Source organism: Acanthochromis polyacanthus, chromosome 6 (genome assembly GCF_021347895.1).
Source record: "Acanthochromis polyacanthus isolate Apoly-LR-REF ecotype Palm Island chromosome 6, KAUST_Apoly_ChrSc, whole genome shotgun sequence".
NCBI lineage: Eukaryota > Metazoa > Chordata > Actinopteri > Pomacentridae > Acanthochromis > Acanthochromis polyacanthus.
Genome location: NC_067118.1, coordinates 13917430 through 13975946, shown reverse-complemented (window position 1 = coordinate 13975946; position 58517 = coordinate 13917430). Strand labels below are relative to the sequence as shown.

At 40.4% G+C, this 58517-nt stretch overlaps 3 protein-coding genes and 1 pseudogene across 19 annotated transcripts; 1 reads left to right on the top strand and 3 right to left on the bottom strand.

Moving 5' to 3' along the window:
• Positions 1-6065: 6065 nt before the first annotated feature.
• On the bottom strand, positions 6066-23941 carry LOC127534370 (borealin-like). 2 transcript variants are annotated; one of them, XM_051949426.1, is made up of 11 exons: positions 23817-23941; positions 23294-23397; positions 22506-22634; positions 20725-20765; positions 20574-20649; positions 20428-20495; positions 19721-19803; positions 8666-8764; positions 8174-8303; positions 7259-7345; positions 6066-6599 (listed from the first exon to the last, which is right to left on the bottom strand). In XM_051949426.1, the coding sequence occupies exons 2-11, from the start codon at positions 23382-23384 to the stop codon at positions 6564-6566; spliced, it is 840 nt and encodes a 279-aa protein (XP_051805386.1). In that variant the 5' UTR covers positions 23385-23397; positions 23817-23941; the 3' UTR covers positions 6066-6563. The 2 variants fall into 2 exon arrangements, with proteins under 2 accessions (XP_051805386.1, XP_051805387.1); XM_051949427.1 differs by having other exon boundaries at positions 20574-20646.
• Positions 23942-23993: 52 nt separating this feature from the next.
• On the top strand, positions 23994-28441 carry LOC127534371 (ribosome biogenesis protein C1orf109 homolog). Its single transcript, XM_051949433.1, has 4 exons — positions 23994-24408; positions 25410-25589; positions 25664-25782; positions 28154-28441. Exons 1-4 carry the CDS (start codon positions 24140-24142, stop codon positions 28192-28194), a joined length of 609 nt encoding a protein of 202 aa, XP_051805393.1. The 5' UTR covers positions 23994-24139; the 3' UTR covers positions 28195-28441.
• Positions 28442-28456: 15 nt separating this feature from the next.
• On the bottom strand, positions 28457-31234 carry LOC110967202 (claudin-4-like). 16 transcript variants are annotated; one of them, XM_051949422.1, is made up of 3 exons: positions 29372-31234; positions 28879-28920; positions 28457-28847 (listed from the first exon to the last, which is right to left on the bottom strand). In XM_051949422.1, exon 1 carries the CDS (start codon positions 30701-30703, stop codon positions 30014-30016), a length of 690 nt encoding a protein of 229 aa, XP_051805382.1. In that variant the 5' UTR covers positions 30704-31234; the 3' UTR covers positions 28457-28847; positions 28879-28920; positions 29372-30013. The 16 variants fall into 16 exon arrangements, with proteins under 16 accessions (XP_051805382.1, XP_051805371.1, XP_051805383.1 ...); XM_051949411.1 differs by having other exon boundaries at positions 28952-30013; XM_051949423.1 differs by having other exon boundaries at positions 29036-30013.
• Positions 31235-41068: 9834 nt separating this feature from the next.
• Positions 41069-58506, bottom strand: LOC127534483 (protein argonaute-4-like; annotated as a pseudogene).
• Between the last annotated feature and the right edge of the window lie 11 nt (positions 58507-58517).

Sequence of the window (58517 nt, the reverse complement as noted above, 5' to 3'; positions counted from 1 at the left end):
ACACAAAGGCCCTACAAAACACCACCTCAAAACGAACGGCACACCAACACTGGTGGCCGTAACAGTCTTATTGTCTGGGATGAAACCTGAACACCTCCCTCTGACATGTCCTGTCGTAGTTCCTCAGCTGTCACTCGGGGATTTTTCTCCACCTTTCGCCTCAGGTATCACACAGCAGTTGCAGACAGTAACCTCTTTCTACCACGCCCAGGTAGCGTTTCCACTGTGCCTTTAGCTTTAAACTTGCGGACTACGCTCCCAATTGTGTCTCTTGAAATGTTTAGCCTCTTTGCTATCTTTTTATATCCATATCCTTGCTTATGAAGTGAAATGACCTCCTCTCTGAACTTTTTTGACCATTCTTTGGACTTCACCATGTTGCAAAGATGTCATTAACGGCCAAGAAGAGCCATGTGTCACAGTCCTTTTAAATCTGCTTAATTGCTGCTCATTAGGGTTCCGTTCACATCTACAGGTGTTTTCATCAGCTGTTTGACAACACCTGATGGAAACCTCTGTTCTTAAGAGTGGTGGACTAGGGGGGTTGAATAATTTTGTCAATGAGGTAATCACAGAAAGGCCATTAATTGGTATATTACAAACATTTTTGTTGTAATTTCAGTTGTATTTGTCTATTTGACGTGTCATTATTTAATGTGACTATAAACAAGATGAAGAATAAATGTCAAACTTGCAAAAACATTTATCTACTGTGGGGGTTGAATAATTTTGAACACAACTGTAACTGACACCTTCTTCAGAACTCAGACATGATGGGAGAGGACTGTTGGAGCGCTGTACTGGATAAAACAGGTATAGTTCATGGATGGATGATTTCAGACGTCTTTCTCCAGCTGATAGAACCTGGAACACAGACACATCAGGTTCTTTCAGTTCCTCTGCTTCCACTTCACTTGTTTCAGAGCTTCATCTCCACCTGAGTCTCTGCTGTCACCTTCAGCTTGAGCTTCCTTTTGCTTGGTTTGAACACCTGGATTATTTCATGGAGAATCAGTCAAAGGGATTTCTACAGACTGACTATTGTGTAGGAGATCATCCTGGTATCAAATGTTGGTCAAAATAAGACCTTTCCACTTATATTGATGCTTAAAGTTCACAAAAACCAGATTAGTGTTTAGACTGTGACACCTGGATGGATGTAAAAGTGACTCTACCTCTTCCTGAGTCAATACTGATCCTTAATGTTGTGATTTTGCATTATTTTGCAGTGATTTTGTGTCTTAAAAATGGTGATTTCAGTGTTTTTGCGATAATATTGGAACTTTTACAGGAGATTTTGAGTGTTTTTGTGGTACATTCACCTCTCGTGTTGATTTTGAGTGTTTGTTTGGGATTTTAGGTAATTTTGCTTCTTTTAGTGTTGATTTTTGTTATATATTCATCTCTTGTGGTAATTCTGCATTTTCTGTGGTGTGTTTACCTATTTTTGTGGTAATTTTGGCCCTTTTTGGTGATTTGTGTCTTTTTGCAGCACTTTGTGTCTGTCTGTGGTATAATCACATATTATTGTGGTGATTTGGGGCAATTTTGTATTAGTTTTGATGTTTTTGTGGGGATTTTGAGTCTTTGGGGTGGCATTCTGGTCTTTTTTCATCATTTTGGAGATGTTTTCTGTCACATTAGATATGATTCATTTACAGACCAGATTAATTCTTCATCCACTCCTGGTGTCACAGTCTAAAGACTAAATGTGTTTTCTGTTCATTTTTGATGGAAAAAGTCCATTAAAAAGTGATAAATCTGAACCCACCTCTATGGAACTCTGGAAATATTCCCCATATGAAGGTAGAACTCTGATCATTGATAAAGTTACTGGGGATGAAAAACCACATGATTCTGAGGGGATTTGGTTGATTTTGAATAAATGTGAGAATGTTCTTGAATCAGAGAACAGGTTTAAAAGGGAACTTTGTTTTTTTTTTCAACCTGGGGTCTGTTTTCATGTCATTTCATACATGTGAGTGATGGAGAAATGAATTTTTGACATAGCTCCAGTATTTAGCCAGGCAGGCAGCTTAGCAGCTCAGCTAGCAGCTCAGCTAGAGAAAAGTATGGGGCAACTTGTTCCAAAATCGCGCGAGAGCTCACGCCAAAAAAACGGTTTTGGCGCAAGCTATCGCACGATTTCAGAACGAGATTTGCTTTCTAGCGTCCTGAGATTTGGATACAGACCACAACAAAGAGCGATCACCAGGTAATGTGGAGGTTTTCGTTCACTTCTCATCTCTAGTATGTTGTGGGACACTCGTTGAGACTATCTGAGCCGGTCAGTGTGGGGAAAAAAGCACGTTAGGGCGGACTTTGACGCGGGGGGGCCAGCTGCCCCATACTTTTCGCTAGCTGAGCTGCTAGTTGAGCTGCTAGCTGAGCTGCTAAGCTGCCTGCCTGGCTAAATACTGGAGCTATGTTGAAAATTCATTTCTCCATCACTCACATGTATGAAATGACATGAAAACAGACCCCAGGTTGAAAAAACGAAAGTTCCCCTTTAATGTTGATTTGCCGTTTTTGCATCCAGAAAACATTAAAATCTGAATTTCAGAGCCACTAAAAGACAACTAGACCTGAGCTTTGCCTCAGCTAACAGCATTAACTCCTCGGAGTGTCCTGTAGTCATTTCCAGTGATTTTTTTGGGCAGCAGATGTTGCCTCCACCCCGCCCAGCGTGGAGGCGATGGAGGAGCTTCATCAGAGCTCCATCAGGACCCTGCTGCCCCCAGATGAATCCATCACGGTGGGCTGTTAGGTCCCATTTACCTCTTCCACCCGTCTGCCACTTCAGCTCCGGTCCTCTCAGCTCTCCATCACCAGGCCAGCCCAACAACGCCTCCTCCTTTCTTTGTGCTGACAGACGAACTTGGCGGTGCTGCTGCCGACCCCTGGCTGGCTGCTGCAGGCGGAGGTGTGGAAACCTGAATAAATCGATTAGCGGGACGCTTGACGGATGGGATTTACAGGAGGCCTCGACGCACCAGAGGATTAATTTCGCTGGGAGAACACTCCTCTGCCAGGTTCATTCGTCTTGGCAGGAAATCTGGCAGTTTCCCCGGTTCTGGAGGCTCAATTAAGCAGCAGCTCCAGCAGTTCAGGGAGGAAGAGCTTTGTGGAGGATCAGCCACGTGTCAGACATGTTAATGATGACGGATCCTCAGAACAGAACCAGACCCACAGAGATGGAGGGGGGCGCTAACGGAGCAACAACAGAACACATTTATGGAACATTAAGGAAGAACAAAGCAGCTCTGATCGCTTTATTGTTCATTTAGAAAAAGCTGTGAACAAAACTCTGATCATGATCACAGAGCTGCTGCTGCTGTGTCAATGTTGTCCTGAGACAGAATCTATAAAACTGGGAGAGAAGAATGTTTAAAATGTTTTAAATACCAAATAAGTCTGGAGTTTTTCTCTTGTCCCCCTGATGACCAAACTGGATCTCTGATAAAACAGTTAGAATCTAATTTAAATCTACTTTTATGGGTTTTTTTTAATTCGTGTCTCTGTTATTGTGGGAACATTTTTAATCAACATAATATTTTAAATAATAATTATTAATCATGGAACGTGTCCCACAACATGTTAGCACAACCTGGTGATGACGTTTTGTCTTGTTTTTGTTGTTTTCTGTCTTGTTTTTGTTGTTTTCTGTCTCATTTTTGTTGTTTTCTGTCTCGTTTTTTGTCATTTTCTGTCTTGTTTTTGTCGTTTCCATCCTCCATCAGTGTTCCTACAGAATGTGTAGATCAAAGCTATGTCCTCTCTTCTATTTTCCATCTTTTCATCCATTGTCAGCCTTGATTGAACGTCTCTCTCTACCTCATATTATCAGGATCAGACTCATTCTTTGGACTGTTTTCCATCAGTGGTCAGCAGTAACAGCTAGCTAAATATCTAGCTTCTACTGCTGAGAAAAAGATCACATTAGCATGGATTAGAGTAGGGTTAGCAACAACACAGAAACATGGAATAAAATGAGACAATCAATACCTATTATTGATCAATATGGAGCAGAAAACTGGAAAAGAGAAGGCTCATTTTCTAACCAGTTCTGGAAAGATCCCGTCAGTTTGTTACAGAAACATTTGTTCCAGATATCCTCCTTCCTCGCTGTGGATCTGAAGCTTCTCAGGTGAATGTGGAGCTGCAGAGCCGCTAACAGAGCTAGCTCCATCTCTCTGCACCATCTCAGCCTCCAGTCGCTCATCCTGAACATCTCTGAGGATGATTTATGTCGGCATGTTGCTCTGTGACCTCAAAATCCGCCCCATCCATACCGCACCTGTCAGCGCGCTGCTGCCTGCACGCTTACTGCAAACCAACCATCCGTGCACAGTGGCAATCTTCCACCCACCTGGAGAATAAAGAGGATCCGATCCGTTCAGAGGTGAAACCAGGAAACTTGTGATATGTAGAGCAGGTGTGGCGGCTCCGCTAACGAGGGATGAACCTCACGCACCGCCGACCACATCTGTCCATGGCAGCGATGCAGAGTTTAGATTTCAGCTCAGATGATGAAGCACTGAGGACGGCTGCAGACGGACGGACCGAGGCCCGGGTCCAGTAGGGGGCGCCGGGGTCCAGCAGGGGGCACCGGGTCCGACCCCGGGGCTCTGGAGCATATGATGCATGAGAATCCGGCGGGAAAACAGAGAGTGGCTCGTCTGTCGGGGCCCAAGGTGAGACCCGGCCCAACCCGCTCACCGTCCCAGGTGGAACCCTAACGAGCTCATCAGGACTAACGAAGCCTAACGAGCTGCTAATTGGCAGCATTGTGACGTCCCAGAAGGTCGGGGGGAAGGTTCTGGTGCCAGCAGCAGAAAGCTCCCGCCAACAGAACGTCATGTGACCCGCTGACATCCCTCTGAGCGGGAAAGTCAGGGAAGGTCAAGAGGAAGTTCTGATAAAAACAACTACAGCTTTGTTATAAAACTAATAAACTTCTGAAGCTGTCATCGGTGTTCTAGCAGAGCGATGCATCCCAACATGAAGCAGACTTTGTCCTCTAATAGTGAATGAAGCTCAACATACATTAAAAACTGAATTTAAGGTTCAATCAAGCGTAAAAATCTTATTTTTCTATTTTACAGTGAAAGAAACGAGATGCTCAGACTCCTGATTGACCAAAATATCTGCAGTGAAATGCTGCCACCTACTGGTCACCATGCAAAGATACAACCTTTCCACAACAGTACTCCAGTAAATGTAAGTTTTACTACAACATGACCATAACATGTACTTAAACCTCCGTTAATGACAGCAGGTGGATGGATTCAACACTTCCTGTTCTGTCTCCGTCCAGCTCCAGATGTTAGGAGGAGACACAACAAACTGGACATGAAGACCAACCGAGACACTGAAAATACTTTGGAGATTTTGCTTTCTGAAAATAAATGAAACCTGAATCAGAATGACTCCTTTGCTCCTCTTAGCACATCACTACTTCACTGGTCTTGCTGTTATCACACCTGGAATGATGTTTCTCCAGAAACATCTCCTGTGTCTGGATGAGAACATTTCTAAAGACAAAATCAGCCTCGTGTTGTTAAAGTTCACCATGAAGACAACATGAACCAGCTTGTAGGCCTGGGCATCTACCACCAACATGTAGACCTCTGTGAACATCTAGACCTCTGAACTCCAGGTTCTGGTTCCTACCAATGAGTCCACATCAACATTTAGTCTAAACATCTAAAAACTGGAACCTTGTCTGGTCAAACTGTAACCCATCAGATTCTACTGATGTCAGAGCCTCAACAGTTGGAGAAATGTGGACCAAAGACTGGATTTTAGTGGAAATATGGATCCATCCATAGAAATAAACACTAGCAGGAACTTTATGGAGATATTAGACCACGTTAATTTGAAAGTTTTGCACTTTTTTTCCATTTTCCAGGTCCAATCATTAAAAATGTGTCCTCCACCGGATCATTCTGCTCTGATTCTGCCTGAGTCCTCACCACGTTTCATGGCTGCTGGAGGTTTATTTCTGGAGATACTGAACCTTTAGAGAAGAAGATTAAAGATCTGAAATAAGACAGAACATCTCATCTGTTTCCAAATGTTTGATCAGTTTTATAGACAGAAAGAGGAAATATGTACATGCAGTCTGTATTTTCACCAATAACAATAAGCCGGTTTATAGAAACATGCAGGACATCATCCAGAAAAAAACTAAATCAGATTGAAGCATAACTTCAAAAACAAAGAATGAAGATAAAACTTTAAACACGTTTCAGTTTGACATTAAACAGTCACGAAGCTTCTTGGACAAATAAAATCCAGACCTTAGAAATCTGACTGGCCAGAAATAAAAGACTGAAATAAACAAGACAGACTTCTTCCAAGGATTCAACCTAAAGTAATGAAAATACCCATCAAAATAAAAGGAAGGGATATAAAGGTAGATAAGTGAAACGAATAACTCACTCTGAGCAACATTTAAACATCTACCAGGTGAAAGGAAAAGTCCTGGATCACGTTCAGAGATTTTAATCCTGCTTTCTTCTAAAAAATAAAGACGAGTCCTGTAGAGACGGATGGTCGGGTCAGTGTGACGTCCCACACAGGGAGGTAAGGCGATTCTGTCAGGAGGAAAATAAAACATGATGAGAAACAGAAAACATTTCACACTGAAGGAATAAAGCCTGCAGCAGAACAGATGGATGATGGATGGATGGATGATGGATGGATGGATGATGTATGATGGATGTATGGATGATGTATGGATGGATGATGGATGGATGGATGGATGACAGATGGATGGATGGATGATGTATGATGGATGTATGGATGGATGATGGATGAATGTGTGATGATGTATGATGGATGTATGATGGATGGATGGATGATGATGGATGTATGGATGATGGATGGATGATGATGGATGTATGATGGATGTATGATGGATGAATGTGTGATGATGTATGATGGATGTATGATGGATGGATGGATGATGGATGGATGATGGATGGATGATGGATGTATGAATGATGGATGTATGATGGATGGATGGATGGATGGATGATGATGGATGTATGGATGATGGATGGATGAATGATGGATGTATGATGATAGATGGATGGATGATGATGGATGTATGATGGATGTATGATGGATGAATGTGTGATGATGTATGATGGATATATGATGGATGGATGGATGGATGATGATGGATGTATGGATGATGGATGGATGAATGATGGATGTATGATGGATGGATGGATGATGATGGATGGATGACCTGCAGCAGTCGGATGCTCCTCAGAGCCGTTTCGTCCAGCAGAGACAGGTCTACTGAGTCCATGTGACTGGCCAGCAGCTGGATGCTCTGATCAGAGGCAGAGGACAGTGGTTGGTTAATGAGCTGCTCTATAAGCCTCAATCAGACCATTAAACACTCACAAGCTCATTAATTACAGACTGAAGTCACATCTCAGCACAAACACATGAAAACACAGTCTGGATGGAACCAGAACATCTCATGAAGACACGACTCCAGCCTGGATGGAGGACTTTAAAGGCCCACAGAGGATTTATTATGGTCATTCTGGACAACTTTTAGTCATTCTGGACAAGTTTCAGGTTATTCTGGGCAGATTTTAAGTCACTTTGGACAAAGTTTAGGACATTATCTGCTGGTTTCATGTAAAAAACTAGAATAATGTCTTCAACCATCACATTCTATTGATGTTAGAGCCTCAGCAGAGAAATGTGGACCACAGACTGGACTTTAGTAGAAACATGGATCACTGGTTCACAGCTCCTTGGAATTTTTTATCTATCATTATTATTATGACGCCATCTGCAATCTGCATTTCACTGTTAAATCCACTTCTCCAAGAGAAAACCCACATCACTGTATCCTGGGCTTAGCTCCGCCCCCGATGACTCTGATTGGTTTAAACCAGCTGACAGGAATAAAGATGATGAGGTGCAGCAGATCATTGTACCAGACATGGATCCAGACGTTTCAATAAACATCCTGTTTAAAGGTCAAAGTGTTTCTGTGAACCTTAATAACATTCTGAAGTGAATGAAAGCTTTTCTACAGCCGTCCTTAATTAGAACATTTCAGTAAGAATGATTCAAAGTGAACCTTCATCAGGCTGACACTGAGCTTTTTATTTTCCTCTTTAAACGTCGGTCTGTCGCTCACCTCTCCGTTACCGACGGGAACGTTGATGACGATGTCGTCGTCTCCGGCTGCGATGGGAGAACCGTTCACCGAGATGCTGTACACTCTCTCTTTGTGACGGGGAACTCTGACTGCAGGAGTTTTAGGAAGCCTGAGGACAAACAGGCTGAGATGAAGCAGATGCAGCGGTACAGAGAGGAACACTCAGATACAGATGTCAGCAGCAGATCCATGAAAGAAAAGCAGCTTTAAGACGAGCTCTGAAGGAACAGATGGAGCACTGATGGGTCTGAGGTTCTACAGAATCAGTCAGTAAATGACAGCGTTCTGGTTAAAGTGACCTCAGAATGAAACATTAAAGACAAAACACAGATTCAGAAGCTTACGGTCACTAAAACTAGGCTGAGTTTTTCATTCCAGTCGTCCAGATCAGATCAGCCCAGACATACAGGAATGAGACTGTACAGGTAGAAGCTGGACTTTTTAGGCGGCAGCAGGCTGTACAATCCTCACCTCGGGTCGAAGCGTGGGGTGATCAGAGGAGTCGTTCCCATCATCACAGAAGAATCCAGAACACTTCTGGCAGGAGTCACCAGAGGCTTCCTGTTAGATCTGAACACAGAGACCAGTTAGCATCACTTTACTGATGGATTAAAGCCTAAAGCCTGTTCAGACACAGGGCCTGGCATTCTGACGGCTTCTCCAGCCTGTTAACCAACAATCCAGTGCATGTCCATTTTTACCATCACTTTTTATGTACTGACCAGTCATAGAAGCTCAAACAGAATGCTGGTTCATATCCAGCAGAGTGAACCAAACGCTAACACCCTGTACTGCTGGTGGACATGAGAAAAGGCTTTACGGGTCAGTAGATGGTAAACTCTAACCTTCATGTCCTGCAGGTCAAACCGAACCGTTTTAAAGTTTGAAAATGTGGGGAAAATATTTTCAGTGAAACTTCTGATGTCCACATTTTCATTTAACATTTCTGGGAAATTCTTACAGTTTTTGGTGGAAAAATAAAAAAACAAAAATAAAAAAATCCAGCAAATGTCACTGGATTTTGGTTGATTTTTATGTGAATGTTCTTAAAGAAAATATCAGAAGTTTTACTGATATTTATGGAATCACTTTAGGTATATGTAGGATTTTTTGGAAGATTTTTACCCTTTTTTTGAATATATTTACAAGAATTTTCTTGCCAAATTTGGGGAATTTTTTAAAATGAAACTTTTAAGGAATTATTGGAATTTTATTCCTGAAGGTTTTGCAAATTTTCAGAACTTTGGGGATTTTTTGACTGAAGGAAACAACATTTTTGGTGCCCATAAATGAAGACAACAGGAGGATTAAAGCTGCAGTCTGTAGGTGAAATCTGACAAGAAGTTTAAAGGACATTCTGTGAGTCCTACATGTGTGACTTAAATAAAACCAGGAGAAGAGTTTTACCGTCTGATGGAGGAGCTCTGCTTTATGGATGTTTAAATAAAACTAGAAGAGTTTTACCGTCTGATGGAGGAGCTCTGCTTTATGGATGTTTAAATAAAACTAGAAGAGTTTTACCGTCTGATGGAGGAGCTCTGCTTTATGGATGTTTAAATAAAACCAGAAGAGTTTTACCGTCTGATGGAGGAGCTCTGCTTTATGGATGTTTAAATAAAACTAGAAGAGTTTTACCGTCTGATGGAGGAGCTCTGCTTTATGGATGTTTAAATAAAACTAGAAGAGTTTTACCGTCTGATGGAGGAGCTCTGCTTTATGGATGTTTAAATAAAACTAGAAGAGTTTTACCGTCTGATGGAGGAGCTCTGCTTTAAGGATGTTTAAATAAAACTAGAAGAGTTTTACCGTCTGATGGAGGAGCTCTGCTTTATGGATGTTTAAATAAAACTAGAAGAGTTTTACCGTCTGATGGAGGAGCTCTGCTTTATGGATGTTTAAATAAAACTAGAAGAGTTTTATCGTCTGATGGAGGAGCTCTGCTTTATGGATGTTTAAATAAAACTAGAAGAGTTTTACCGTCTGATGGAGGAGCTCTGCTTTATGGATGTTTAAATAAAACTAGAAGAGTTTTACCGTCTGATGGAGGAGCTCTGCTTTAAGGATGTTTAAATAAAACCAGAAGAGTTTTACCGTCTGATGGAGGAGCTCTGCTTTATGGATGTTTAAATAAAACTAGAAGAGTTTTACCGTCTGATGGAGGAGCTCTGCTTTATGGATGTTTAAATAAAACTAGAAGAGTTTTATCGTCTGATGGAGGAGCTCTGCTTTATGGATGTTTAAATAAAACCAGAAGAGTTTTATCGTCTGATGGAGGAGCTCTGCTTTATGGATGTTTAAATAAAACCAGAAGAGTTTTATCGTCTGATGGAGGAGCTCTGCTTTATGGATGTTTAAATAAAACTAGAAGAGTTTTATCGTCTGATGGAGGAGCTCTGCTTTATGGATGTTTAAATAAAACCAGAAGAGTTTTATCGTCTGATGGAGGAGCTCTGCTTTATGGATGTTTAAATAAAACTAGAAGAGTTTTATCGTCTGATGGAGGAGCTCTGCTTTATGGATGTTTAAATAAAACTAGAAGAGTTTTACCGTCTGATGGAGGAGCTCTGCTTTATGGATGTTTAAATAAAACTAGAAGAGTTTTACCGTCTGATGGAGGAGCTCTGCTTTAAGGATGTTTAAATAAAACTAGAAGAGTTTTATCGTCTGATGGAGGAGCTCTGCTTTATGGATGTTTAAATAAAACCAGAAGAGTTTTATCGTCTGATGGAGGAGCTCTGCTTTATGGATGTTTAAATAAAACTAGAAGAGTTTTACCGTCTGATGGAGGAGCTCTGCTTTATGGATGTTTAAATAAAACTAGAAGAGTTTTACCGTCTGATGGAGGAGCTCTGCTTTATGGATGTTTAAATAAAACCAGAAGAGTTTTATCGTCTGATGGAGGAGCTCTGCTTTAAGGATGTTTAAATAAAACTAGAAGAGTTTTATCGTCTGATGGAGGAGCTCTGCTTTATGGATGTTTAAATAAAACTAGAAGAGTTTTATCGTCTGATGGAGGAGCTCTGCTTTAAGGATGTTTAAATAAAACCAGAAGAGTTTTACCGTCTGATGGGGGCGCTCTGCTTTATGGATGTTTAAATAAAACTAGAAGAGTTTTACCGTCTGATGGAGGAGCTCTGCTTTATGGATGTTTAAATAAAACTAGAAGAGTTTTACCGTCTGATGGAGGAGCTCTGCTTTAAGGATGTTTAAATAAAACCAGAAGAGTTTTATCGTCTGATGGAGGAGCTCTGCTTTATGGATGTTTAAATAAAACTAGAAGAGTTTTACCGTCTGATGGAGGAGCTCTGCTTTAAGGATGTTTAAATAAAACTAGAAGAGTTTTACCGTCTGATGGAGGAGCTCTGCTTTATGGATGTTTAAATAAAACTAGAAGAGTTTTACCGTCTGATGGAGGAGCTCTGCTTTAAGGATGTTTAAATAAAACTAGAAGAGTTTTACCGTCTGATGGAGGAGCTCTGCTTTAAGGATGTTTAAATAAAACTAGAAGAGTTTTACCGTCTGATGGAGGAGCTCTGCTTTATGGATGTTTAAATAAAACTAGAAGAGTTTTACCGTCTGATGGAGGAGCTCTGCTTTATGGATGTTTAAATAAAACTAGAAGAGTTTTATCGTCTGATGGAGGAGCTCTGCTTTATGGATGTTTAAATAAAACTAGAAGAGTTTTACCGTCTGATGGAGGAGCTCTGCTTTAAGGATGTTTAAATAAAACTAGAAGAGTTTTATCGTCTGATGGAGGAGCTCTGCTTTAAGGATGTTTAAATAAAACTAGAAGAGTTTTATCGTCTGATGGAGGAGCTCTGCTTTATGGATGTTTAAATAAAACTAGAAGAGTTTTATCGTCTGATGGAGGAGCTCTGCTTTATGGATGTTTAAATAAAACTAGAAGAGTTTTATCGTCTGATGGAGGAGCTCTGCTTTATGGATGTTTAAATAAAACTAGAAGAGTTTTACCGTCTGATGGAGGAGCTCTGCTTTATGGATGTTTAAATAAAACTAGAAGAGTTTTATCGTCTGATGGAGGAGCTCTGCTTTATGGATGTTTAAATAAAACCAGAAGAGTTTTACCGTCTGATGGAGGAGCTCTGCTTTATGGATGTTTAAATAAAACTAGAAGAGTTTTACCGTCTGATGGAGGAGCTCTGCTTTATGGATGTTTAAATAAAACTAGAAGAGTTTTACCGTCTGATGGAGGAGCTCTGCTTTAAGGATGTTTAAATAAAACTAGAAGAGTTTTACCGTCTGATGGAGGAGCTCTGCTTTATGGATGTTTAAATAAAACCAGGAGAAGAGTTTTACCGTCTGATGGAGGAGCTCTGCTTTATGGATGTTTAAATAAAACTAGAAGAGTTTTATCGTCTGATGGAGGAGCTCTGCTTTATGGATGTTTAAATAAAACTAGAAGAGTTTTACCGTCTGATGGAGGAGCTCTGCTTTATGGATGTTTAAATAAAACCAGGAGAAGAGTTTTACCGTCTGATGGAGGAGCTCTGCTTTATGGATGTTTAAATAAAACTAGAAGAGTTTTATCGTCTGATGGAGGAGCTCTGCTTTATGGATGTTTAAATAAAACTAGAAGAGTTTTACCGTCTGATGGAGGAGCTCTGCTTTAAGGATGTTTAAATAAAACTAGAAGAGTTTTACCGTCTGATGGAGGAGCTCTGCTTTATGGATGTTTAAATAAAACTAGAAGAGTTTTATCGTCTGATGGAGGAGCTCTGCTTTAAGGATGTTTAAATAAAACTAGAAGAGTTTTACCGTCTGATGGAGGAGCTCTGCTTTAAGGATGTTTAAATAAAACTAGAAGAGTTTTACCGTCTGATGGAGGAGCTCTGCTTTATGGATGTTTAAATAAAACTAGAAGAGTTTTACCGTCTGATGGAGGAGCTCTGCTTTATGGATGTTTAAATAAAACTAGAAGAGTTTTATCGTCTGATGGAGGAGCTCTGCTTTATGGATGTTTAAATAAAACTAGAAGAGTTTTACCGTCTGATGGAGGAGCTCTGCTTTAAGGATGTTTAAATAAAACTAGAAGAGTTTTACCGTCTGATGGAGGAGCTCTGCTTTATGGATGTTTAAATAAAACTAGAAGAGTTTTACCGTCTGATGGAGGAGCTCTGCTTTAAGGATGTTTAAATAAAACTAGAAGAGTTTTACCGTCTGATGGAGGAGCTCTGCTTTATGGATGTTTAAATAAAACTAGAAGAGTTTTATCGTCTGATGGAGGAGCTCTGCTTTAAGGATGTTTAAATAAAACTAGAAGAGTTTTATCGTCTGATGGAGGAGCTCTGCTTTAAGGATGTTTAAATAAAACTAGAAGAGTTTTATCGTCTGATGGAGGAGCTCTGCTTTAAGGATGTTTAAATAAAACTAGAAGAGTTTTATCGTCTGATGGAGGAGCTCTGCTTTATGGATGTTTAAATAAAACCAGGAGAAGAGTTTTACCGTCTGATGGAGGAGCTCTGCTTTATGGATGTTTAAATAAAACTAGAAGAGTTTTATCGTCTGATGGAGGAGCTCTGCTTTATGGATGTTTAAATAAAACTAGAAGAGTTTTATCGTCTGATGGAGGAGCTCTGCTTTAAGGATGTTTAAATAAAACTAGAAGAGTTTTATCGTCTGATGGAGGAGCTCTGCTTTATGGATGTTTAAATAAAACCAGAAGAGTTTTATCGTCTGATGGAGGAGCTCTGCTTTATGGATGTTTAAATAAAACCAGGAGAAGAGTTTTACCGTCTGATGGAGGAGCTCTGCTTTATGGATGTTTAAATAAAACCAGGAGAAGAGTTTTACCGTCTGATGGAGGAGCTCTGCTTTATGGATGTTTAAATAAAACTAGAAGAGTTTTACCGTCTGATGGAGGAGCTCTGCTTTATGGATGTTTAAATAAAACTAGAAGAGTTTTACCGTCTGATGGAGGAGCTCTGCTTTAAGGATGTTTAAATAAAACCAGAAGAGTTTTACCGTCTGATGGAGGAGCTCTGCTTTAAGGATGTTTAAATAAAACTAGAAGAGTTTTACCGTCTGATGGAGGAGCTCTGCTTTATGGATGTTTAAATAAAACTAGAAGAGTTTTACCGTCTGATGGAGGAGCTCTGCTTTATGGATGTTTAAATAAAACCAGAAGAGTTTTATCGTCTGATGGAGGAGCTCTGCTTTATGGATGTTTAAATAAAACTAGAAGAGTTTTATCGTCTGATGGAGGAGCTCTGCTTTATGGATGTTTAAATAAAACCAGAAGAGTTTTATCGTCTGATGGAGGAGCTCTGCTTTAAGGATGTTTAAATAAAACTAGAAGAGTTTTATCGTCTGATGGAGGAGCTCTGCTTTAAGGATGTTTAAATAAAACTAGAAGAGTTTTATCGTCTGATGGAGGAGCTCTGCTTTATGGATGTTTAAATAAAACTAGAAGAGTTTTATCGTCTGATGGAGGAGCTCTGCTTTAAGGATGTTTAAATAAAACTAGAAGAGTTTTACCGTCTGATGGAGGAGCTCTGCTTTATGGATGTTTAAATAAAACCAGAAGAGTTTTACCGTCTGATGGAGGAGCTCTGCTTTAAGGATGTTTAAATAAAACTAGAAGAGTTTTACCGTCTGATGGAGGAGCTCTGCTTTAAGGATGTTTAAATAAAACCAGAAGAGTTTTATCGTCTGATGGAGGAGCTCTGCTTTAAGGATGTTTAAATAAAACCAGAAGAGTTTTATCGTCTGATGGAGGAGCTCTGCTTTATGGATGTTTAAATAAAACTAGAAGAGTTTTATCGTCTGATGGAGGAGCTCTGCTTTAAGGATGTTTAAATAAAACTAGAAGAGTTTTACCGTCTGATGGAGGAGCTCTGCTTTAAGGATGTTTAAATAAAACCAGAAGAGTTTTATCGTCTGATGGAGGAGCTCTGCTTTAAGGATGTTTAAATAAAACCAGAAGAGTTTTACCGTCTGATGGAGGAGCTCTGCTTTAAGGATGTTTAAATAAAACTAGAAGAGTTTTACCGTCTGATGGAGGAGCTCTGCTTTAAGGATGTTTAAATAAAACCAGAAGAGTTTTATCGTCTGATGGAGGAGCTCTGCTTTATGGATGTTTAAATAAAACTAGAAGAGTTTTACCGTCTGATGGAGGAGCTCTGCTTTATGGATGTTTAAATAAAACTAGAAGAGTTTTATCGTCTGATGGAGGAGCTCTGCTTTATGGATGTTTAAATAAAACCAGAAGAGTTTTACCGTCTGATGGAGGAGCTCTGCTTTATGGATGTTTAAATAAAACTAGAAGAGTTTTACCGTCTGATGGAGGAGCTCTGCTTTATGGATGTTTAAATAAAACTAGAAGAGTTTTACCGTCTGATGGAGGAGCTCTGCTTTATGGATGTTTAAATAAAACCAGAAGAGTTTTACCGTCTGATGGAGGAGCTCTGCTTTATGGATGTTTAAATAAAACTAGAAGAGTTTTACCGTCTGATGGAGGAGCTCTGCTTTATGGATGTTTAAATAAAACTAGAAGAGTTTTACCGTCTGATGGAGGAGCTCTGCTTTATGGATGTTTAAATAAAACCAGAAGAGTTTTACCGTCTGATGGAGGAGCTCTGCTTTATGGATGTTTAAATAAAACTAGAAGAGTTTTACCGTCTGATGGAGGAGCTCTGCTTTATGGATGTTTAAATAAAACTAGAAGAGTTTTACCGTCTGATGGAGGAGCTCTGCTTTATGGATGTTTAAATAAAACTAGAAGAGTTTTATCGTCTGATGGAGGAGCTCTGCTTTATGGATGTTTAAATAAAACCAGAAGAGTTTTACCGTCTGATGGAGGAGCTCTGCTTTATGGATGTTTAAATAAAACTAGAAGAGTTTTACCGTCTGATGGAGGAGCTCTGCTTTAAGGATGTTTAAATAAAACTAGAAGAGTTTTACCGTCTGATGGAGGAGCTCTGCTTTATGGATGTTTAAATAAAACTAGAAGAGTTTTACCGTCTGATGGAGGAGCTCTGCTTTAAGGATGTTTAAATAAAACTAGAAGAGTTTTACCGTCTGATGGAGGAGCTCTGCTTTATGGATGTTTAAATAAAACTAGAAGAGTTTTATCGTCTGATGGAGGAGCTCTGCTTTAAGGATGTTTAAATAAAACTAGAAGAGTTTTATCGTCTGATGGAGGAGCTCTGCTTTAAGGATGTTTAAATAAAACTAGAAGAGTTTTACCGTCTGATGGAGGAGCTCTGCTTTAAGGATGTTTAAATAAAACTAGAAGAGTTTTACCGTCTGATGGAGGAGCTCTGCTTTATGGATGTTTAAATAAAACTAGAAGAGTTTTATCGTCTGATGGAGGAGCTCTGCTTTATGGATGTTTAAATAAAACTAGAAGAGTTTTACCGTCTGATGGAGGAGCTCTGCTTTATGGATGTTTAAATAAAACTAGAAGAGTTTTATCGTCTGATGGAGGAGCTCTGCTTTATGGATGTTTAAATAAAACTAGAAGAGTTTTACCGTCTGATGGAGGAGCTCTGCTTTAAGGATGTTTAAATAAAACTAGAAGAGTTTTATCGTCTGATGGAGGAGCTCTGCTTTAAGGATGTTTAAATAAAACTAGAAGAGTTTTATCGTCTGATGGAGGAGCTCTGCTTTAAGGATGTTTAAATAAAACTAGAAGAGTTTTATCGTCTGATGGAGGAGCTCTGCTTTATGGATGTTTAAATAAAACCAGGAGAAGAGTTTTACCGTCTGATGGAGGAGCTCTGCTTTATGGATGTTTAAATAAAACCAGGAGAAGAGTTTTACCGTCTGATGGAGGAGCTCTGCTTTATGGATGTTTAAATAAAACTAGAAGAGTTTTATCGTCTGATGGAGGAGCTCTGCTTTATGGATGTTTAAATAAAACTAGAAGAGTTTTATCGTCTGATGGAGGAGCTCTGCTTTAAGGATGTTTAAATAAAACTAGAAGAGTTTTATCGTCTGATGGAGGAGCTCTGCTTTATGGATGTTTAAATAAAACCAGAAGAGTTTTATCGTCTGATGGAGGAGCTCTGCTTTATGGATGTTTAAATAAAACCAGGAGAAGAGTTTTACCGTCTGATGGAGGAGCTCTGCTTTATGGATGTTTAAATAAAACCAGGAGAAGAGTTTTACCGTCTGATGGAGGAGCTCTGCTTTATGGATGTTTAAATAAAACCAGGAGAAGAGTTTTACCGTCTGATGGAGGAGCTCTGCTTTATGGATGTTTAAATAAAACTAGAAGAGTTTTACCGTCTGATGGAGGAGCTCTGCTTTATGGATGTTTAAATAAAACTAGAAGAGTTTTACCGTCTGATGGAGGAGCTCTGCTTTAAGGATGTTTAAATAAAACCAGAAGAGTTTTACCGTCTGATGGAGGAGCTCTGCTTTAAGGATGTTTAAATAAAACCAGAAGAGTTTTACCGTCTGATGGAGGAGCTCTGCTTTATGGATGTTTAAATAAAACTAGAAGAGTTTTACCGTCTGATGGAGGAGCTCTGCTTTATGGATGTTTAAATAAAACTAGAAGAGTTTTACCGTCTGATGGAGGAGCTCTGCTTTAAGGATGTTTAAATAAAACTAGAAGAGTTTTACCGTCTGATGGAGGAGCTCTGCTTTATGGATGTTTAAATAAAACTAGAAGAGTTTTACCGTCTGATGGAGGAGCTCTGCTTTATGGATGTTTAAATAAAACCAGAAGAGTTTTATCGTCTGATGGAGGAGCTCTGCTTTATGGATGTTTAAATAAAACTAGAAGAGTTTTATCGTCTGATGGAGGAGCTCTGCTTTATGGATGTTTAAATAAAACCAGAAGAGTTTTATCGTCTGATGGAGGAGCTCTGCTTTAAGGATGTTTAAATAAAACTAGAAGAGTTTTATCGTCTGATGGAGGAGCTCTGCTTTAAGGATGTTTAAATAAAACTAGAAGAGTTTTATCGTCTGATGGAGGAGCTCTGCTTTATGGATGTTTAAATAAAACTAGAAGAGTTTTATCGTCTGATGGAGGAGCTCTGCTTTAAGGATGTTTAAATAAAACTAGAAGAGTTTTACCGTCTGATGGAGGAGCTCTGCTTTATGGATGTTTAAATAAAACCAGAAGAGTTTTACCGTCTGATGGAGGAGCTCTGCTTTAAGGATGTTTAAATAAAACCAGAAGAGTTTTATCGTCTGATGGAGGAGCTCTGCTTTAAGGATGTTTAAATAAAACCAGAAGAGTTTTACCGTCTGATGGAGGAGCTCTGCTTTAAGGATGTTTAAATAAAACTAGAAGAGTTTTACCGTCTGATGGAGGAGCTCTGCTTTAAGGATGTTTAAATAAAACCAGAAGAGTTTTATCGTCTGATGGAGGAGCTCTGCTTTATGGATGTTTAAATAAAACTAGAAGAGTTTTACCGTCTGATGGAGGAGCTCTGCTTTATGGATGTTTAAATAAAACTAGAAGAGTTTTATCGTCTGATGGAGGAGCTCTGCTTTATGGATGTTTAAATAAAACCAGAAGAGTTTTACCGTCTGATGGAGGAGCTCTGCTTTATGGATGTTTAAATAAAACTAGAAGAGTTTTACCGTCTGATGGAGGAGCTCTGCTTTATGGATGTTTAAATAAAACTAGAAGAGTTTTACCGTCTGATGGAGGAGCTCTGCTTTATGGATGTTTAAATAAAACCAGAAGAGTTTTACCGTCTGATGGAGGAGCTCTGCTTTATGGATGTTTAAATAAAACTAGAAGAGTTTTACCGTCTGATGGAGGAGCTCTGCTTTATGGATGTTTAAATAAAACTAGAAGAGTTTTACCGTCTGATGGAGGAGCTCTGCTTTATGGATGTTTAAATAAAACTAGAAGAGTTTTACCGTCTGATGGAGGAGCTCTGCTTTATGGATGTTTAAATAAAACCAGAAGAGTTTTACCGTCTGATGGAGGAGCTCTGCTTTATGGATGTTTAAATAAAACTAGAAGAGTTTTACCGTCTGATGGAGGAGCTCTGCTTTATGGATGTTTAAATAAAACTAGAAGAGTTTTACCGTCTGATGGAGGAGCTCTGCTTTATGGATGTTTAAATAAAACTAGAAGAGTTTTACCGTCTGATGGAGGAGCTCTGCTTTAAGGATGTTTAAATAAAACTAGAAGAGTTTTACCGTCTGATGGAGGAGCTCTGCTTTATGGATGTTTAAATAAAACTAGAAGAGTTTTACCGTCTGATGGAGGAGCTCTGCTTTAAGGATGTTTAAATAAAACTAGAAGAGTTTTACCGTCTGATGGAGGAGCTCTGCTTTATGGATGTTTAAATAAAACCAGAAGAGTTTTACCGTCTGATGGAGGAGCTCTGCTTTATGGATGTTTAAATAAAACTAGAAGAGTTTTACCGTCTGATGGAGGAGCTCTGCTTTATGGATGTTTAAATAAAACTAGAAGAGTTTTACCGTCTGATGGAGGAGCTCTGCTTTAAGGATGTTTAAATAAAACTAGAAGAGTTTTACCGTCTGATGGAGGAGCTCTGCTTTATGGATGTTTAAATAAAACCAGGAGAGTTTTACCGTCTGATGGGGGCGCTCTGCTTGCTGAGCGTCAGGGCTTTGGCTCGTTTTGATGTGGTTGGAGGCTTTCTGGAGGCTTTTCCCTGCATTAGAAACCTGATTAAAGCCAAACTCCACAGAAAACATCCCAGACAAACCAACACTGATGAAGAACGGAGCTGCTGAACTCTGAGCTGTCTCATGTGAAATGTCAGCCCGATCTCACGAGGATTCGTGAAACTGTCACGTAAGTTTTAGTTTCAGTTTCGTGTGCACCAACACGATTTTGTCATGTTTTTCGTGCCGCTCACAACGAAATGCACACCAATGTATTTTAAACGGCGGACTTTTCGTGCCACTCAGAACGTATTTCAAATGAATGGGTATATTATATTTTTAATGTGAAACCGTTGCGAATCCAACGCTATATTTTGCATTACATCATCCCTAACCATAACCCAGTGATACACCTACTAATTTGCATAGGAATTTAAAGAATGTCCGATGGCTGCAAACGCGATCACACAAACAGTATACGCCGATGGACAGCTTAGATCGTCATGAATCCGCCGGTATAAACCACTTTCAGATGTGATTACCACAGCGGGTTTCGTTGTGAGCAACACGAAAAACATGACGAAATCATGTTGGTGCGCACGAAACGAAACAAAGATTTACGTGACAGTTTCACGAATCCTCGTGAGATCGGGCTGGAAATGTGCCTCTACCTTCCTGGTTGTACTGGGAGTGTTCTCATCCTCACAGCTGGACTTGGTTCTGCCGTTCTTCTTGGACGCTGTGGGTGGACAGAACAACTGAAGTCAGCAGAAGTGTCTGGTTTTCAGTCTGGTTTAAGGAGGAGCTTTAAACCTACTTTTGACGGTTTTCAGCAGGACTGCGTGATCTTCAGCCACCACGCTTTCAACCATAGCAGCTTCTTCTTCTCTCTGCTAACAGACGGATTAATCAGGGACTTAATGTGGAGCTGAAGCATGAAATATGATGAGAGAAGAACAGATAATCACCTTCACATCATCCACCTCTGGAGACTTTGGTTTGTCAGACTCTGGAGAGAGAGAAAAGCTTTTCATTAGAACCTGGAGAAAGTTCTGCTACATTCAGGTCACATGAAGCACGAAGATCATTATCAGCAGCTGGAACATCTGTCTGTTAGGGTACAGCAGAGTTTTACATTCATCTTATAACATGTATTTTATTTATTTAACCAGCTAATCACCACAAAACTACACTGGAATAAGAACCAAAATTACCACAAAAAGGATCAAAATCAACCAAAAAAGTACCAAAATGATCACAAAAAGGATCAAAATCAACCAAAAAGTACCAAAATGATCACAAAAAGGATCAAAATCAACCAAAAAGTACCAAAATGATCACAAAAAGGATCAAAATCAACCAAAAAAGTACCAAAATGATCACAAAAAGGATCAAAATCAACCAAAAAGTACCAAAATAACCACAAAAAGAATCAAAATCAACCAAAAAAGTACCAAAATAACCACAAAAAGACACAAAACCACATCAAAAGAGCCGAAACTACCTTGAAAGGTTCAAATATGCAGGAAAAACACAGAAAATCAACACACAAAAAAGAAATTGCAACAAAAACAACAAAAAAATCAACCAAACAGGACTAAATTTCCCTCCAGAACCTCCTCAGAACATCTGGTTCTTCATCTCCTGTAACTTTATCAATGATCAGAGTTCTACTTTTATCACTATGATACATCCCATTAGCCTAGCCACGCTAGACAACCCACAGCAACGAATTTAATTCTCTGCCAGGGTGGGTCTAGTTACCCTCCATAAGGCTCGAGGCTGGATTCTCCTAAAACTGGCCGGACCAATCACCATGAAGTGTAGAGTCAGAAGGCGGGTGTAACTAAGTGACGACAGAGGCGCGACGATTCTGACAGAAACAACCGGAAACAATAAACAGTTATCTTTGGACTCGGTTTTGGCCACAGCCCTTAAAGATTTGAAGCTAAAATTCAACTTGAAAGATAAACAAAGGACGGCACTGAAGTGTTTCACTGAGAAGAAAGACGTATTTGGACTTATGCCGACGGGATATGGCAAATCCTTAATATACCAGTTGGCTCCACTGGTTGGGAAGCTAATGGGACTTAGCCACAATCCGCCGGTGCTCTAGGAACTCCGTCAGCCTATTCGTTGCACTGATTGGTTGTATACCTACCCAACTGCTGCAGAGTGATTTGATAGACAACCTTTTAGCCCGCCTCCCTCCCTGTCGAGCGTTCCTAGACCCTTGTGCCTTCACAACATGGGTCTAGCGCGGCTAGGCTAACATCCCATAATACTGATACTCATAGCTAGTTATACATTTAATTGGCTACTTTTTAAAAATAATCATTTTTAACAATTTCTGAGCGCTGCAAAAATGCAAAATGACCACAAAGAAAAAATTGGTAAAAAAAAAATGACTAAAAAGCTGCAGCAGCAGAAACCAGAAGAATGAGCAGAAATGTAATTTATGATCATTTCTACTGTTTATTTGAACTGACTGCTCTGACTCCTCTCCTATGTCTGGCCTTATTATCTGTGTTGTAGGTTTTAAAGTCTAAGCACCTTGTTGTGGATGATGTAGAAATAAATAAAGTTATTATTCATTTATGGAAGGAGGAGGAAGAAAAGCTAAATCAGAACAGCGATACACAACTATCTGCTCATTAAAAACACACATTAGCTCTGCTAACTGAAGCAGCGTCTGCAGCTGGGTGGCATCAGTCCTCGTCCTAACTTTGTTTAGTTCTGATTAACTCACTGCAGTGCTCCAGCCAGGACGTCTGCCGGACGGCTTTGGGGAGTTTGATCAGAGCCATGTTGTAGCTGTTGTCCACATCCTTCAGCAGCTGGTTGATCTTCTCCTTCAGCTGGCCCACTCTGGTTTTCACTGGAGAACATCAGAGTTATGGAGGTTAGAAAGCAGAAGAAACTACAGCTTTATACTGCTGCTGATGCAGAGGTTTACATAAAGACTCCAGGTTTTATTATGGAGGTTAGACAGCAGTATCATTTTAGGATAACTTATAGGGACCTAAGTTGTTATATACTCTCTTAAAATATCAATTTTGAGGATCATTTTCAAAATAAATGTGTATTTTCCTCATTTGAAGATCATTTATCGGAACTTGTACTCCTACAAGATCAATTTTGAGAACTATTTTCAAAATATATGTGCATTTTGTTCATTTTAGGATAATTTATAGGGACCTAACTTGTTATACACTCTCTTGAAATATCAATTTTGAGGATCATTTTCAATATAAATGTGTATTTTCCTCATTTGAAGATCATTTATAGGGACTCAAATTAATATATACTCATGAAAGGTTAATGTTGACGACAATTTTCAAAATATTTATGCATTATCTTCATTTTAGGATCATTTATAGTGTCCTTTACAACTTTACCGAACTGCTGCCTGAGTCTGTGGTCAGTGGAAATGTCAGTTTATAATGAGGTCAAACAAAAACTACTTATGTATTATAAAACACTTCACTGGTACCAGGTTTTACTGCAGTATTTCTACTAAAAATGAAGAATATACACCTTCGAGGTCGAAATCCTCCAGAAAAGCTTCCAGTTTAGCGGACTTGGGGTTGTTCTTCCTCTGTTTTGTGGTTCTTTTCCTGGGAGCCATGTCTGCCTGAACACTGAGGGACAAATAAACCCATTTAAAACCAATATAAACGGAAAATAGCTGGAAACGAGCTAACAGTTCAAACTAAAGGCAGTGTGCTAGTTATTTTGTTAGCAAGTTTAGCAGCTTACAACGTCCTGTTTTAACAAATCCATTTACACACAATGTAAAATATGGAATATGGAGATATTTACTGTACTTGACGTCGAGTTCAGTTATAATTATGGGATGTTTATTCAAAATCTGCTAAAATGCAGCTAACGTTAGCAAGCTAACAGCTAAAGCTAACGTCGGTGTTTGTTAGCTGGTTAGCAAAGCGAGTTAACTGACTTTCTGCCTCAACAGCTCCGTTCACACACATCAACATTAACCAGCCCACTTTAAATAACCAGTTTAACCGCTGTAATACATATTTTATAGAGGATTATTTACCCAATTCTACTTTTCCGTTTCGTCTCTTCGCTTCCTCCACAAAGCCGTTTTCAAATCTTCCCGCGGGGCGGAGCCAACATTCCAAACCAGCCAATCAGAACACACATTTCCTGGCGTCACAACAAACTGCCTGACAGCCAATCACAGGCCTGAACGTTGGTGTTTACATCAGGAGGGCGGAAATGTTTTCAGGCAACATGGCAGAAATGTGATTTTTAAAGCAGAGGAAAATTCTCAGCAGAAATCACCATAGAGCTGCATTTTACGACGGAATATAAAGAAAGCAAACTCGCGTATTATTTTACGTCTCATCTTCTCCTGAAATGTCCAAACCTGCAGTGTTTTCTCTCGATCAGGCGCTGAGGAGAAGCTTCGTGAACCTGGAGGACAGTCAGAAGGTCTGGAGGAAGGTGCTGGAGGACTGTAACCCGCTCATGGAATCTCTGGGGAACCTGGCCGAGCAGTCAGCAGCTCTGTCCGGCCTCCAGATCTCCAACACGCCGCTCAGAGACTTTCCAGACCTGGAGGAGAGACTGAGGTTCAAACTGAGTCTGGAAACGGATTCAGTCCTGAGGAAACTCCACGAGAACATGTAAGAAACTGTTCAGGTACCTCTGTAAGACTGCAGGGATGCTGCAGAAACTCACCTCAACCTTCCAGATAGCCTCAACTTACTCATAATGAGATTTATAATGAGGTTTATTTCACAGATAGATTTAATCTGGCTAAAAATGACAAAACATCAACTCCACAGCACGCCTTTCTGTCTGCTGTCACTAGTTTGTGTTAATTCTACCTGTAGATTTAGATGATCTGTTCTCTATTGTATCTATATCTTCATATATTAGTGCTCTGTCCATCCATTAATTCTCTTTATTCTCTAATTAATGAACCTTTCTGCTGCTTTTGCTCTTCTGGTCTGATGCTAAACTGCTTTTCTTCATCTTAGAACTCGTTCTCTGTGGAATGACAATAATTTCATCTTGTCTAATTTCCAGCTGGAAGAAACCAGTTAATAAGCTGTAAATCAAAATCCACCCTCAGAAGTAAACATGTTTAAATGTGAGCCTCTACTGGCGTCTTTGTGATAATAAACAGTCGCTGACAGTGTTGTAGTGATACGACACGATTCTGAGAAACATTTCTGCTGATTAAGGATCAAGAAAGAGAAGACAATCCTTCATTAATACGTTGCAAAACCGCCTACACCACCGTTCTAAAGTTTGGGTTCAGCCAGATAAACCCCCACTTTTATCCATGTGCTAACATAACTGAACAAGGGTTTTCTAATCATCAATGATCCTTTCAGCACCATTAGCTAACATAATGTAGCATTAGAACACAGGAGTGATGGTTGCTGGAAATGTTCCTCTGTACCCCTATGGAGATATTCCATTGAAAATCAGATGTTTACAGCTACAGTAGTCATTTACCACATTAACTATGTCTGCACTGGATTTATCATTCATTTAATGTTATCTTCATTGAAAAAACTGCTTTTCTTTCAACAATAAGGACATTTCTGAATGAGCCCAGACTGTTTTAACTGTAGTGTTTGTGTCTGTGTTTTCATTCTGTTTCCTCTCCTTCCAGGTCTTCCCTCCAGGCGGTCAGAGACTCGGTCAGTCATCATCTCTCTGCGGTCCAGCAGCAGTTTGATCAGATCTCAGAAAGTCTGGATCTACTGGATTTAACGCAGCGCTCGGCCTCCACGCCGTCCGTCTGTGATCTGATGGAGTGGCTTCAGGATGCAGAGCGGCTCTACCGGCTGCAGTATCCTTCTGCTCAGCTCTGAAGCTCTACGTCGTGTTGTGGGGTTTTGTTTTCTCCTGAACTCGTGTTTCCAGATTCCTGAGGAGGAAAACTCTGCTTCAGACACTCAGAGTGGACGACTTCTGTCTGCTGGAATCTGCTCCTCAGAGGTGGAAGTCTGTGGAGTGTGAGAGCAGCGAGGATCAGATCACCGGTAAGATGATCACCCTGCTCTGGTCACAGATCAATAATAGAGCAGACCTGCAGCAGAGCTTCACTGGCTTTAGTGGCTTTATTCCCTCTAAACTGTCTTTTAGTTCTTCCAGTATTTATCTGTACTTTTTCTGTCATACTGTGTTTTTCTCTCTCTTAAATCCTGTATGCTTTTCTTTGCTGCTCATTAATTATTTACTCATAATTATTAATGAATCACACACTTCAGCCTCATTCTGCTGCTCTTCACAGTCACACAGACGACGCTCTGATCTATTGTGTTTGTCCTGAAAGGAAGTTAAAATGTGGACGTAACAAAACTGTCTTCAACTAAACAAAAACACGACTGAAATAATTAGGGATGGGAACGATTAGTTATCATTAAGAATTTAGCCGATTAAGTAAATTATAACCGATAAATGTATGTCAGTAAATGTAGGTCAGCTGGAGTTAATGGTGATGACACGAAAGAGACACAATATGACATGAACAAGACACAAAAACGATGAAACTACGCAAATAAGACACAACGCAACAAAAAATTAGATAAACAGCACAAGTAGGAACAACAGGAAGGAAACAGAAAATGGAGACAGAAAACGACAGAAATGAAACACAAAATGACAGAAACGAGACAAAATGAGATACAAAATGACAAAAATGAGACACAAAACGACAAAATGGAGAGAGACATAACGACAGAAATGAGACACAAAATGACAGAAATGAGACAAAATGAGATACAAAATGACAAAAATGAGACACAAAACGACAAAATGGAGAGAGACATAACGACAGAAATGAGACACAAAATGTCAGAAATGAGACAAAATGAGATACAAAATGACAAAAATGAGACATTAAACGACAAAAATGAGACACAAAACGACAAAATGGAGACATAATGACAGAAATGAGACAAAATGAGATACAAAATGACAAAAATGAGACATTAAACGACAAAAATGAGACACAAAACGACAAAATGGAGACATAATGACAGAAATGAGACAAAATGAGATACAAAATGACAAAAATGAGACATTAAACGACAAAAATGAGACACAAAACGACAAAATGGAGACATAATGACAGAAATGAGACAAAATGAGATACAAAATGACAAAAATGAGACATTAAACGACAAAAATGAGACACAAAACGACAAAATGGAGACATAATGACAGAAATGAGACACAAAATGACAGAAATGAGACAAAACGACAAAAAGGAGAGTCAAAACAACAAAAATAAGACACAGAATCGCTAAATTTAAGGAAGAAGAACGTTGTGATGTCGGTAGATGTAGTTCAGCTGTAGTTCCTGGATGTTCCAGCAGGTGGAGCCTCTCCAACCACAGCTGATGTGAGGACGTTCTTCTACACCACCTTTTCACCTTAAGACTTCAGTAGAAACCAGCTGGACTTCTCTGGAAGACGTTTCTCGAAATGTCTTCCAGAGAAGTCCATCAGGACCTGGATGGGTTTAGCAGCAACGAGCACCATGATAGAGACTTCATTGATAATTAATGACCTCCAAGCAGAGCTAACATAGCCTAGCCGCGCTAGACAACCCACGGCAACGAATTTAATTCTCTGCCAGGGTGGGTCTAGTTACCCTCCATAAGGCTCGAGGCTGGATTCTCCTAAAACTGGCCGGACCAATCACCATGAAGTGTAGAGTCAGAAGGCGGGCGTAACTAAGTGACGACAGAGGCGCGACGATTCTGACAGAAACAACAGGCGCACAATAAACAGTTATCTTTGGACTCGGCTTTGGCCACAGCCCTTAAAGATTTGAAGCTAAAATTCAACTTGAAAGATGAACAAAGGACGGCACTGAAGTGTTTCATTGAGAAGAAAGACGTATTTGGACTTATGCCGACGGGATATGGCAAATCCTTAATATACCAGTTAGCTCCGCTGGTTGGGAAGCTAATGGGACTTAGCCACAATCCGCCGGTGCTCTAGGAACTACGTCAGCCTATTCGTTGTGCTGATTGGTTGTATACCTACCCAATTGCTGCAGAGGGATTTGATAGACAACCTTTTAGCCCGCCTCCCTCCCTGTCGAGCGGCCCTAGACCCTTGTGCCGTCAGAAACATGGGTGTAGCGCAGCTCGGCTAGAGCTAACGTACACCCCCTGTCAAAAGTTGTAGAACAGGTTCTACTTTATTTGAATGAGAAAGTGTCCTAAAACTTTTGACAGGGTGTACGTCAGACGACTGGACGCCTTTACTGAACCAGTAGGTTAGAAGGACTGGTGTATAACTAACCCAGTAAACATGAAATAAATGACTACCATTGACTCTGTTTGATTTCTTGTGTTTTGGTAACTTGCAGATGAACTCAGTTCTTCTGTCTGTTTTCAGAAACTCTCTGCAGAGTTTCTTTCTTCATGGAGTCACAGTGAAGACGTCTGACAGAAGCTCATCTGTGGATCTGAAAACAAACCAAAGGAACTGATGAGTCAGACGGACTCAGATATCAGAGACGACTGGACTTCCCTCCAGAGAACCGCCTGGATGATCTGATCATAGAGGACATGAGGACCTCGTTTCAGACTTTAAAGTCCAGTATAACGCAGTATTCTGATGTATTCTACAGCCTGTGATGTTGGATCAACCCAGAATAAACAAACTGCAGCACACAGAACAGAACACGGCTCACACGTGTTGTTTTTATCACGCTTCACACTGCTTTATTTCACCGCTGTGATGTCATCAGCCAGCATCATCAGGAGGTAGAGAAACCACGGCAACCGTCACAACAGAGCCATCATGAAAGCCCACTGATCGGTCCTGATCAGTTCTGATTGATCCTGTTTGGTCCTGGAGGCTCTTCAGGCTCCACAGTTCAGGAAAATAGAAATACAAAATATAGATCCCATATATTCATAAATACAGACTTCAGATTTAAACCTGGATCTGGAGACGTTCAGTTTGTCTTTAGACCAGAGGGTCCAACATGAGGCCCGTGGACCAAAAGCGGTCCTCCAGAGGGTCCAACATGAGGCCCGTGGACCAAAAGCGGTCCTCCAGAGGGTCCAACATGAGGCCCGCGGTCCTCCAGAGGGTCCAACATGAGGCCCGTGGACCAAAAGCGGTCCTCCAGAGGGTCCAACATGAGGCCCGCGGTCCTCCAGAGGGTCCAACATGAGGCCCGCGGACCAAAAGCGGTCCTCCAGAGGGTCCAACATGAGGCCCGCGGACCAAAAGCGGTCCTCCAGAGGGTCCAACATGTGGCCCGCGGACCAAAAGCGGTCCTCCAGAGGGTCCAACATGAGGCCCGCGGACCAAAAGCGGTCCTCCAGAGGGTCCAACATGAGGCCCGCGGACCAAAAGCGGTCCTCCAGAGGGTCCAACATGAGGCCCGCGGACCAAAAGCGGTCCTCCAGAGGGTCCAACATGAGGCCCGTGGACCAAAAGCGGTCCTCCAGAGGGTCCAACATGAGGCCCGTGGTCCAAAAATGGTCCTCCAGAGGGTCCAACATGAGGCCCGCGGACCAAAAGCGGTCCTCCAGAGGGTCCAACATGAGGCCCGCGGACCAAAAGCGGTCCTCCAGAGGGTCCAACATGAGGCCCGTGGACCAAAAGCGGTCCTCCAGAGGGTCCAACATGAGGCCCGCGGACCAAAAGCGGTCCTCCAGAGGGTCCAACATGAGGCCCGCGGACCAAAAGCGGTCCTCCAGAGGGTCCAACATGAGGCCCGTGGACCAAAAGCGGTCCTCCAGAGGGTCCAACATGAGGCCCGTGGACCAAAAGTGGTCCTCCAGAGGGTCCAATCCGGCCCTCAAAGTGTAAAAATTCCAAAGAAGACATTAACTGCAGATTGTAAATTAGTAAAACTATAAATTTAAAATCATTTCTAGACCATGACAAGTTGTTTGGATCAGAAAGTAAAATACTAGATTGTTCTTTGTTCTTTTGTCGTTTTGTGCCTCATTTTTGTAATATTTTGTGTTGTCTTTGTTGTTTTTTGACTTACTTTTATCATTTTGTGTAGCATTTTTGTCGTTTTGTGTATTTTTGTCTCGTTTGTATCCTTTTTTTTGTCAGTTGTTCAGGTTGTTCCTGATGTTTGGTAAAAAGATAATTCCTTAAATGTGAACATTAGGAACCATCAGGAGTTGTGGTTATTTAGAGGTCATCATGTTCTGGTTTTACTGGTTCTACTGGTCCGGTCTGGAGGTCTGCATGTGGTCCTGGCCTGGACCCGGTGGACCCCCTGGTCTAGACATACTCCTTCAGCGGCAGGCTGTTGGAGGTGATGGGTTTGGGCGGGTCCGGAGCCGTGGCCGGTGAGTTGGCGAAGCTCCGTCCGATGTAGCCCCGTCGGTATCGTCCTCCTCGCTCCATCAGAGGACAGGTGCTGCTCAGGACGGCGCCGCTGATCATCAGGATGACGGCGGCGGCCCAGCCCAGGTAGATGGCCTGGCCCAGCTCCCGTTTGTGCATCAGCGGCACGTTGGGGTTGTAGAAGTCCTGGACCACGGTGTTGGCGGTCCAGGAGACGGGGATGAGGACGCAGAGCCCCGTCAGGATGAAGAGGACGCCGCCCGACAGCGCGATGCCGGCTTTGGCCCGCCGGTCGTCTCCAGCGCAGGTGGTGCACTTCATCCCACAGCAGGAGACGGTGCAGGACAGCCAGCCCATGAAGATGGACAGACACATGAGGGCCCGGGCCGCCTGGATGTCCGGCGGCAGCGCCAGCATGGAGTCGTAGGTCTTACACTGCATGTGGCCCGTGGTCTGGTACACGCAGTTCATCCAGATGCCCTCCCACTTGATCTCCGATGTCAGGATGTTGCTGCCGATGAACGCCGACACCTTCCACTGGGGCAGCGCCGTCACCGCGATGGCCATGATCCAGCCGGTGACGGCGCAGGTGAAGCTGATCAGCTGCATCCCTGTGTTCACCATGGCGATGCCTGGTCCTGGTCCTGGTCCTGGTCCTGGTCTGTAGAGTCTCTGGAGTCCGTCTGAGTCTTAAGGTAGCTGCCCTGCTGTCACTGGATCAGCTGCCATGGTCCCTCCTTCCTCCAAAACATCTGTAGGAGCTCCAACTCTTCCCTGTTCACCCCCAGTCGCTGATTATTGATTATTGATCAGCTGATCAGTGGATGAGGAACACGAGGGTCTCTGGGAGGTTTCCAGGTTCCTTTCTGGAGCTTGTTTGAGCTCCAGTCTGAGGATCTGCTGCTGCTCTGGTTTCTGTCGGTGTTTTATTTCTCAGTGACCCGGTAGAACCCGACACCAGCGTCTCCGGTCACAGCAGAACCGCGGCTTTGACGCCAAACACAAGAACGCTGCAGCTTTTTACCCTCAGCAGACGGCGGCTCTTCATCAGAGGAGCTTTAATCTGCAGCTGAAGGGTCTCCTAGTGGACCTTCAGCTGGTCCTCAGAGCCGGGTGGTGAGGTGGTTTGTGGGTAAATGGAGCGCTGCTTCTCCTCCGTCCATCTGCAGCTGCTGTGCGACCTGCAGAGAGAAACGCTGAATAAAGAGCAGCAGGCGGAGCGACGGATGGAGGGATGGACCAGGACAAAGACGACAGGAGGCCGGGACAGAAGAGCTTCACCTGCTGACACAAATCAGCTCTCCTGTTTTGTTTCAGCCACAAAGAGCCTCATACTTTCCTTTATTCAACCATTACGGAGCTTCAAAAGCTGAAGAGCAGCAGAGGAATGAACAGAACGCAGGTTTAAAGGTTTTACAGCAGAAAAGACTGAATTTAACTTGAACTAAACAGAACTAAGATCACATGAGAAGAGGGAAAATAATAAAGACCACAAACACATCCAGACACGCCTTTAACACTAAATAAATCTGTAAACTAAAAAATCTGTGAATAAAAATAAAATCTGGTGGCCAGAAAACAAAAAATGCTGTTATAAAAATGGTAAAAATAGCAGCAAATACACAATAAATATAGAACAATAACTACATATTACAGGATGATTGTTTCTATAATGTTATTTAGATTAATAAATAGGATTTCATAAATATAAATGATAAATGGGATGTTTTATTGTCATCATGTTGGCATTCAGTTGATTTATTCTAAATTTATGATTAATTTTTCAGCAGTAAAGTGGAACCTGATCTGAGAGCAGAACCTTCTCAGATTCTCTGATGAATTGAACATGGAGGCGTCCAGGTCTCCGCTTCGGGTTTCTTTCTTCTGTGGCCTCCGGTCGCCACGGTAACGGTGTCCACGGTGTCCATGGCAACCGGCAGAGGAAACACAAAGGAGGAACAGCAGTGATGGAAAAACAGACACAAGACTGAAAACACAAGAAATATTTAATATCTTCTATAATTATCGACACCTGATTTAGTTGATCTTTAACCACATAAACCTGAAGGTTTAATTATAGATTTAATTATGGGAGTGTTCAGAGCCTCTGATGGGATGTTTTTTTTTTCTGCAGCTGAAGGTTTGACCTCTTAACTGGAGGCTCCAAGAGGCAGAAACTATGAATATTTATATAGAGAACAAAATGGAATTAGCTCCTAATATCACACAATTCTACAAACATAAACTCATTTATTACAAAGTACAGGAGAAAAAATCATGAAAAATCAAACACAGAACCAATAAATCCATCTACAATATCCCGAGAACACCTCATATTTTAACAGAGAAAGAAGTTCAGAAATCAGCATTTAATGTCTTTAATTAACCAACAACTGAAATCCTGGATTTTAGATTTATTTGTGCTTCTGTTTATTTTCTGTCTGTTCAATATTCATATATTTATTTAGAATTAATTCTTAAATAATTTGGAATTAATTTGACATTAATTTTTTTAATTAATTTTGAAAAATAACCAATTTATATATTTTTTTGTATTTCATGTACAACTACATATTGCTAGTGGGATGATTAAATTAGCAAAAATAAATAAATGTTCAGATATTTGTTATTTGAATAAAATCTGGTCTATTATTTATCATTTTATAATCTTACATTTTCTATGATTATAATGGTTTAAATACTGATAACTGAAAAGTAAAAATTCATGTTGGTTTTAAAAAAGAGATCAAATATAACTATGATTAAAAATAAATAAAAATAAAATAACCCAAACCCTAACCCTGTAATGTTAAATTTCTCCTTTGTGAGATTAATAAAGTCTATCTTAATAAGAAGATAAAATCTGATGAAAGATTCGAGCTATTCACATATTTTCTAGTATTTGATTAAATTCATTTAATGTCGTTTGGGCTCAGAGTTGCAGCTTTTTGTTTTATAGTAAAAAATAAATTCAGATTTAAACCAGAACTATGAGATCAGCAGGACGACGTCTGGACGGGTTAAACTGGTTAAAATGGGAGGAAACAGTCAATCAGGGATCAAATATTTTTCTATCATTAATGTTCTCAGTAACCTGTGATCAGGTGAAGAACGCCACCTAGTGACTGAACGATGAACAGAAGGACTTCTGCTCTTTCACCACACAATGGAGGTTTGATTTTTACTTTTTTTTTTTTTTTTTTTTTAATGATATATTTTATTGAACAAAATATAAGAAATGTACAGTATGCATACGAGTCACGTTTTCACATTTTCAAAAGGAAAACAAAACAAACAAACAAACAAAAACAAACAAAAAAAAAAAAAAAAAAAAAAAAAAACACACAGCAAACAGAACATTTCAAACACCCTTCCCACCCATCCCGGGGACCTCACGTGTCCTGTCAAGCCATATATCAAAGTAAACATTCACACAGATGTACAGATACACATTTACTTACATACATCTCACATTTATACGTGCTTCTTGATCAAGTGCAATTAGTTACCACTGCCTGCTTCTTGTCACTTCTTACACTTAATGTAGAGTAAACCAGCTCACCTGAATATAAGGTTTAAGAAAAAGATACTTAAAGACAGGGAAAGAAAGGAGGGGGTGGTGTGGACATAATATAACCTCATTGGAAATTTGGTGTTAGAGAATTATGGAGCCACTTCAGTGGCCGGTAGTCTATCCACATAATTCAGTAGAGGGCCCCAGTGAGAGTGAAACTTATGGGAGCAACCTCGAAGTCGAAATTTGATTTTTTCAAGCTTCAGTAAATGTAATAGGTCATATAACCAGGGTTTAAAAGACAATGGGTGTGGAGATTTCCATAAAAGGAGGATTTTCCTACGGGCTATTAAAGATGTGAAAGCTATGATCCTATTTTGCCTAGGAGTAGTTTTTAATTCATCAGGAGGCACACCAAAGATTGCAATCTGTGGGGACGGACTAATTTCTAGGCCTAGAATGTTCGAAATGAAATTGAAAAAAGACTGCCAGAAGTTGGATAGTCTTGGGCATGACCAGAACATGTGTGATAGGTTGCATGGTATCTGTGAACATTTATCGCAGGATTCAGTTGTTTTGTCGGGGTAGAATCTAAAGAGTTTATCCTTGCTGTAGTGCAGTCTAAATAGGACCTTAAATTGTATCACAGAGAGTCGGGCGCAGCTGGAAGAAGAGTTAATCGCGACAAGTGCTTTTTGCCAAAGAACATCTGGGATATTTATTTGCAATTCAGTTTCCCACGCTGCCCTACTTTTGTCTGTCACTGATCTGTTAATTGGTGCCAGGAGGTTGTAAAAGTGAGAAATGTGGCCCTTGGATAGAGCTTTGGCCCGGAGCACTACATCCACTCCAGTAAGTGGTGGAGCTTGGGGGAATTGAGAGGAGTGTGTCCTAGCAAAGTCTCGAAGTTGAAAGAAGCGGAAGAAGTCTGTGCTACTTAGGTTGAAAGCTGAGCATAACTGATTGAAATTGGCAAACACCCCATCTATATATAAATCCCCAAGTGTACTTATTCCTTTCTGTCCTAATGTACTGAAGCGTGAGTCAGTTTGGCCAGGTATAAATAAATGGTTGTTGCAGAGAGGTGTTGACTGAGGGATAGTGAACCAGCCATATTGTTTCCTAATTTGGGTCCAGATTTTAAGTGTGTTTATAACGACGTGGTTGGATGTATAGGTAGTAGGCGTAAGGGGTAGAGTACTGCACGCCAACGCTTGGAGAGATGTTGAGCAGGAATCCGCCTCCATCTGGCACCAGCTGAGCTGAGGTGAGGTGAACCACATCAAAATCTTCTGCGCATTGGCTGCCCAATAGTAGCCCAGAAGATTAGGTAGTCCCAGGCCGCCCAAAGATCTTTCCCGCTGAAGTAAGGTTTTGTTTGCCCTCGCATGTTTACCAGCCCAGATGAAAGTGAGTATCAAACTATCGATTGTATTGAAAAATGAACGAGGAAGGTAGATAGGTAAGCACTGAAGAGGTAAAGGTATCTTGGCAGAGTATTCATCTTTACAGTTTGCACTCTACTTGCTAGAGATAGTGGTATCCGATTCCATTTCTGGAAGTCTGACTTAACTGTTGTTGTTAATGCTGTGAAGTTTAGATCTTTTAAAGAGCGCAAAGATCGAGTGACTGTTATACCTAGATATTTTATGCCCAAGTCAGCAGCCCGAAATGGTATAAGCGAAGTTGGGATTTCTACAGCATGTTGGTTAATTGGTAAGTATTCACTTTTAGAAACATTCAGCTTATACCCAGCAAAGATGCTGAAAGAATTTAAAGTAGAAAGAATGTGTGGAATGCTTGATACAGGGTCGCTAACATAAAGAAGAAGATCGTCGGCATACAACGAAACCTTGTGTTCAGTACCATATCGACTTATTCCTTGGAAGTTTTTTTCAGCTTTTAACGCTATGGACAGCGGTTCAATGGAGAGGGCAAACAAGAGTGGCGAGAGAGGGCATCCCTGCCGTGTGCCCCGGAAAGAGGGAAAGAGTCAGAGCGTTGAGTGTTTGTACAGACTGAAGCTTGGGGAGAAAGATATAGTAACTTAATCCAAGAAATGAATTTGTTGCTGAACCCAAAATGTAGCAAGGAGGAGAAAAGATAGGGCCATTCCACTCTGTCGAAGGCCTTCTCCGCGTCAAGCGAAATCACTACCTCAGGGTCAGTGGGAGAAGATGGGGTGTGAATGACGCCGAGAAGCCTTCTGACATTGGAAAAGGAGTGCCTCCCTTTAATAAACCCAGTTTGATCTTCTGAGACAACAAGTGGCATGATAGGTTCTAAGCGGCGGGCTAGAATTTTTGCTAATATTTTTACATCAACAGGTAAAAGAGAAATGGGTCGATAAGATGCGCAATTTAGGGGGTCTTTGCCTTTTTGTGGATGAGAGAGATGGAGGCTTGCATAAGAGAGTTCGGCAGGGAGCCATTTTGATTAGAATAATCAAACATTTCCAAAAGTAGAGGGGCTAGCTGACTAGAGAATTTTTTATAAAATTCGACAGGATATCCGTCGGGGCCTGGGGATTTGCCACTGTTCATTGAATTTATTGCTTCTTTGATCTCTGACAGGGTTAGTGGGGCCTCCAATACTCCGTTATCGTTGGTGGAGACTCTGGGCAGGTCAAGTTTCTGAAAGAACTTGTTCATTTGGGTTTCGTCGATGGGGATTCAGATTTATACAGGTTACAGTAGTATGACCTAAATGAAACATTGATCTTGGCTGGGTCTGATATAATTGTGTCTGACTGGTCTTTAATTTGAATTATTTGATTGGATACTTGTTTGGCCCTTAGTTGATTAGCAAGAATACGACCCGCTTTATCGCCATGTTCATACAGAAATCCACGCGAGTTAAGAGATTTTTACTTTTTATTTTGTTTAGACTATGAGACACTTAATGAGCAGATTCAGGATTTTATTTATTTATATATATATATTTATTTTATATATTTCCATCATGAACCAACATGAATGAAAAAAACAATTAAACATTTCCTGATTTCCAGACAAATTTCAGGACATTTGACTGTAAAAAAAAACACTTTTTTCAATCAGTTAAAATATTATTTTACAGATATTTGCCTTTATTTGAAACACGAATTCTGAAAATGGATTCATCTTTAACTATTTTACAGATTTTTTTTAAAATTATAATCAAATAAAAATTAATCCCCATGAAGAATGAAAACTAAATAACATCAGAACTCTGCATTTTACAAACAGTAATCAGCTTCTTTCTAAAGTTTTACTGCGTTTAAATCAGCTAAAATATTTCATAGATGTCTGCAGAAGATATTTTACGTTCTTCTAGTTTCTCCTTCAGGAGTCTGATTTTATTTTAGAAACTGGCAGACAAACTTTTCTTCATAAGAAAAACTACATAAACGCATCATAAAAACTAAATTGATCTAATTTTATCTAACTCTAACCCCAATCCATTATTTAATTAGCTGTCTGTGTTTTATTCTTCTTATGGTTTAGTCTGATCCATGGAACTGCTGTTATTCTGTGTTTAATTATGTTAAAGGTCTGAAACTTGGTCCAGAGGGAATATTTCATGGAAAACTATCGTCTAAATATTTAACTTTAGAGCACAGAGATGAGATTTAATGAGAGGAATATAAAAGAGGAGAAAACGCAGCTTCGTTTTAGGCATAAAATACCAATTTATTACTTTGCACATTAACACAAGAATTCCCTGCAGGCTAAAAAAAATAAATGTATTGAACATATCACATAATAGCAATAACAGCGAGTGAATGGCGGTCTGCTGAGGGCGGAGCCTCAACGAGCCCCGCAGCCAATCAGAAAGGTTCCTCCGTTCTGTGGTTCTATTGCTATGAGACGATCACACAGTCCAGAGAGCAAAGGAAGGAACAGAACCAGAGCGAAAACAACAGAAACAGAACCGAGGAGGAAGGAACTGAAAACACGACGAAACACAGAATTACAAATCCGTCGAGAGAACGAGATATCAAAGCGAGAGGAATCCAAAATAATTCATGCTCTCTGTCTATCGGGGCTCAAACAGTTAAGGATCTTTTTTTGTCGACTTTAAAAAAAGGTTAAAAGAGGTAATCCTGCTCCGTCGTCACCACGGCGACCGCCTCCACCCGGGGGAGCGCCAAAAGGAGTTGCCGTGGAAACGGGAGGGCGGCCGCGGGTACATAAACCAGGAAACGAGGAGACGGAAATGGACGCTCGCTACGGAAACCGACCGGCCAGGAGGCGGCGAAGGCGTCGCTCTTTAACGGGTCCAATGTTTGAACAAAGTACCTCGTTTGGATTCGAACTCGACGCTAAAGAACGACTCCGCCGCCGCCGAACACCGAACACGACCTCCACATCACCGGCGTAGGAATAAAATACATCTGAGAGACCGACAACATATTGCTAGCCTAAAACAGTCCCACTAAAATCCATAAACATTTACCCGAAAGAAAAAGTGTTTATATTTTCTCATAATAAATATGATTCCAAAAAGTTTTTTTAAACTTTTATTTTGAAAGGACAATACTCCGGCATGCAGGCGAGCAAAGTCTACGAGAAAGAAAATCTACGCTACTATTCCACCAAATGCACATTCCCACTGATTGATACGAGCAAATAAAATGAACCGAAAAAGTACGAGATTAAAACAAAAAACAAAAAGTACGGACGCACAACAACGAGCACAATGAGAAGAATTATAGCTTCGCTGATCCACATTTTAGGAAAAACGGGGTTGATATTGCTCGTCGGATTAAATATTCGCCGCGTGGATGCTGAATCAAAGAGCCCGCTCGGCTCGGTAGAACTAGTGCACGTTTTTAAAAAGCTGATCTTTATACTAAGTATTGCATGCAGTGCCTGGACACGCCCCCTGCCACGCCCACCGCCTGGCCGACGCCACGCCATCCACAGGAAGGCGCTCGAACTCATTCATAGTAAACCTGCTGCTTTACGGGTGGTTTATTACAAAAGGGTTCGTCTGCTGAGCGGCCCCGCCCTGAGGAGGCGTGCACGCCGACTTTAACCCCGCCCCTTCCTCTCCAGCAGGGGTCCGACCGTAACCCCGCCCCTTCCTCTCCAGCAGGGGGTCCGACCGTAACCCCGCCCCTTCCTCTCCAGCAGGGGGTCCGAGGGCAGTGCTGATGCTTATTGTCAATTCAATCCAGTGTTAAAAACGCATAAAAATATGAAACAAACGCCGTTAAATAGTAAGATGGGTATACTTCAATACACACAGAGAGTAATAGAAACCGTTTTTTAAAAAGTCTAAAAATTCAACTCATTGCCTATCGCAAACCGCTTTTTACTTTTTCTTAAAAACAAACCCCTCAATCCGATCTTGATCGCACTTCCTGATTGTCCGATCGAAAACAAACCGAGCGGTGGCGGGTTTGAGGCTCCGAGTGGCGCCTGGTTGGATCAAACCTTACGCAGATGATGTCGGATTGTACGTTTCTAATATGGATCATGAAAAGTTTGACTATTTCACATTTGTGGTTTGTTTTTTCACAGACGATGGCGAATGACACAGTTAGAGGAAAAACAATAATAAATGAAGTCTTTCAGAAGCGTTTTCCATTTGTTCTTTTGTAAATAAGTTGAAAATAACGAACCAAAGAGGGAAAGACTCGGAACACTGCGATAACCTTATCAACGCAGCAGCTTTTTCCCTCTAAAAACTCGTTAACGGACAAAACGACTACATTCTTCAGCTGAGAAACACAAAGAGGATCGGAGCTTTTAGAAGTTCTGGTCGTGTTTTTTCTGATTATTTTCATCTTAGTTACAAAAGAACAAATGGAAAAACGCTTCTCTGACCGGATCCAACATGATTATCGGAGGCATTTCTCTAGGAGAGTTGTGTCTTTCAGCCACATCGGTGAAAGAAAACCATCAGATGTGAGATAACATGAACAATATTAGAAACGTATAATACATCATCATCTGCATAACGGTTGATCCAACTGGACGCTACACGACGCCACCGCTGCCGTTCGCCAGGATGCTACAAATAAAACCTCCGAACGCTCGAACCTGCAGCTCAACAACCGAACCTAATCCCAAACTAGTAACTAGAATAAAACCGGCTTCTGCTGCCGAACCGTAAAATTTCATCACAATAGCAACAACATTGACAACAACGACAACAACAACATCGATGGTAAACTACTAGATCCTAAACGCTTTCTTTTGTTTTTTTGTTTTCTTTTTTTAAAGATAACCACAAAACATCTTATATTAAACTTTTACAAATCTGATCCGTCGATTCGTATGTATAAATGCATAAAGGTAAAGAGAGATCGAGAGTGCCCTCTGTTGCTTGCCTAGCGTCCCGGGTCAGTGCAATGAATTGGCCAAATATTAGCAAAAAAACCAAAAAAACAAACAACAAAAAAAGAAAACACTACGTCGGTTTCCGGCCCTTGAAACTATTTTTTAAAAAAAGAAGAAATGTCCAGCAGTGTCGTCCATATAATCTTTCATATAATCAGGTCCAAAGGAAATTAAGATCGCTGATAAAACTGTGATTAATGCCTTCGGCCGGCCGGACCACGGGTACAGCTACTGCTACACTCAGACCTGGACTCACTCCACTGACTCAAACGCAGCAGATTAGTGGATTTTCCTCATAATCCGACACGTTTCAGGCGACAAAGCGATCCAGGGCTGCTAGAAAATACCCACACTGGCCTGTCGGGCCTGTTCTTAGTCATATGTCTCAAAGTTGCTCTATAGATGTAAATATATGCTTATATGTACTGTACGTGTGAATATAAAAACAACAAATCTGAGGCATTTACAGCAGTTATCTCCATGATTTTCCCTTTACAATTCAGTGGCCTGCCATGAAACACACACACACACACATGCACACACACACTCACACAGCAGTACATGTATATACAGAGATCACACACACACGTCGCTAAGATGGGAGGAAAGTCGCAATGGGGCATGGACACCCAGGTCACCTCGCTTGTAAAAGACCGAAAAAGGAGAAAAGTTAAAACACACGTTCATAAAAAGGAAAAATATATATATATATGTATATATATCATTCTGAAAAGGTCAACTCCCCTCCGTCTCTAAGAGTCCCTCCCCACCACCCGATAAACCCCAGACCTTGTGACAGATTTAGCCCGATGGGCGTTGAGGTAAAAGTAGATAAGAGTCCTGCTTAGCTGAGAGCTGGAGCTCAGTGTATCACAAACACCACATTCAGAGAGGAAAAAACAAAAACAAACGCTAAAACAATGGCTCAACTCGTGTGTGTGGTTTGTTTTGTTTTTTCAGGATTTCTTTCTTGAATTTTTTTTCTTTTTTTCCTGTGCAGCAGAAACCATGGCGGCTTCGCAGTGCTGGATTTGCTGGTTGAAGACGGCGGCTCGGCCGGGAACGCTGGCTGGAGGTGGTTCCATGAAGGGAAGCTGGTTTACCCCAAACCGTCGGCTGGTTTTACCCCAACCGTCGGCTGTTTTACCCCAACCGTCGGCTGGTTTTACCCCAACCGTCGGCTGGTTTTACCCCAACCGTCGGCTGGTTTTCTTCCCTCAACGAGCCGCTTTGGTGCAGATTCAGAAGAGAAAGAGAAAGACTACGAGGAGAGAGAGATGAGGAGAAAGAAAAGGGGAAACAGGAAGTGGATCCACAGGTGGAGCTCAGGCGAAGTACATGGTGTGCTGGGTGTCATAGTGGATCTGAACCGCCTTCGCCAGCGCCTGGGGGTCCCGGCCGTTACTCTGGCCCGAAACATGGCTGCCTTCAGCGCTGGAACACAGAGAAAAGACAGGTTTAGTTTGGTTTACAGGAAATACGTACACTAAAATAACCTACTAATCCGTCCATCCATCATCATCCATCCATCTTCTTTCTCTTATCTGGTGTCGGGTCGTGGAGGCAGCAGATGAAGCAGGTCATTCCAGACGTTCCTCCCCCCAGCAACACTTCTAGCTCTTCCTGAAGGATCCCGAAGTGTTCCCAGGCCAGATGAGATAAATAATCCCTCCGGGTTCTGGGTCTACCTCGGGGTCTCCTCCCAGGAGGACGTGTTCAGAAAACCTACAGGAAGTCTCCCTGGAGGATCTGAATCAGATGTCAAACCACCTCCACTGGTTCCTTCAGAGGTGAAGGATCAGCAGCTCTACTCCGAGCTCCCTCCAGATGTCTGATCTTCTCCTCCTATCTCTAAGGCTGAACCCAGACACCCTACAGAGGAAGCTCATTTCAGACGCTTGTATCCCATGATCTCATTCTTTGGTTCTCCCACTCAGAGCTCAGACCATAGGTGAGGGTTGGGAACGTAGATGGATGGTAAACTGAGATCTTCTCCTTGATGGTTTGATACAACGCCCTTCTTTACTGCTGAGCTGCACCAATCCTCTGTCCATCTCTAGCTCCATTTTCATCACTTATGAACAAGATCCAGAGATACTTGAACTCAACCCAGAGGGAGCAGAGTCCATGATTTCCATCCAGGAACAATGACATCATGAATTGAGGTTCTGATCCACATCTCCACCGCTTCACACTCGACTAGCAAACCCTCCAGTGTGCTGAAGGTCTGAGGAACCAACAGAACCACATCATCTGCAAAAACCAGACACCTGAGGTGACCTCAAACCAGACACCCTCCTCACCCCGGAATTGATCTTAGATCCATGAAGACCACAAACAGGATCAGAGACAAGGGACAGTCCTGGAGGAGTCCAACACCCACTGGAAACCAGTCTGACTTTGTGCTGAGTATGAGGACACAGCTCTTGCTTTGGTTGTTCAGGGACAGAACGTCTCGTATCACAGAGCCTGGTACCCCATACTCCCTCAGTACGCCCATAGAGGTCCTCAGGGACACAGTTATAGACCTTCCTCAAATCCACAGAACACACATAGATTGGCAGGTCCAGCTCCCATGACCCCCTCAGCAGACTAAAGATCTGATCCACCATTCCACGACCAGGACAGAATCCACATTGTTCCTCCTGAATCTGAGGTTCTTCAATCAGTCAGTCTCCCTTCCAGCACCCTAGAATAAACTTTCCCAGGGAGGCTGAGAAGTGCGATACCTCGGTAGATGGAACTCACTCTCTGGTCCTCCTCCTTGAAGACAAGAAACCACCACCCCGGTCTGCCCACTCCACAGGTACCGTACCTGATGTCCATGAGACACTGTAGAGCCGTGTCAGCCCAAGACAGTCCAACAATGTCCAGAGCCTTCAGCATCTCATGGAGGATCTCATCCACACCTGGAGCCACTAAGGAGCTTCTTAACTACCTCAGTGACCTCTGCATGGATATGGATGAAGATCCCGAAGAGTCTTCAAGCTCTGCCTCCTCCACAGAGGACATGTTTACCAGGTTTCAGGAGTTCCTCAAAGTTCTCTTTCCCACCGTCCAACAATGTCCCCCAGTACAGGTCAAGAGTTCTCCATCCGACTGTACACAGCCTGGTCAAAGTCCTGCTCCTCTTCCTGAGGCGTCCAACGGTTGCCAGAACTTCAACCAAAGTCCTTCTCCAAGCCTCTAACTCCTCCCACACCAGAGTTTTAGCTTCCACATCTGCTGCAGCTGCAGACCTTAGAACCGACCGGTTTCCTGTCAGCTGCTCAGGAGACTTTCGAGCTAACTAGTCCCTAAAGACCTCCTTCTTCGGCCTGACAGCTTCCCTCACTGCTGGTGTCCATCAGCATTTTTTTGTTGCCGAGATAGGCACCAGTGACCTTTTGGCTCCACCAGAAGCATTTTAAACCTCCGTCTCATTAGATTTCATTAAAATGACCTGGACGAGAGCAGCGCCGCCTCACCTGTCGTGGTCTTTGTCCACCAGGTGGTACCGGGCTCTGAAGGCCACCAGCCGGGCGTAGTAGGCCGGCGCCGGGATGGACACTGAGCGCGTGCAGCGGACGTAGGTGTGGCACAGCTGGTAGGTGAGGAGCTGCAGCTCATCGGCCGTGAAACAGTTATCATCCCACAGGACGTGGTAGTGGGAGGGACGGCTGGTTCCCTGAGGGGAGGAAGAGATAAATACATCACCTGGTGACACAAAACAACCTTCACTCACTCTATCCATTTTACGTCACTGTGCCACTGCAACCACATGGCGTTTGTTTTCTTTTTCCCATAAGATGCGGTTTCCTGCATCCTCTGGGCTCAGTCCGGAGAGCTTGAGGTCCTGCCTCAGAAACCACCAGGTCCTGATAATCTGATAATCTTCATCTGATAATTACACAACTCCTACCAGGTTAAACTGCACTGCAGGAAGTACATTTTAGGTGGAATAACCCTAAAATGAGTCACTAAAGGTTGAACTTATTAGAAAGCACTATTTAGACAGAACAAACTTTGACAAACCATAATAACCTAGAAAACAAAGTAGAATTTTGGGTGGAAAAAATCTTAAAAGTCACTTTTTTTTTTTTAGTATTAAAGTACTGTTTGGGTAAAATATCCAGTTAATATCCAGATGGGCATAAAGTTGCATTTTGGAAAGAATAAACCTTTAAACCCATAACTTTCTGGTTAAAAGGTGCTATTTGGGTGGAATACATTTTTAAAACCATCACTTGCCAGTTGGAAAATAGTATTTGGGAAAAATAAACCTTTAATTATCTGGACAGCAGGTAATATTTTGGATGGAATAAATCTTTAAAACCACAACTTATTAGTCAGAAAATACTATTTGGTTGAAATAAACCTTTAGAAACCGCAAGTACTTGGACAGGAAGTAGTATTTTGGAGAAATCAACCTTTACAACCATAATTAGTTAGTCAGAAAGTACCGTTTGGATGGAATATACCATTAGAAACTGAAAGTAGCTGGTCTGAAATTTGTACTTTGGCTGAATAAACCTTAGAAACAATAACTTGTTGGTCAGAAAGTACTATTTGGGTGGAATGAACCTTTAGAAACATCTGTGGATGTTCTCAGTCATCCAGGTCATGATAAGTCTCAAGCAAGCATAAGTTATGGCAACTGACTAACCTCGTGTGAGTCGAAAACGTTTCACCTCTCATCCAAGAGGCTTCTTCAGTTCTGGAAAGCCTGTGGGAAGTACAGATATTTATCCACCAGGAGGGTGGTGGCAAAAACAAGTGGACAAAGACCCGAAACAATTAGACTCGTAGATGTTAATGTGAGTCGTAGCCTTTGATGGGCGCGTCGTTACCCTCACAGCCCTCTCGGAGGTGGTTGGGGTCACCTGACTGCAGGTGGGACAGATGGCTGCACCTCCTTGGGAGCCTCTCAACCCGCCCGGCCACAGCAGATCGGGTCCCCACATAGAGCCGGGTTCTGCTGAGTTTTTTTCCCTGTTAAAAGGTGTTTTTCCTTGCCACTGTCGCCTTTTGGCTTGACTCTGGGGGTCAGCATATGGGTTCTGTAAAGTGTCTCGAGGACAGTTTGACTGTAATTGGCGGCCTATATAAATAAAATTGAATTGAAAATTGAATTTGAAACGATAGCTTGTTAGTTAGAAAAGACTATTTGTTGAAAAAAAATTTAAAACTGCAAATACCTGGACAGCTGGTAGCATCTTGGTAGGAATTTGCTAGGTATTTGGGAGGGATAAACCTTTAAAACCATATTTTTTTTAGTGAAAAAGTACTGTTTGGATGGACTATACCATTAAAACTAGAAGTAGCTGGACAGCAGGTAGTATTCTGGGAATAAGTCTTTAGAAACTGTAAGTATGTGGACAGAAAGTAGTATTTTGTGTGAAATAAATCTTTTTAAAGCATAACTTGTAGTCAGAAAGTACTATTTGGATGAAATTAACCTTTTACAACTAAAAGTACCTGTACAGAAATATTATTTTGGGCTGAATAAACCTTAAAAAACCACAACTTGCAAGTTACAAAATACCATTTGGGTGAAAAAAACCTTTAAAACCATATTTTTTTAGTTAGAAAGGGACTGTTTGGATGGAATACACCATTAAAACTAGAAGTACCTGGACAGCAGGTAGTATTTTGGATGGATTAAGACTTTAGAAACTCTAAGTACTTTGACAGGAAGTAGTATTTTGGTAGGAACAAACCATTAAAACTATAATTTTGAGTTAGAAAGTACTGTTTGGGTGGAAATTATACCATTAAAACTACAAGTACTTGCACAAAAAGTTGAATTTTAGGTGAAATTTGGGGCACATTCTAGCTTTAATATTGAGCTCACATGTTCAAAATGACCTAGAATCTTCTGGTACTCGATGTACGAAGTGATTTTGTGGCAAATGTGATGCATAAATATACTCTAATAGTGACCAAAAATATTAACACTCAGTGTGTTCTAACGATTAAACCACTATTCATTGATATTATTTAATGTATTTGCATTTTATTTGACATTATTGAGATTTGCATCCTTAAATACAACCGTTATTTAGTGTTTTATTGTCAGTAACTGTGCCTAATAGCTGCAGAAAGCTGCAACAGAGACAGATTTCTCACCAAACTGTAAACTAACTACAGTTAAAGGTGCGTTTTAGTGAACTCACCTGAATCCCAGCATGGCTGCACAGGTTAGAAGTCGAACTCGGACGGGTGAGTGATGGTGCTGTCCACCTGTGGTGCCAGCTGGAACGTTACCGCTCTTCCCAACCTGGAACCAGTGGAGTATCATCAGCGTTGGACCATAAAAACCAACAGAAAGCAGTGATTGTGAAAGACAGAACTCCTCCTGACCCTCTCGGCTTTATCGGAGCAGAACAGACGGGTGTGGTGACGCTTCTGGACCACGATGTAGGTGATTCCTGGCCGGTAGTCCTCCTCCAGACTGATGCAGGCCTTCCTGATGGCGATTCAGCTCCGGCCATGCCACCTGAAGCACAACAAACACCGTCAACTACACGGAAATGTTTTAAAATAAAATGTCTAAAGAATGTCTGAACTACACTTTTTATCAAAGCATGACACTAAAAACCAGTAAAACTGTTGGATTGTTAAACTTTCAACTGTGTGCGACTTCAGCTTTAAGAAAAACAAATTAAAGCTAAAAATCTGAACGTTTTAGAGACCAAATACACTGATGTAGCATTTTATGTGGTCGTTTTTGTGTCTTTATAGTCGTTTTTGTCTCTCCGGAGTCGTTTGTCACTTTGTGGTTGTTTTGTGTCTCTGTGTCTCTTTGTAGTCGTTTTGCGTCTCTTTGCAGTTGTTTGTGTTCTTTGACAGTTGTTTTGTGTCTCTTGCAGTTGTTTTGTGTCTCTTTGTGGTCGTTTTGCGTCTCTTTGTGGTCATTTACGACAGAAATAGTTTTAAAATGACTTCCAGCCTCTCCACCTGCTTCATCTGTTCCCTCAGACGACGCCGCCTCGATAGTAGATGATTCGTGTTGGCTTGAAGCGAGTCGACTTGTTCCAGACCTGGATGAGCAGCTCTCGACCATGTTGGTACAGATCTGGATACCTTCCTGACTGAAGAGCTGCTCCTGGAGACAACCAAAAACACATCAGTTAAGAGTTTAACAACAGGAGGAATCCAGTTAAACTCAGTAAATCTGCTATTAACCCACATGTCTGTAAATTGAGTCTAAAACTGACTGATTATTGGGAATCAGTCCAAGTAAGTCCTAAGTGTCAAAGTTTGTCTGGTAGTGTATATGTAGCCTGAGACAGACTGTTACCTGTCCAGGTGAACCTATGATAGCCGTTACCTGTCCAGTGTCCCCTGCCTCGCCCTGAATCAGCTGGGATAGACTCCAGCCCCCCAGTGCACCTAATGAGCGATTAAGCCGGTGTATAGATAATGGATGGATGGAGATTTTAAATGACCACAAAAAACACTGTTTGCCTAAAATTAACACAAATTGTTTAAGTTACGTTAAAACTTATCCTCAATACATTCAAAGTTTTCATCATTAAAAAGAATTTACAACTCCAGCGTTTGTCAAAAATCACTCAAAAAGTGACCAAAATTACTCAGAATTTACCCAAAAAGAGCAGAAATATCCTTAAAAAGACTCTTTTCATCCAGAATGACTAAAAGCTTGACCTTCAAAACTTGTTCTAAAAAATTTTTAAATTAGCTCAGATCCAACAGAAATGCTGCAGAAAAGAGTCCCAAGCCTTTCCAAAATGAAAAATAACTTTAACCTCGTGTCGTCCTGCGGGTTAAATTGGACCCGTTTTAAGTTGAAAATGTGGAAAAAAAAAATTTTTACAGTGAACTCTGACGTCCACATTTTTCAACATTTTTGGTGGAAAAAAGAAAATTGTTAAAAAAATGTTTAAGAACATTCACAAAAAAAAATCCAGCGAATTTTGAAGTTTCTTAAAGAAAAAAATTAGAATTTCTACTGACAGTATGGAATCACTTTAGATATTTTTAGGATTTTTTTGGGAAGATTTTCATCATTTTTGAAAAAAAATTTAGAATTTCTATTTTTTTTATTTTATTTCTTGCCAAATTTTGGGATTTTTTTTTTTTTCCTAAATAAACTTTTAGGAAACTCTTAAGGAATTATTGAATTCTCTTCCTGAAGATTTTTGCAAATTTTTATAAATTGGGGATTTTTTTTTGCTGAATTTTTGGATTTTTTCAGACAAGGGAAACAGTATTTTTGTGCCCGTAAATGAAGACAACAGGAGGGTTAAATGTTGCCCAAACAGGAAGTGTAACTCTGGAATTGTTCATATTTGAAGGTAAAACTCTGCATGGACTCATAAAATAAACCTAGGAACCCAGCTGATCTGAGGAACAGATTGTATTTTAGACGTCTCTACCTGCGACATGTCCTGCGAGACTCTGGACTCTGCGGTTGCACGTATCTGCTGGGATGTCCTCATGCTGCCGACCACCGCCGCGATCGATGGCTTCTTCCCGTCGCCCGCCGGAGGATGTGTGACCGTCAGCACGAGGAAGATGACAGGCTGCTGGAACACCGACGGCCTAAAAACAGAAATAACAGACAATCAGAACAACGAGGAGCTGAATCCTGCTTTGAACGATCCTAACGACGCTCGAACCGGAAGATATTAAAGCGGAACTCCTCAGGATCAAAACCACTCAGAATAAACGGCGATTTATTAGGAAACGATGCGTTCAAAGACAAAGACAATCCAGCCTCATCTGCATCCCAGTGGAGAAGCGGCAGAATCCTTATTGAGATTTCTACCACAAGTTGGTTTTCATATCGTCTGTCAAAACTTCATCAATGTTTGCTGGATTCTCAACTTTCCTATGGGTCCTTGAACTCGTCACAGACCGGGTGAGTTTTTGGGGGTTTTTTTAGCGATCAAACAATGATGACACATCCGAATCTCAAGTTAGTAAATGAAGGAAAAAGGCAAGAAACATGAAATAATTCACTTTTTTTCCTGTTTTCTTTGTTCGTTTTGATATTTTTTTAGATCATGAATCACCTTAACCCTCCTGTTGTCCTCATTTACGGGCACCAAAAATATTGCTTCCTTCTCTGCAAAAAAAATTAAAAATTATAAGCAAAAAAAATCCCCAAATTTCTGAAAATTTGCCAAAACCTTCAGGAAAGAAATTTCAATATTCCTTAAAAGTTTCTCTTTAAAGTTTTACTTTAAAAAAATCCCCCAAATTTGGCAAGAAAATTCTTGTAAATATTTTCAAAAAATGAGTAAAAATCTTCCAAAAAATCCTAAAAATATCTAAAGGATCCATATATATCAGTAAACTTCTAATATTTTCTTTAAGATCATTCACATAAAAATCAACCAAATCCAGCAATTTTGCTGGATTTTGGTTGATGTTTTTTGTGAATGGCTCTTAAGAAACATTTTTAGTATCTCTTTTTTCCACCAAAAAATGTTCAAAGACTTACCAAAAATGTTAAAAATGTGGACATCAGAAGTTTCACTGTGAAAATATATTTTTTTTCCACGTTTTCAAACTTTAAAACGGGGTTTAATTGACCTACAGGATGACACAGGGTTAAACGTGCTTTCCAGCTCTTATCTATCTGTCTGAATTACTTTCTACCCAACATGCTCAAAATGCAAAAAGATAAAAAACTGGAATTACAACAAAATATCATTTCAAAAATTTGAAATAGATTCAGTTATTCAACACACAGGGAGAAATTCATCACCTAGCAATTTTTATTACTTTTCTGACTGTATTTGAAAATAAAGGGTGAAATAAACAGTTTAAACTGAAAGAACTGTCTGCTTTTTTGGGGGATCAAAACACCGATGAAACATCCCAATCTTCAAGCTCAGTAAATCAACGAAAAAAGCAGAAGAAACATGAAATAATTCACCTTTTTCCCATTCTTTCGTTGCTTCTTTTTGACATTTTTTTCAGATCTGAATCACTTTGACGTGTTTTGAACTCACTATCTGAGTTAGTTTTTATTCCAACAACCACACTCAAAAAACACCAAAAATAAAAATCTGATATTAATCAAAACCTGAATTACAAATGAAATAAATTTCAGTGATTCAGTTCATATGGGGAGAAATTCATCGCCTACCACATTGTTTTTTTTTGACAGTGTTGATCCTCTACAAGTATTTGAAAAAAAAAAGGTTGAAATAAACTGTTTGAAACAAGAGAATTGTCTTTTTTTAACTTTCCTATGGTCCTTGAAACTCATCGTGGGCCTGTGAGTTTTATTTTGGGTAATTTTTTGGATCAAACAACCAATAAAACATCCCAATCTCAAGCCAAGTACATGTAGAAAAAGACAGAAAAAACAAATAATCCACTTTTTTTTCTCTTTCTTTGCTTCGTTTTGACATTTTTTTTTTGATCTGAATCAGCTTGATGTGTTTTAACTCATATCTGTCTGAATTAGTATTCTCCACCAATCACGCTCGAAAAACAAACAAAAAAAAGGGGAATTTCATCAAAATTTCAATCAAAAATGAAATAGATTTCAGGGATTTCAGTCATATGGGGAGAAATTCATCGCCTAGCACGTTTTTCTTTTTTGACAGTGTTGATTCCCTTAAGTATTTGAAAATAAAGGTGAAATAAACTGTTTGAACGAAGAGAATTGTCTGCTTTGTAATTTTCTACATTCCTTCAAACTCATCACAGACCTGTTGAGTTTTGTTTTGGGTTTTTTGAATCAAACAACCGATGAAACATCCCAATCTCAGTAAACGTACAAAGAGACAGAAAAAGTGAAATAATTCACTTCTCTGTCTTTCTTTGCTTATTTTGATATTTTTTTTTAGATCTGAATCAGCTTGATGTGTTTCTTAACTCATATCTGTCTGAGTTAGTTTTCCCCAACAATCATGCTCAAAAAACACACAAAAAAAATCGTATGATATTAATCCAAAATCTCAATTAAAATATTTGCCAAAATAAAATACATTCAACGACTCAATCAAAGGGAGAATTCATCCTTTATGGCGGCAGAATTTATTTTCTTTTGGACCAGTATTGATTGTAAGTATTTGAAAATAAAGGGAAGATAAACTGTACAAACTTGAAAGAAATGTTCTGACTTTTTTAACTTTCCGACGCGTCCTTGAATGCGATCATTTTCACATCCTGACTCTTTAATCTGCAGTTTCTTGATGACATTTGGACCCGTCTGTCTTTTTTATTTTTGACAGATTTTCAATGCCAAAAAAAAAATTTTTTTATTATTAATTAAAATTTTTTTATTTTAATTTTATTCAATTAAATTTTAGTTTTTTACTCTTTAATTTTCCCTATAGCATTTATTATTTTTATGTATTTACTATTAATATTGTTTTTTCCTTATGAAGACTGTACGAGCAAAATTGTGATATTTATCCTTATGTTCCATATTTATGTATAATATTTGTGCTTTTTTATTGCTTGACTGATTTGTAAATTGTATTTATTATCATTAATTTTAAATCATTTTAATTATTCATTTAATTTGCAATTTTTTAACCTTTATTTACTCATTTTATATACATTTACAATTACTATTAATATTATTGTTCTTTTCCTTATTGAGGAATGCCCAACATGAACATAATTTGTGATTTTTTTTTTAACTTTTATTTTTATTGTTTGATTATTTTCAAATGCATTACTTTTTATTCAGTAATTTTAATTTAAAAATAATTTTATTCCTATTTACCCCTTATTATCTTATTTTATTTTATGTATTTCTATTAATTTAATTTCTTTCCCCTTTTTTTATTTTATCTGGTGTTGATTTATCTTTGAAAAATCTTTTCCCTTTTTCCACTGACTTAATAAATTTCTGTTTAGAAAACTTGCTTCTATAAATAAAGTTATCATACTGTTACACTATTCAGTAGCTTAGACAGACTATATTGTTGTCTAACTTATAAACTTTCATTGTTTTGCCGTTCTACCAGAGTCTCTGACAGGAAATAAGAGTTTTTTAAGCGGTTCTGTTGGATACGTTGCCTCCAGCATGACCTCTGGTGCATGAACCAGGACCGTTGTTGATGCTCCCAGCTTGGCGTTGATCTTCAGGCAGAGGTGGAGGCTCTTGAGGCGACGTCATTCCACAAACGTTCTTCACCTGACGCACTGGGTGGCCATAGCCGAGGAGCGGTATCTCGACCCGCTTCACCTTCAGCTTGGGAGGAGACCAGTTTAGCTCAACATCTAAACCTTCTTCTGCTCTGAAGCCGCTCCAGAGTCTGAGTTCTCACGTAAACGGGGGTTTTCAGCAGGATGACGACGATCAGCTGCAGGACCCACGTAGGACATCTTCAGGTGCTTGAAACTGGGCTCCACGCTGTCGGCTCCCTGGGCGTATTTACAGAACAACGGCTGGCCCTGGATCGGCACCCCCGGCGTCCTTGGAGATCTTCCTCAGCTATCTGTGGAAGCTTCCTGTTGGAGGAACATCACCAACAAAAATCCAGACTTTTATGAGGCTGTGCAGCCAGAACGAAGTGTTTCCCTCATCAGACATCAGAAGAAATAAAACCGTAGCCTCTGAGTTTATATCCGGATAAGTGGATGTCAGTAGTCCATTAAAAACTCACCCTGCGACGCTACTCTTTAATACCAGTAAAATCATTCCTGTTTGCGTTATGAGAACATGAGCTCAATCTGCAGGTGTCTGAACATGTTTTTAGGAAAGCATTTAGTTACACCAGGACAAACAGAAAATACACAAAAGAAGCATTAACCCTCCATGTCCTCATTTACGGGCACAAAAAATATTGTTTCCTTGTCTGAAAAAGTCCAAAAGTTCAGCAAAAAAAATCCCCAAATTTCCGAAAATTTGCAAACATCTTCAGGAAGAAATTCCAATAATTCCTCAAAAGTTTTCCCTAAAAGTTGTATTTTAAAATCCCCCAAATTTAGCAGGAAATTCTTGTAAATATTTTTCAAAAAATGATTTAAAATCTCCAAAAAATCTAATATCTAAAGTGATTCCATATATATCAGTAAACTCTAATTTTCCTTAAGACATTCACTAAAAATCATGTGAATTATATGTGAAATGTTTCTAAGAAACATTTTTTAACATTTCCCTTTTTCAACACCCAAAAAATGTTCAAAGAGTTTCCCAAAATGCTGAAAATGTGGAATCAGAGTTTCACTGTGAAAATATACTTTTTTCCACATTTTCAAGATTTAAAATGAGTCAATTTGACCACAGGGACGAACGAGGGTTAAAAAAGGTACTTTCTTACTGTGATTACACTCCACGATCCACAGGGACGACGTTGTTAAAACCTCTTCAGAAGTTCCAGTCGATACGCATTAAAAACCACAATCTGATCCAACACTTTACACCGAAATCACACAGATATAGCGTAAATGTAAAGTTTAAAAGGTTAGTACCATTCCTGGAGCAAAACTGCATCCTATGCTAATATTTGTCATTATTAAAGCTAGGTTGTACCATTCCCAGGCTAATCCTAGTTATTCCAAGCTAAACCAACTGTTGTCCTAGGGGATAACAGTACCATTCCAGCGGTAAACTCCTAGCATTACCGGCTAGCCACTAGCATTTCCAAAGGTAAACAAGTACCCTTTCCTGGGCTGCCAACTGGAATCCTAGCCTAGCACGTACAATCCGGGCTAGCAAGATCTCCTTTAGTCTGACAACTAGCATCGCTAGCTATCAGCTAGCATTCCAAGTTAAGTCACTGTGAATCCTCAGGCTAACCGCTACTATTCCATGCTTATAAAATGGCCATCCCTGCCTAGTAACTATAATTCCTAGGCAGCAAATAGCATTTTTTTTCAAGCCTGCAAAAAACCGACTCCACACAGAATTCATCAGGACTGAACTTTTCTGTTTTACAGCTGAAAAAACACAAAAAAAAAAACAAAAAAAACAAATACAATCAGTTCCTTATGATTCACTGCAGAAACAGAAAAAAAATGAAGAAATAGCAGGATTTTCAGAAATTCCCCAATTATCCTAGAACTATCAGTTCTGAGTTTTGGTTTACAAAATATCAATAATCTAGATATTAAACTTAAAACTCAAATAAAAATGGCCAAAATTAACTTTTTCAGTCTTCAATCACAACAGGAGAACACAGTTTTCATATATTGAAAACAGAGGCAACAGACACGTTAATCGGAAAAATCTGTTGGATTTCTATACTTTCCAAGGAACATTCTGGGTGCTCTCTCCTTCTTCATGTCTGTTCTGTCTCCATAGAGGTTCAGGCTCAGACTGTAGAGAAAAATGAGCTCAGAAGCCTTTCCAGAACTTACTTTGAGCAGTCCTCCCGAACACTGTTTCTGGGGCGAAGCAGGCCACAGCCCAGACCATTGATCTCGGATTGCCGGCGTAGAACTGCTTCTCCCCTCATGTCCCAACGCCCTGGTGGGCGTGGCACGGTTTTATTCTTGTGGAAGAGAGTCCCTACGCTCTTAGTCAACCCCCCGGTAGGGACCAGCCAGTAACACAAGATTACCACAGCAGGCAGCACACAATTCCATTCTGCTTCAGTTTACCGTCTGCAACAGGCCAGATTATTAACCCCCAGGTGAACCTGTTGATAGGACTGGTACCTGTCCAGGGACCCATGTGATAGACTGGTACCTGTCCAGGTGAAACCGTGAAGACTGGTACCTGTCCAGGTAACTACCTGTCCAGGTGGACCTCTGATAGAGACTGTTTACCGTCCAGGTGAACCTTGATAGACTGGTTTTACCTGGTCCAGTGGAAATCTTTCCACCTTAGTCAGCTGTCTCTGTTGGTAGTTTTGGTCCTTTGGCTCAGATTCTCATTTTTGTGGAGATGTGTGTCTTTCTGTGGCATATTTCATCTATTTTCTATGTTGATGTGGGATAATTTTGGTATAATTTTAGCCCTTTTTTGTGGAAATTTTGCCACCTTTTATGATGATTGTGTCTCTTTATGGTATACCTTTTTGGTCCTTTAGGCTCAGATTTCTCATTTTTGTGGAGAGTGGCCTTTTTGTGGTATATTGACTTTAAAACGTGTTCTAAAGCTGTTCAAATTAGCTTCAGATCCAACGAACACTTGCCAGAAAGTGTCCCAAAACCTTCCAAAATTCCAAAAAAAACTTGAAATGTTGCCCCAAAACAGGAAGATGTAACTCTGAAATGTTTTCATAGTTTGAAGGTAAAACTCTGCATGACCCATTAAATTGGATGGATTTTAGGCAAATATTACTATGAGATATTATGCTGATGGTTTGTTTTATGGAGCCCAAATCAAGCCAATGTAATTTAACACAAAGGTAATAAAAATAGATATTACACTAAATCGTTAACAGTAAATAGAAATTAACAGCAAGCCAGCGTCTGTCTTTGATAATTTTTTTGCTGACAGCATATTTTATCTTAGCTGTGTGACTCAGTTTTTTCCTGATTGAACTGTTTTAATTGTATTTAACCCTCGTTGTCCGTCCTGCGGGTTCAAAAACTGACCCATTTAAAGTTTGAAAATGTGGAAAAATGCATTTTCACAGTGAAGATTTTACTCATTTTTGAAAAATATTGCATAGAATTTTCTTGCAAATTTAGGGGATTTTATTTATTTTTTTAAATCAAATTTTTAAGGACATTATTGCAATTTTCTTACCTGAAGGTTTGCCAATTTTCAGAAATTTGGAGGATTTTTTGCAGAATTTTGGATTTTTTTCCGACAAGGGAAACAATATTTTTGGGTGCCCATAACTGCAAGGTAACAGGAGGGTTAGTGATTTAATTCCAGACTTTAAAATGCTTAATCCTCATTGTGTTACAAGGTATAAACTGGCCTGGAGGGTTAATCGGTCTGTTTATCTGGCATTCAAACAGCATAAAACACCACATTCTGCGTTAACACATTAAAATCAGAGACTCTTAGTTCATGTTTTATAGAGCAGAACATCAAATCCAACATTTAGTTCAGCTTCATTGAGGACTTCCTCGGTTCTATTAAACACCACCCTGTTATCTGCTTCTAACAGACGTTCATTAGGTGGATGTTTTTCAGCTCCACTCCAGGTTTGTGGAAAAACATTCCACGATTTCAATTAAGCTTAACGAGATCTTTCCTTTAAGAGCTTTATCCTCCAGAACCAGAACCTCAGTGTTGGAGCCTAGGAACAACGTTCAGAAGCTTCCTCTGCTCTCACAAGACTGTTCTCCAAACAGTTCATTCAATCAGGATTTCAGCAAGATTATAAAACAGGTTTCTGTTGGTTTATTCACACCACTCAGGAAAGTAGAGCAAAACTTAATCATTTTTAGGACAAACCTTTAACTCATTTAGAGCAACCTTTAACTTCATTTTGAACAACTTTAACTCATTTAGAGAAACTTTAACTCATTTTGAACAACTTTAACTAGCCTTGTTGACCCCAAACTTTGACGGCAGTGTACATGTTAAAATTCATCATGACAGAAACAGCCTTGCAGCTTTTCCCATCTCCTATGTGAAACAGCATCAGTATTAATAACACTCAGATGGACATGTATGTCAGAACAGCGATGCGATTGAAGGTGGAGCTCATTCCAGATCATAGAAAAAGGAAAAAGCTTCCGTCTGCATTTAAGCGTCTTCATTGGAAAGCCGATTAGACTCATTTCCCAGCAGGCTGTTGTCCAAGGTCTGAATCTACAGCGATTAAGATCTCAGGTTTATGAACCAACGTACAGATCAGGGGTTAAACCTTGAAACTGGAGCTTTTCTTTAAAAGAAAATACCCCATGAAGTGTTGACACCCCCACAGGGGATCCATCTTATCCCAACAGAACCTCTTCTGAAGAGGATCCTTGCTAGTTTTATACAGAACCTTTTATTTCAGGTGGGGAGATAAATCAGAGTGTTTTCATTCTGACTTATCTTCAGTCTCATCGGGGCTCCAGCTGACAGCAAGCCATTTATTCCCCATTCACACAATCCTTGACCCCAATCAGCTCAAACGCCCCAAACAGGCAGAACTCAAAACTGATTTTTGATCATTTAACAAACTAAAAGCACCAGAGATTCCAGACTTAGAGGACTTCGTGGAACGATAAAGAAGATTCAGATCAAATGTTTAGAGAAAAATCTGCTCAGCTACTCTGATTTTCATTAAAGTTTTAGGATTAAAGTTTGATATTTATAAGAGTTTGGGAAACTAGCTCATATATTAAACCACTTTCCACAGATATGATTTTGTTTGTTGACTCACTTTGAGCAACTTTATTTTGTACTATGAACCCAGATTAGTGAGGTCAAATTTAAGAAAAAATTCTGCTCAACCGTCTCTCTGACTTGCTTGAATTTTTATGGCATAAACATAGAGATTATTTATGAAGATATGAGACTTTCAGCTGATAGATCAAAACTTTCCAAACCACCAAATACAATGAAAATAAAAAGATCCACTGTTTTTTGTCAGCCATATGTTCTTTCTCGTATTAGCGAGATTTAGTGTGGTCAAACTTTAGAAAAATTTCTGTCGAACTGTTCTTCCAATCCGCACAAATTTTTATAGCATAAAACATACAGCTATTATGGAATTGCACTGGGTGGACCCCAAAACGGTGGTGTAGATTCCTAGAACGGGCTGATTTGAATTGCGGTGGATCTCAGAAAAAGACGAGGAAGGTCAAGTGGTCAACTTTCTCTCGTCTCATTTCTTTAACCCTCCCTGTCGTCCTCATTACAGGGCACCAAACAATTGATCTTGTTTTGAAAAAAATCTAAAAAATTCAGCAAAAAAATCCCCCCAAATTTTGAAAATTTGCAACACCTTAGGAAGAAAATTCCAATAATTCCTTCCAAGTTTCCCTTAAAAGTTTTACTTTTTAAAAAATTCCCAAATTCGCAAAGCAAAATTCTTGTAAATATTTTTCAAAATTTGTTAAAATCTTCCAAAAAAATCCTAAAACTATCTAAAGGATTCCATATATATCGTTAACTTCTTATTATGTTTCTTTCAGAAGCATTCACATAAAAATCAACAAAATCATCGAAATTCGCTGGACTTTGGCTTGATTTTTTTGTGAATGTTCTGAAAGAATTATTTTTAACATCTTCTTTTTCCACCAAAAAATGTTTCAAAAGATTTCTCAAAAATGGTTAAAAATGTGGACATCAGAAGTTTCACTGTGAAGATATTTTTTTCCACATTTCAAACTTTTATCCGGGATTCATTTTGACCCGCGGACGACACGAGGGTTTAAACTAACAAAACTGGATGAAAAGGAAACTCTCCCAACAGAAGACATTTACACACTTTTAAATCGAGTTAATATCAGATAACAGACTCGCTGAGATGCACCGCGGGACTTAAACGTGGGCCAGGTTCCCAGGTTTTCATGCATTAAGGTTGAATTTTTCACCTTTAACGTTCTATATCTTGATAAATTAATTTCCAATCCGCTGTGAACCTGGAATGCCCGCCCCCACACCCCTCATCCGCCCCTAATGCCCCCGCCCGTGGGCCCAGGCGGCCCCAGTAGAACCCGTCCCAGTTACCTCCCCTGCCACAGTCCCTCCCTGTGTCGGTACTCACCGGCCTCCAACTGCCAGCATGGCGCTGGCAGCAACTCGGCGTCACCCATCCGTTCATGTCGTTGTGCA

What these genes read in the sequence shown, in the direction of transcription:
- LOC127534370 (XM_051949426.1), bottom strand. Translation starts at nt 23,384, where the DNA reads ATGGCTCCCAGGAAAAGAACCACAAAACAGAGGAAGAACAACCCCAAG. An exon ending in CCTGCTGAAAACCGTCAAAA is followed by an intron (nt 20,496 to 20,573) that starts GTAGGTTTAAAG and finishes GTCCACCCACAG; the next exon opens with CGTCCAAGAAGAACGGCAGA. An exon ending in GGAGCATCCGACTGCTGCAG is followed by an intron (nt 6,600 to 7,258) that starts GTCATCCATCCA and finishes TCCTCCTGACAG; the next exon opens with AATCGCCTTACCTCCCTGTG.
- LOC127534371 (XM_051949433.1), top strand. Translation starts at nt 24,140, where the DNA reads ATGTCCAAACCTGCAGTGTTTTCTCTCGATCAGGCGCTGAGGAGAAGC. An exon ending in AGGAAACTCCACGAGAACAT is followed by an intron (nt 24,409 to 25,409) that starts GTAAGAAACTGT and finishes CTCTCCTTCCAG; the next exon opens with GTCTTCCCTCCAGGCGGTCA. An exon ending in CAGCGAGGATCAGATCACCG is followed by an intron (nt 25,783 to 28,153) that starts GTAAGATGATCA and finishes GTCTGTTTTCAG; the next exon opens with AAACTCTCTGCAGAGTTTCT.
- LOC110967202 (XM_051949410.1), bottom strand. Translation starts at nt 29,602, where the DNA reads ATGTCTTCTTTGGAATTTTTACACTTTGAGGGCCGGATTGGACCCTCT. An exon ending in CCTCTGGAGGACCGCTTTTG is followed by an intron (nt 28,921 to 28,951) that starts GTCCGCGGGCCT and finishes GACCCTCTGGAG; the next exon opens with GACCGCGGGCCTCATGTTGG.